A 72,089-nucleotide genomic window follows, 5' to 3' on the forward strand; every position below is an offset into this window, starting at 1 on the left:
GGCTACGTTTGACGGCATGGCTGTTGAGCGCCGGATTCTAGCCCAAAAGGGTATTCCAAAAGAAGTCATTCCCACTCTTATTCAGGCCAGGAAAGGAGTAACGTCTAAACATTACCACCGTATTTGGAGAAAATATGTGTCTTGGTGTGAATCCAAGAAGGCTCCTACGGAAGAGTTTCACTTGGGACGTTTTGTCCATTATCTACAGGCAGGTGTGGATGCGGGCCTAAGATTGGGTTCAATCAAGGTCCACATTTTGGCCTTATCGGTTTTCTTTCAAAAACAATTGGCCTCCCTTCCAGAAGTTCAGACGTTCGTGAAAGGCGTGGTGCACATCCAACCTCCATTTGTGCCCCCGGTGGCACCATGGGACCTTAATGCAGAGGCGTATCTAGCACGGGGCGAGCAGGGCACGTGCCCTGGGCGCCATGGCAGCCCCAACAGAGGGGGACGCCACCGGCACCTGCACGGCCCACTCGCCCCATGCGTCAGGGATTCCGCCGACGCTACCCGCGGCGCTTTCCCTGTCTCCCCGGCTGCTGTGCCTGTCACAATAGACAGGCAGCCAGGAGCCTCCCCCTACCCCCCCCCTGCAAAGTACGCGATTGCGCTGTGCGCGATCGCGAAGGTGCGCGCATGCGCAACCTCGGGGGGGTGCGCGGCCCCTGAACAGTGCAGCCTCAGGTGAGCGGGCCGGGGTAAACTTTATACTTTCTTGCAGTGTCGGGACAGGGGAGGGAAGGGGGTGCAGGACATTGTGTGTGTGTGTTAAGTGTGTGTATGTGGGACATTGTTCTTGTGGGACAGTGTGTGTGTGTGTTAATTGTGTGTGTGTGGGACAGTGTGTGTGTGTTAATTGTGTGTGTGTGTGTGTGTGTGGGACAGTGTGAGTGTGTTAATTGTGTGTGTGTGGGACAGTGTGCGTGTGTTAATTGTGTGAGTGTGTGACAGTGTGAGTGTGTTAATTGTGTGTGTGGGACAGTGTGAATGTGTGTTAATTGTGTGTGTGTGGGACAGTGTGAATGTGTGTTAATTGTGTGTGTGGGACAGTGTGAGTGTGTGTTAATTGTGTGTGTGGGACAGTGTGAGTGTGTTAATTGTGTGTGTGTGTGTGTGTGTGTGTGTGTGTGTGGGGGGGGACACAGTGTGAATGTGTGTTAATTGTGTGGGTGTGTTAATTGTGTGTGTGTGTGTGTGTGTGACAGTGTGAGTGTGTGTTAATTGTGTGTGTGTGTGTGTGTGTGTGTTATTTGTGTGTGTGGGACAGTGTGCGTGCGTGTGTGTTAATTGTGTGCGTGTGTGTTAATTGTGTGTGTGTGTTAATTGTCCCGGCGGTTATTGGCGTCTGTAGTGCGCGCCCCGTCCTCCTCCGCTGCCGCTGACAGGAGCGGCGGTGTGCGGCTCTCCCCCTCCTCCGCCGGCTCCGTCCTCCCGTCGTGGCCCTGCAGTGTGTGCCGGTCTCCCCAGCAGCAGCAGCAGGTTAGTCTCTCTCTCTCTCCCCCCCCCCCCTCCTCCTCCTCCTCCTCCCCCCCCCTCTTCCTCCTCCTCCTCCCCCCCCCCCCCCCCTCTCTCTCTCTCTCTCTCCTCCTGTGGATTGAATTTTGTAAGTATCATTTTCATTTTTACAGGTACCCCTATTGGATTCTACTGGACAAGTGGACGTGATCGGCGTGGGATGTAGGTAAGTAATCTGTCTCTCATTTTTACAGCTACCCCTATTGAATTCTACTGGACAAGTGGACGTGATCGGCGTGGGATGTAGGTAAGTAATCTGTCTCTCATTTTTACAGATTCCCCTACTGGATTCTACTGGACAAGTGGACGTGACCAGCGTGGGATGTAGATAAGTAATCTGTCTCTCATTTTTACAGCTACCCCTATTGAATTCTACTGGACAAGTGGACGTGATCGGCGTGGGATGTAGGTAAGTAAGCTGTCTCTCATTTTTACAGATTCCCCTACTGGATTCTACTGGACAAGTGGACGTGACCAGCGTGGGATGTAGATAAGTAATCTGTCTCTCATTTTTACAGATTCCCCTACTGGATTCTACTGGACAAGTGGACGTGACCAGCGTGGGATGTAGGTAAGTAATCTGTCTCTCATTTTTACAGGCACCCCTATTGAATTCTACTGGACGTGACCAGCGTGGGATGTAGGTAAGTAATCTGTCTCTCATTTTTACAGGTACCCCTATTGGATTCTACTGGACAAGTGGACGTGACCGGCGTGGGATGTAGGTAAGTAATCTGTCTCTCATTTTTACAGATTCCCCTACTGGATTCTACTGGACAAGTGGACGTGACTGGCGTGGGATGCAGGTAAGTAATCTGTCTCTCATTTTTACAGATTCCCCTACTGGATTCTACTGGACAAGTGGACGTGACCGGCGTGGGATATAGGTAAGTATGTGTGAGTGTGTCAGCAGTGGCGTCACAAGGCGGGTGCGGGGGGTGCGGCCCGCACCCGGGTGTGACACCTGGAGGGGGTGACACCAAATGTCAGCTCCTCCGCAGTGACAGGAGCCAGGTGCTGCAGTGTGAAATTCCGTTACAGCACCCGGCTCCTGTCATAGCAGAGGAGCCGACAGCACACTGAGACCGTCTCTGGGGGAAGCCCAGCATCTCCGGAGATGCTGGGCACGCCCCCAGAGTGACGATCCCGGCATCCCCGCGAAGCCACGCCCCCTAGCTGTAAGGCCACGCCCCCTTTTTTGCCGCGATCGCGGCAGTACATCAGGGGTGCGCACCGGGTGTCACCACACCTGGTGACGCCTCTGTGTGTCAGTGTGTTTTAATAAATTTTTACTGTCACGGTGTGTGAGTTGTGTTTTTATTTGGGTATTTTTTCTGTTGTAGAACTACAGGTACCGGCGGGCCCGTTATTTCCCTGCATGTTGGTACTTGAGGTTCTCCAAGTACCAGCAAGCAGGGGAGGCTTTCTGGGCCTTGTAGTTCCAGAACAAAAAACAATATTCTTTTTTTACTTACATGGCTATCAGCCTCCCATCCACAGCCCACGGATGGGGGGGGGGGGACAGCCTCGGGCTTCACCCCTGGCCCTTGGGTGCCTGGAGGGGGTTGACCCCTTGATTTAAGGGGTCCCCACTCCTCCAGGGAACCCCGGCCAGTGGTGACTAGTTGGAGGGGTAATGCCACGGCCGCAGGGACCTACATAAATGTGTCCCCCGGCTGTGGCATTATGTCCCTGGCTAGTGGAGCCTGGTGCTGGTTTTAAAAATACGGGGGGGACCCCTACATCTTTTGTCCCCCGTATTTTTGGAACCAGGACCGGACTAAGAGCCCGATGCTGGTTGTCTAAATACGGGGAACCCCTGTCCAATTTTTCCCCAGTATTTAAACAACCAGGACCGGCTCAAAGAGCCCGAGGCTGGTTATACTTAGGAGGGGGGACCTCACTCAGTTTTTTTTTTACATTTTTAACCCATTCAATTCAATAAGTTAATGGAAGCCCTGGACAACAAAATTGCATTCATGTCCTCCTCCCACTCCCTTCCCAGTCCCAAACACAAATTATTATTTTTTTCTATAAAAATGTACAATATATCACAAGTATGATGAGCAGGCATGCAGCGGGCATTGGCGGCTTTGGACTGAGTTGCAAATTAGTGGCGGAGGGCTGGGTCAGTTGATGGTGGGCGAGTTTGTAAGCCATTGGTGGTGGCAGTGGGCATCGGCTCAGAGGCAGTGGCGGGCATTGGCTCGGTGGCGGTAGGGGTCATCGGCAGGATTCGGCAGACATTATGGCTGTAGTGCCTCACCGCACGCCACTGACCTCACCGCACGCCACTGGTGTGTGGGACAGTGTGCGTGTGTGTTAATTGTGTGTGTGGGACAGTGTGAGTGTGTGTTAATTGTGTGTGTGTGGAACAGTGTCAGTGTGTGTAAATTTTTGCAGTCCAGTGTGTGTGTGGGGGAGAGGAAAGTAAGAGAATGTGTGTGTGTAGTCTGAGTGGGTGTGTGTAGGATTTGGGGGTGGCCAGTCTGTGTGTGTGTAATCAGTGTGTGTGGGATGTACTAATGGCCATTTACCGAAGAGAGATATGTATTAAACCACGGGCACTGAGATGCCCTTCTCACTCACCATCCAGCTGGGTGGGCGAGCCGGGCGGGTGGAAAGCCAGCAGCAGGGGCAGCATGCCTGATATCAGCAGCCGAGGGTAGGGGCTGTAATGCACGTGCGGAGCCCAAAGCCGGAGATCAGCAGCATGTTGACCGGCAATAAGCAGCTTCTGCTTCCGCGTTCAACATGCTGCTGATCTCCGGCTTTGGGCTACGCAGGGTTCGGGGGATGGGTGTCCTCTGCCGGTGTACTGCAGCTCCGGGGGTGCGGGCTCCGGAGGCTTTCAGCACTGTTGAATATCCAGCTGCCTCAAGTATGTACAGCCCGCACCCTCTGCTGCTGATATCCGGCATACTGCTGCTGGCTGTCCCCCCGCCCGGCTCGGCCACACAGCTGTATGGTGAGAAGGGCATCTCAGTTCCTGAGGTTTAACACATATGCCTCAGAAAATGGCCTCTGCGGTAAACGATACTAATGCTTACCGTGATAGTAACAGCGGGGAGGAAGGCGCACATCGGGATCCTGCAGCATGAAACAAGAACCCCTTCGGAGCGCAGCAGACCACACTGAAAAGGGTGCATACCCGGTGCGGTGCTCTGCATCCCGGGTGGTGCCGAAGATGTGGAGTGTCGGAGGTGGCAGAAGCGCCGCAGCTTGGGGTGAGAAACCGCTGCAGCCCTTCCGCTGCTAAACTCTGCAATTAGTCTATTAAGGGGGTGGGCTCCCCTCATCATAGTGCCCCACAGGCCATGTTAATTCTGGGGGTAGGATCCCCTAACTCTATAATGGGAATTTTGGCTCATATCATGTGCTGTAACGTGAATTTTGGCTCATACCGTGTGCTATAATGTGAATTTCGGCTCATACTATGTGGGGTAATGTGAATTTTAGCTCATTCCGTGTGCTGTAATGTGAATTTCGGCTCATACTATGTGGGGTAATGTGAATTTTGGCTCATACCATGTGGAGTAATGTGAATTTTGGCTCATACCGTGTGCTATAATGTGAATTTCGGCTCATACCGTGTGCTATAATGTGAATTTTGGCTCATACCAGGTGGGGTAATGTGAATTTCGGCTCATACTGTGTGCTATAATGTGAATTTCAGCTCATGCCGTGTGGGGCAATGTGAATTTCGGCTCATACTGTGTGCTGTAATGTGAATTTCGGCTCATACCGTGTGCTATAATGTGAAAGGGGCACCAGTACTAGATAGTATAAGGGGTCCTACTACACTGAAGGACACGCCCCTTTTGAGTGACCACGCCACTTTTCCGGAGCGAGCGCGCCTTCGGCGCGCGCATAATTGCTGTCTGCACTCTTTCATTCCACCTTCAAAAATTCAACTTCGACCACTGCACCTACATACACATACATACACACCCTGACATCTTTATATGCAGTGACACCGGTGGCGTCTGCACATACTTTACTTTTGTATTTTTTTTTTTATTATTATCATTTTATTAATCTATTATTTTTATAAAAAAATTTTTTTTTTTTGGAGGGGGGGGGGGGCGCCAATATTGATCTTGCCCTGGGCTCCAAAGACCCTAGTTACGCCTCTGCTTAATGTGGTGTTGCAGTTCCGTCAGTCGAATTGGTTTGAACCTCTACAGAAGATAGAATTGAAGTTTCTCACTTGGGAAGTGGTGATGCTTTTGGCCTTGGCATCTGCAAGGCGGGTGTCTGAGTTGGGGGCCGCCAACAATTTCTTCCGAAGGTGGTTTCGTCGTTCCATATAAACCAACCTATTGTGGTGCCAGTGGCTACTGACACTTTCACTGCGTCAAAGTCTCTTGATGTGGTTAGAGCTTTGAAAATTTATGTCGCAAGTACAGCTCGGATAAGGAAAACAGAGGCTCTGTTTGTCCTGTATGCTCCCAAGAAGATTGGGTGTCCTGCTTCTAAGCAGACTATTGCACGCTGCATAAGAGGGATGATTCAGCACGCTCACTCCACGGCAGGATTGTCGATACCGAAGTCGGTAAATGCCCATACTACTAGAAAGGTGGGCTCTTCCTGGGCGGCTGCCTGGGGGTCTCGGCATTACAACTTTGCCGAGCCGCTACTTGGTCAGGGACAAACACGTTTGCAAAGTTTGACACCTTGGCCGCTGAGGACCTCAAGTTTAGTCAATCGGTGCTGCAGGGTCATCCGCACTCTCCTGCCCGTACTGGAGCTTTGGTATAACCCCATGGTACTGAAGTGGACCCCAGCATCCTCTAGGACGTATGAGAAAACAGGATTTTAATACCTACCAGTAAATCCTTTTCTCCTAGTCCGTAGAGGATGCTGGGCACCCTACCCAGTGCGTACTTTACCTGCAGTTATTAGTTTTATAGTTACACAGGTGTTGTGTTATGATTATTTTCAGCATGTTGCTGCAATTGTTTCATGCCCGTTGGCATGTGTTCTGTTGAATGCCATGTTGTGCGGCATGGTTGAGGTGTGAGCTGGTATGAATCTCACTGTTAAATTATAAGTAAATCCTTTCCTCGAAATGTCCGTCTCCCTGGGCACAGTTCCTATACTGAGGTCTGGAGGAGGGGCATAGAGGGAGGAGCCAGTTCACACCCTTGGAAAGTCTTAAAGTGCCCATGGCTCCTGCGGAACCGTCTATGCCTCATGGTACTTAAGTGGACCCCAGCATCCTCTACGGACTAGGAGAAAAGGATTTACCGGTAGGTATTAAAATCCTGTTTTTTTTTCACGGCACTCCTAGGCCAAAAATTTCTTATTGAGAAATTTAGAAAGAAATATTACATTAAGTAGATCGCATTTATATGTCATCCTTAGGGTCAGTTGTGTGGTGAGGGACAAGATTTGCTTCTGTTTGGCTACATATTTTATGACTGGCAGCCACCAGCACTGGTTTTGCCTATTATATTGACCATGAATAATTTGAATTGGTCCTGGACCACCACCACAGGGCACCCTTGCAAGTGTCCCGAGGCACCCCAGGGAGCCACGGCACACAGTTTGGGAACCTCTGATCTAGCCTATACCGCTAGTAGAAGAATCTATTACCATCCCTGGACACTAATGTAAACATTGGTCTTTTTATACACTGGATACTGTATGGAAAACAGTATTAATATTTAACACTATAGATTATCTCTAGTATAGGCTGCATCAAACATTTAAATAATATAAAGAAATGGTCAGGAAAATGTTAAACATTCCATAATAAAGAAATACACAAACATAATAGAACCCCAGTACCGCACTTTCTAATCACACATTCTCCCACTTCATGGTAAGACTCCTGTCTCTTCTTACTGGTAGCTACTCTCTGGTCCAGTGAACTGATTGAGGATCAATCAGATCCACACACACAGCACACTTGGTAGAAGAAGCTGCCACCACTGGGTATGAAAACTGCATGATGTGGCAGCAGCTCTATTAATCGTATTATATACCATTGCAGTTGTCCTAATTTGAACTACTTGCCAAGAGGAGTTTGCCTATGGTGGCCACGGGAGAATGCGGTTGATACGACCTGAATAAGGCCCTCTGGCTCTATATGTGTGGAGTTTGTATGTTTTCCCCGTGCTTGCGTGGGTTTCCTCTGGGTACTCTGGTTTCCTCCCACAATCCAAAAATATACTGGTAGGTTAATGGACTCCCGACAAAACTCTCCCTAGCCTGAATGTGTGTGCATGTACATGTGATAGCGAATGTAAGCTCAACTGAGGCAGGGACTGATGTGAATGGCCAAATATTCTCTGTACAGCGCTGCGGAATATGTGTGTGCTACATAAATAACAATTGATTATACCGTTGATGCTGTGTGCTCCCCCCCTTCAGCTTTATTGGTCTCATGCCTCTGTATTGCTTTCTGTTCACCTCCATATAGGTTTATTATTGACAGTTCCCCTCCCCATAGAACTAATGAATTCCTCCAGTCAACCACACCTGCAAATACTTGTAATGACTCTGCGTGCCCCCCAAATAAAGATAGAGTGCCCCCCTCCCCTATAGCATTATACCTATCGCAGGCACAGGCTACTACTACCTACCATTCCCAGCCAGGTGGCTCCTGCACCGCCCGCCACCTCACTCTCACCTGCTGCGGCTGCACTCACTGCCCGAACAGCAGCAGCAGAAGCATCTCTGCCACTCTTCCGGGGGCACCACGGGACCAGAGCCGCCGCCTCCCATTGGTCAGCGCATCGGCTCTCTGGACTTTTCGTTGTCCCGGCAAGCCTGAGCGTGCCGTAGGAAACCCTCCCGAATTGGTTGGCTGGGCGCAGTCACAGGGGTGACTGCCGCGATGTATAAAAAAAAAAAAATTGTCAAACAGCTGTTCGATAGATCAACGGCTTGGGGGGAGTTTCTAGGTACTTTGAAACCCCCCCACTGCATGCGCGCCTGAATGGATAAGAAAGGTGTTTCAGCACAGGTGATAAATTAAGAGGGAAGTCCAGGAGCAGAGCATTTTTGCCCCTCCTGGAGAGGGTCATGTTGGGAGGTATGCCCTTAGATTGCAAGCATAACTGCAGTGGCTGAGGCAAATTAAGTTATCAATGCTTTTAAGATCATTTTGTATACTGCAGCATATGTTGACACTATGGGGTATATTTACTAAGATTCATATTTTGGCCGATTTTAGTCAAAATAGAAGTCGACTGACATCGGCTGTGCAAAATTGTAACTTTTTAAATTTGAAATCGGTAATTTACTAAGTTACTGTGTTTGTCATATTCGTATTTTCCGATGTTGATGTCATTCGTATTTCTGGTGTGTGTTTTCTGGCCGTATGTGTTTGTGTCCAGCTGAACATGGTTATTTGGATGCATGATTAGTCATTTTCAAGTGCGGCAGTGTATTGTGGACAGTGCGGCCGCGTTTTTACATTTACTTTCGATTTTGAAGGTGATGCGTGATTGGTTGTATAGAATGTGTGGGAGTATCAAAGCGCAGCCATATAAATATGCCTCAAACCATCTGCACCTCGTGGGTTTAGTTAGTGGAGAGGTGAGAGATAGTGGTCTGAGAAGTTGGTGAGTGTAGTGCTTTTATATTTTTCTAATTCTGATTACTGTATTGTGTTTGAAAGTTGTCTTATCTTTATTGTTGTATTAGTTAGTCATATTTTCTGTCTGTGTTTTTTTCATTTAGTCTTTTGTCAGTGTGTGTGTGTGTGTGTGTGTGTGTGTGTGCGCTCTGTGTAGAGGTAGATGATTAGTGTTCTGTGTTGTTTGTCTTAAGTATGTCACATGCAGAGGTTAGTGAGGTGGAGGAGGTTAGTGAGGGAGGTGAAGTGGAGGAGGTTAATAAAGGAAGTGAGGTGGAGGAGGTTAGTGAGGGGGGTGAAGCGGAGGTGGTTTGTGAGGGGGTGAAGCGGAGGAGGTTAGTTAGGAGGGTGAGGAGGTGGCAGGGGATGTGACAGTCCTCTAGTGAGAGTGATATGGCTCCACAGCCACACACCGGGACCAAGACAGGGCGCAATGTTAAGTTCACTTTTGATGAAAATATGGCCCTGGTGCGGGTGATTATGAGGTACCATCAGTAGCTTTTTGGGTCAGAGGCTGCTATGGTCTGATGCTGTTAATAGTGAGGGCTTGGTGAGGCGAACCGAGGAGACATGTAGAATGAGGTTCTATGATACAGGCGGCACTAGTGTAGCTGATGAGCTGCAGCCACCTACTCCTTCCTCAGGTCCTGGTGCCTCCATGGTCCTCCTCTATGAATTCCACCACCAAACCAGGACCACTTTAAGCCACGGGTTCTACGATATAAAGCGGCGTGTGAAAGGCAAAATGGCCAAGGAGGCCAAGTCTGCACTGCAAAAAGGAGATGGGCGTCCTTTTGTGGCCTCTTATTTAGAGTATGAGGAGCCCCTGCAGAACCCGATTCCTCCGGAAGCAGTAAGATGGACTTATATCCGGGACTCAGATCGGGCCAAGCAGGCTGGTAAGTTTTGTTTTTTTATTTATTTATTTTTAAGATGCACTAATTTTAAAAATGCTGACAACACTGAAATGTATGTTATGAAGGTTTTTTTTTTTTGGGGGGGGGGGGGGGGGTTTGTATTTTTTAAGTATGTTGTAGTGAGAGTGTGAATTATTTTTTATGGTTTTGAGGTCAAATCATGCAAACCATTTTTTTTGAGGAGGTATTGTGTATAAAAATGATTTCAACGATACTGTTTCAATCTGCATTGTATGTTTTCCAAATGAAAGAGAGGTGGGTTTTTTTTTTAATACAGGTTGAGTATCCCTTATCCAAAATGCTTGGGACCAGAGGTATTTTGGATATGGGATTTTTCCGTATTTTGGAATAATTGCATACCATAATGAGATATCATTGTGATGGGACCTAAGTCTAAGCACAGAATGCATTTATGTTACATATACACCTTATACACACAGCCTGAAGGTAATTTTAGCCAATTTTTTGTAACTTTGTGCATTGAACAAAGTGTGTGTACATTCACACAATTCATTTAGGTTTCATATACACCTTATACACACAGCCTGAAGGTCATTTAATACAATATTTTTAATAACTGTGTGTATTAAACAAAGTTTGTGTACATTGAGCCATCAAAAAACACAGGTTTCACTATCTCACTCTCACGCAAAAAAGTCCGTATTTCGGAATATTTGGATATGGGATACTCAACCTGTATATGGTTAGGCACATTATGTGTTATAGTTGTTTAGAAAGTATGCAAACATTTTTGATAATGTATTTTTTTAATATACATTATTTTGTTATTTTTATAAAGATGATTTTAGAATTCATGAGCAGCAACATATGTGTGTTTATTAAATGTTTTGGTCAAAAATTAAATGCTTCATATACATTTACAGTCTCCAAAAAGTCACAAAGAGCCTCTGGGCCAGTCTCCACTCCTACTGATGCTGAGGATGCTGGTAAGTACATTAGCACTGGGTGTGTTTTCACATCAAGTTGGATACAATATTATTATTATTATTATTATTTTTAGGTCCATCCACACACACGTTGCCACCACGGAAACGCAGTCTGGGTGTGTCTTCATGGCCAGTACACATTACAACACCACATCGACGCATGTCAAACGTATCAGCCGTCCCACCAATGCAACTCCTCGAGAGCCTGCAGCCATTGTCACCACATTCGGCACACCTGCCTGGTGAGTAAAAAAAAAAAAAAAAAAAAAAAAAGGGCACATACTTTCACTCACACACTTTACCGTAAGTCAAACATTGGACTAAATTTTAAAAGATGGATGTTCTATTTAAGATGGAATGTTGCCCATAGCAACCAATCAGATCATACATATCATTTATGTTACACCTTATAGTATAACAATCTTGGAATGTGATTGGTTGGTATGTGCAACATCCCAGCTTAAAAAGAACACCCATCTTAGAAAATTTACCCCATTGTAGTTTCACAGTTTAAGGCAGCAGCTTAGTAACAAAGTGTTGATGTAAATAATGCACCGCTAACAAACTTATCATTATGGTCTTAAATTACTTAAACTAAAATAATTGATGTATATATGTTGTCCATAGCATGCAAACATAATATAAATATAATTTTGCAAATTATTGACCCAAACAAATCAACAAACATACAAAATGTGGATAAGACAACATCCACTAATTAATAAATAAGAATTTACTTACCGATAATTCTATTTCTCGGAGTCCGTAGTGGATGCTGGGGTTCCTGAAAGGACCATGGGGAATAGCGGCTCCGCAGGAGACAGGGCACAAAAAGTAAAGCTTTACGATCAGGTGGTGTGTACTGGCTCCTCCCCCTATGACCCTCCTCCAAGCCTCAGTTAGGTACTGTGCCCGGACGAGCGTACACAATAAGGAAGGATTTATGAATCCCGGGTAAGACTCATACCAGCCACACCAATCACACCGTACAACCTGTGATCTAAACCCAGTTAACAGTATGATAACAGCGGAGCCTCTGAAAAGATGGCTCACAACAATAATAACCCGATTTTTGTAACTATGTACAAGTAATGCAGATAATCCGCACTTGGGATGGGCGCCCAGCATCCACTACGGACTCCGAGAAATAGAATTATCGGTAAGTAAATTCTTATTTTCTCTATCGTCCTAGTGGATGCTGGGGTTCCTGAAAGGACCATGGGGATTATACCAAAGCTCCCAAACGGGCGGGAGAGTGCGGATGACTCTGCAGCACCTAATGAGAGAACTCCAGGTCCTCCTTAGCCAGGGTATCAAATTTGTAGAATTTTACAAACGTGTTCTCCCCCGACCACGTAGCCGCTCGGCAGAGTTGTAATGCCGAGACCCCTCGGGCAGCCGCCCAAGAAGAACCCACCTTCCTTGTGGAGTGGGCTTTTACCGATTTTGGCTGTGGCAGGCCTGCCACAGAATGTGCAAGCTGAATCGTACTACAAATCCAGCGAGCAATAGTCTGCTTAGACGCAGGAGCGCCCAACTTGTTGGGAGCATATAGTATAAACAGCGAGTCAGATTTCCTGACTCCAGCTGTCCTTGAAATGTATATTTTTAAAGCTCTGACAACGTCCAACAACTTGGAGTCCTCCAAGTCGCTTGTAGCCGCAGGCACTACAATAGGTTGGTTCAGATGAAATGCTGACACCACCTTAGGGAGAAAATGCGGACGAGTCCGCAGTTCTGCCCTGTCCGAATGGAAAATCAGATATGGGCTTTTGTAAGATAAAGCTGCCAGTTCTGACACTCTCCTGGCCGAAGCCAGGGCTAGAAGCATGGTCACTTTCCATGTGAGATATTTCAAATCCACAGTTTTTAGTGGTTCAAACCAATGAGATTTGAGAAAGTCCAAAACAACATTGAGATCCCACGGTGCCACTGGAGGCACCACAGGGGGCTGTATATGCAGCACTCCCTTAACAAAAGTCTGGACTTCAGGAACTGAAGCCAATTCTTTTTGGAAGAAAATCGACAGGGCCGAAATTTGAACCTTAATAGATCCCAATTTGAGACCCATAGACAATCCTGATTGCAGGAAATGTAGGAATCGACCCAGTTGAAATTCCTCCGTCGGAGCACTCCGATCCTCGCACCACGCAACATATTTTCGCCAAATGCGGTGATAATGTTGCGCGGTTACTTCCTTCCTTGCTTTAATCAAAGTAGGAATGACTTCTTCCGGCATGCCTTTTTCCTTTAGGATCCGGCGTTCAACCGCCATGCCGTCAAACGCAGCCGCGGTAAGTCTTGAAACAGACAGGGACCCAGCTGAAGCAAGTCCCTTCTCAGAGGTAGAGGCCACGGATCTTCCGTGATCATCTCTTGAAGTTCCGGGTACCAAGTCCTTCTTGGCCAATCCGGACCCACTAGTATCGTTCTTACGCCTCTTTGCCGTATAATTCTCAATACTTTTGGTATGAGAGGCAGAGGAGGAAACACATACACCGACTGGTACACCCAAGGCGTTACCAGCGCGTCCACAGCTATTGCCTGCGGATCTCTTGACCTGGCGCAATACCTGTCCAGTTTTTTGTTGAGGCGAGACGCCATCATGTCCACCATTGGTCTTTCCCAACGGGTTACCAGCATGTGGAAAACTTCTGGATGAAGTCCCCACTCTCCCGGGTGAAGGTCGTGTCTGCTGAGGAAGTCTGCTTCCCAGTTGTCCACTCCCGGGATGAACACTGCTGACAGTGCTATCACATGATTCTCTGCCCAGCGAAGAATCCTTGCAGCTTCTGCCATTGCACTCCTGCTTCTTGTGCCGCCCTGTCTGTTCACATGGACGACTGCCGTGAGGTTGTCCGACTGGATCAACACCGGTTTTCCTTGAAGCAGAGGTTCTGCCTGGCTTAGAGCATTGTAGATTGCTCTTAGTTCCAGAATGTTTATGTGAAGAGACGTTTCCAGGCTCGACCACACGCCCTGGAAGTTTCTTCCTTGTGTGACTGCTCCCCAGCCCCTCAGGCTGGCGTCCGTGGTCACCAGGATCCAATCCTGCATGCCGAATCTGCGGCCCTCCAATAGATGAGCACTCTGCAACCACCACAGAAGAGATACCCTTGTCCTTGGAGACAGGGTTATCCGCTGGTGCATCTGAAGATGCGACCCTGACCATTTGTCCAACAGATCCCTCTGGAAAATTCTTGCGTGGAATCTGCAGAATGGAATTGCTTCGTAAGAAGCCACCATTTTTCCCAGGACTCTTGTGCATTGATGTACAGACACCTTTCCTGGTTTTAGGAGGTTCCTGACAAGCTCGGATAACTCCTTGGCTTTTTCCTCCGGGAGAAAAACCTTTTTCTGAACCGTGTCCAGAATCATCCCTAGGAACAGCAGACGTGTTGTCGGAATTAACTGGGATTTTGGAATATTCAGAATCCACCCGTGCTGTTTTAGCACTTCTTGAGACAGTGCTAATCCTATCTCTAGCTGTTCTCTGGACCTTGCCCTTATTAGGAGATCGTCCAAGTATGGGATAATTAATACGCCTTTTCTTCGAAGAAGAATCATCATCTCGGCCATTACCTTGGTAAAGACCCGAGGTGCCGTGGACAATCCGAACGGCAGCGTCTGAAACTGATAGTGACAGTTCTGTACGACGAACCTGAGGTACCCCTGGTGTGAGGGGTAAATTGGAACGTGGAGATACGCATCCTTGATGTCCAAGGATACCATAAAGTCCCCTTCTTCCAGGTTCGCTATCACTGCTCTGAGTGACTCCATCTTGAACTTGAACTTCTTTATGTACAGGTTCAAGGATTTCAGATTTAGAATAGGTCTTACCGAGCCATCCGGCTTCGGTACCACAAATAGAGTGGAATAATACCCCTTTCCTTGTTGTAAAAGGGGTACCTTGACTATCACCTGCTGAGAGTACAGCTTGTGAATGGCTTCCAAGACCGTCACCCTGTCGGAGGGGGACGTTGGTAAAGCAGACTTCAGGAAACGGCGAGGTGGATCCGTCTCTAGTTCCAACCTGTACCCCTGAGATATTATCTGCAGGATCCAGGGATCTACCTGCGAGTGAGCCCACTGCGCGCTGAAATTCTTGAGACGACCCCCCACCGCCCCCGAGTCCGCTTGAGAAGCCCCAGCGTCATGCTGAGGCTTTTGTAGAAGCGGGGGAGGGCTTCTGTTCCTGGGAAGGAGCTGCCTGTTGCTGTCTCTTCCCCCTTCCTCTGCCTCGTGGCAGATATGAATATCCCTTTGCTCTCTTGTTTTTAAAGGAACGAAAGGGCTGCGGTTGAAAAGTCGGTGTCTTTTTCTGTTGGGGAGTGACTTGAGGTAAAAAGGTGGATTTCCCGGCTGTAGCCGTGGCCACCAAATCCGATAGACCGACACCAAATAACTCCTCCCCTTTATACGGCAAAACTTCCATATGCCGTTTTGAGTCCGCATCGCCTGACCACTGTCGCGTCCATAAACTTCTTCTAGCCGAAATGGACATAGCACTTACCCGTGATGCCAGTGTGCAGATATCCCTCTGTGCATCACGCATATAAAGAAATGCATCCTTTATTTGCTCTAAAGACAGTAAAACATTGTCCCTATCCAGTGTATCAATATTTTCAATCAGGGACTCTGACCAAGCTACCCCAGCACTGCACATCCAGGCTGTCGCTATAGCTGGTCGTAGTATAACACCTGTATGTGTGTATATACTTTTTTGGATATTTTCCATCCTCCTATCTGCTGGATCTTTAAGTGCGGCCGTCTCAGGAGAGGGTAACGCCACTTGTTTTGATAAGCGTGTGAGCGCCTTGTCCACCCTAGGAGGTGTTTCCCAGCGCGACCTAACCTCTGGCGGGAAAGGGTATAAAGCCAATAACTTCTTTGAAATTAGCATTTTTTTTATCGGGGGCAACCCACGCTTCATCACACACCTCATTTAATTCTTCTGATTCAGGAAAAACTATAGGTAGTTTTTTCACACCCCACATAATACCCTGTTTAGTGGTACCTGTAGTATCAGCTATATGTAACGCCTCCTTCATTGCCAAAATCATATAACGTGTGACCCTACTGGAAAATACGGTTGATTCGTCACCGTCACCACTAGAATCAGTGCCTGTGTCTGGGTCTGTGTCGACCGACTGAGGCAAAGGGCGTTTTACAGCCCCTGACGGTGTTTGAGGCGCCTGGACAGGCACTAATTGATTGTCCGGCCGTCTCATGTCGTCAAACGACTGCTTTAGCGTGTTGACACTATTCCGTAATTCCATAAATAAAGGCATCCATTCTGGTGTCGACCCCCTAGGAGGTGACATCCCCATATTTGGCAATTGCTCAGCCTCCACACCAATATCGTCCTCATACATGTCGACACACACGTACCGACACACAGCAGACACACAGGGAATGCTCTTAACGAAGACAGGACCCCACTAGCCCTTTGGGGAGACAGAGGGAGAGTTTGCCAGCACACACCAAAAGCGCTATATATGACAGGGATAGCCTTATAATAAGTGCTCCCTGTATAGCTGCTTTAAAATGTATTTTTGCCACAATTTTGCCCCCCCCTCTCTTTTTTACCCTGTTTCTGTAGTGCAGTGCAGGGGAGAGCCTGGGAGCCGTCCTGACCAGCGGAGCTGTGTAAGGAAAATGGCGCTGTGTGCTGAGGAGATAGGCCCCGCCCCTTTTCCGGCGGGCTCGTCTCCCGCTCTTTAGTGGATTCTGGCAGGGGTTAAATATCTCCATATAGCCCCCGGAGGCTATATGTGAGGTATTTTTAGCCAAATTAGGTTTTCATTTGCCTCCCAGGGCGCCCCCCTCCCAGCGCCCTGCACCCTCAGTGACTGCCGTGTGAAGTGTGCTGAGAGGAAAATGGCGCACAGCTGCAGTGCTGTGCGCTACCTTTAGAAGACTGAGGAGTCTTCTGCCGCCGATTCTGGACCTCTTCTCGTTTCAGCATCTGCAAGGGGGCCGGCGGCGAGGCTCCGGTGACCATCCAGGCTGTACCTGTGATCGTCCCTCTGGAGCTAATGTCCAGTAGCCAAGAAGCCAATCCATCCTGCACGCAGGTGAGTTCACTTCTTCTCCCCTAAGTCCCTCGTTGCAGTGATCCTGTTGCCAGCAGGACTCACTGTAAAATAAAAAACCTAAGCTAAACTTTTCTAAGCAGCTCTTTAGGAGAGCCACCTAGATTGCACCCTTCTCGGCCGGGCACAAAAATCTAACTGAGGCTTGGAGGAGGGTCATAGGGGGAGGAGCCAGTACACACCACCTGATCGTAAAGCTTTACTTTTTGTGCCCTGTCTCCTGCGGAGCCGCTATTCCCCATGGTCCTTTCAGGAACCCCAGCATCCACTAGGACGATAGAGAAATTAAAGTAATTTAGTAACATTTGTAGTCCTAGGAAACATAACACATAGGATATTCTTCATTAGTTAATAAGCTTATACTTACACACAACTGGTCTCTCATTTCAGGGGATCCCATGCTTTACCCAACTCAGCCAAGCCAAGTGCAGGAACCTGACAATGAAGATACATTCACCTTAAATCTCACAGCAATACCACCACCTGACCCAACAACAACATATTTGTCTACTCCGCCCACTCAAAGGACACCACAACATGACAGAAGCTCTACCACACCCCTACCACAGTCTCAGGAACAGGCTTTTTGGGACAGCTGGTCCACCCAGCAAGCCAATAACTTAGATTGTGTGCATAGGCAAACCCAATTTATTGCTAGTCTGGCCATCATGTCCCAAGATTATGCAGAAGCAACACCAGACAAACCACAGAACTCACCAGAATGGCTAACACCCTGGAATTAATGAGGGCAGACAATAATAGGATGCTATACACAGACCAAAGAATCATGGATGAGAAACACAGGCTCCATCAAGCCTACCTGCAGATATTAACTGAAACGCAAAACACACAAGAGAGCATGGAAACCCACACAACAGCTAGTAGAGACTTGAATCTCACTCTAACTACCCTAACCCAGCATCTCAGTCATCAATCTGAGCAAACAAGTACCAGTTCTACAGCCACAACTCCCTTAGTGTCACCTGTAACCTCACCACCAAGACATTCTGGCCGAACACGACCACAGACCAGTGGGAAAGGCCCATCCAGCTCCAGAGGACGACCTGATAAAGTATTGATCTTAATCATGTGTTTGAAATGGACATTGGTAATTGTATGCAAGTAGCATTTTTCATGTTCTGGTCAAAATTAATGCCATGGTTTATTTTTTGTAAACAAATGTTACAAATTAACATATCCAAAACTAAAACCAAGGCAAAAAAGAAAAAAGTTGTCTGTCAATTATTTCTAGATTAATTAGAGTAAAGTTGTTTAAGTATATAATATGCATGGTGACATACAAGCAACATAGATTACACATGCAGCAGTGGTAAAGTATTGATATAGAGAAGAGTGTCCTTAATAACAGTTGATTGTATTTTTAAAAATTACCTTAGGGAGATGTGAAAGCATGGACAAACATACACAAAGCTAACACAATTCCACATAGAATACTGTGCTACTATAATGTTTTTTTACAAAATTTACTGGCATTTATTATATACTGTATTTAAATGTATAATGCATACAGTAAAAAGTTTTATGTTGTTAAAAACTGAATGTCACGATCCGGGTATCTGGACGCCATTACCTGCCTTTCAGATGTCTCCTGAGGCTCGCTCAGCGTTCCAAGGCCGGATCTCATCTGTGTCCACATACTGCACATTCCTCCTGTCACGCTGAGATGCTGTCATAGCGGCGCCATGTTTGAATCCTGCATGGCGTCTCCCGTTCTCCGCGGCCTCCGCCGCCGCTCCTGTGTTATAGGTGCAGGTTGTCAGTGTGGTGTTCCATGCCTGCCGCGGCCTCCGTTGTCATCCACGAGTCTCAGCATACATTTGTCAGTCTGGCGTCTCCTGTCCTCTGTGGCCGGCGCCGCCATTACAGTTATGTTTCCACATGGTTTCCCAAGCCAGGTTTCCCTCCCAAGTTCTAACATGGGCGCAGCCATGTTGGATCTAAACACATGCTTCAGTTCCTTCAATCCACTGCCTGGAAATCTGCACAATTGCCCAGCCAATACCTGCATTGCTGCAGGTATAAGTATCCTGTGCCAGGAAATGTTCAGTGCTTTGTTTGTCATACCTTGTTCCAGTCTCTCTCCTGTGGTTGTGTTTCCAGGTTCCAGCTCCTGTCTCCAGCATCCACCAAAGAGACCCGCACCTGCCTACCATCCTGCGGTGCAGCCTGACTCTGCAGTCCTCCGTGGCTGATCCAGTTTCCAGCTATTTCATCTGCTTCCAGCAGTATCCACTACCACCGGTAATCATCCTTCAATTCCTCTGTTTCCACGCTCCCTAGCATCTTACTATATTCACTCCGTGTTTCATCACCTGGCTGGTTCCATCCAGCAATTAGAACAGCTGATTCAAGTTACCAACTTCATCTGTTCCATCTACTGGCATGTTCCTTGGATATCTTCACTACTACAGCCAGGCCTGGTAAGGTTATTCCATCTAAGGACTGTAACAGCTGTTCTTACCTACCAGTGTCCTGTGTAACCATTTCATGGTCAGAGTGCTCCAGGAATCATATTATTTATCATTGCCATTATTTACCTTGAATGCTGTTTGTTTACACGGAGTCTGTTAATAAACTTTTATTTTGACTTTTACCTTGTTGTCATGGTCACACCTTCGGGTTTCCTTTTAACACTTACATGTCCAGGGGTCTGATTAAACCTCCCCGGTTTAAGTTCCTCTCAGCCCCTACAACTGAGGCTTTCTCCCGTCAGCCAAAACCCTCAGTTGTGACAGTAAGCACTGACCATATGAATCCAGCCGGAGACCAGGATCAAGCGGCTAGGCCGATGCAAGAACTGGCAGCCAGACTCGAACATCAGGAGGCTGCACAAGGCCACATCATCCGCTGTCTCCAGGATCTCTCTACGCGGCTGGATGGGATTCAAACGACCCTCCGTGGACCTGGCACGTCCGGTGCGTCCACTACAGTGACACCAGCTGTAACCCCACCCACCTTACCCATTTCCATTCCATGTCTTCATCTCCCAAACCAGCAAAGTTTGACGGATCTCCAAGGTTCTGCAGGAGATTTCTTAACCAATGCGAAGTCCACTTTGAGCTTCAGCCTGGCAATTTCCCCAGCGACCGTACTAAAATTGCCTATATAATTTCCCTTCTCAGCGGCTCAGCCCTTGACTGGGCATCACCTTTATGGGAGAAGTCTGATCCCCTGCTGTCCTCCTATACGGACTTTGTGGCAACATTCAGGCGCATCTTCTACGAGCCAGGCCGGGTAACCTCTGCTTCATCTGAGATTCTCCGTTTACGCCAGGGAACACGTACTGTGGGACAGTATCTCATACAGTTCAAAATCCTGGCATCCGAACTGGCATGGAACGACGAGGCCCTGTATGCTGCATTCTGGCATGGCTTATCAGAACGCATCAAGGATGAGTTAGCTACCAGAGACTTGCCCTCTAAGTTGGATGAGCTAATTTCTCTTTGCACGAAGGTTGATCTACGTTTCAGAGATAGAGCAACCGAGCGAGGAAGATCGTCTGCTCCAAAATCTTCTGCTCCTCCTCTTCGTCAACCGTCTCCATCCAAGGATGAGCCCATTCAAATTGGCCGTTCCCGTCTATCTCCCGCTGAGCGCCGAAGACGTCTCTCTGAGTCTCTCTGTCTCTATTGTGCAGCTCCATCTCACATTATCAATGCCTGTCCCAAACGTCCGGGAAACTCCAAATCCTAGCTCACCAAGGAGAGGGCCGGCTAGGAGTAATGATCTCCTCTCCATCTCCTCATGATTGTAATCTCCCAGTCTCGCTCCAAATTGCTCAACGTTACAGAAACGTCATTGCCCTCCTTGATTCCGGAGCAGCTGGGAATTTCATAACCGAAGCTTATGTTAAACGGTGGTCCCTACCCACCGAGAGACTTCCTTCGTCCATCTCCTTAACTGCAGTAGATGGCAGCAAGATTTTTGACGCAGTTATTTCTCTAAGGACTCTACCAGTTCGTCTGAGAGTGGGAGTTCTTCATGCAGAATTTATTTCCTTCCTAGTGATTCCAAGAGCCACACATCCAGTGGTTTTGGGCCTTCCATGGCTCCGTCTCCACAATCCGTCGATTGACTGGACGACTACGCAAATACTAGCATGGGGTTCAACCTGTGCTAAGACTTGTTTGTCCAAAGTGCTTCCTGTTTGTTCTTCTTTCCCCAGGTCGTCTGATGTTCCACCTCCTCCATATCAAGACTACACGGACGTGTTCAGTAAGGCTTCTGCTGATATCCTTCCTCCTCATAGAGAATGGGACTGACCAATTGATCTCATTGCAGGGAAGGTTCCACCTCGAGGCCGAACTTACCCGTTGTCTCTGCCTGAGATGCACTCCATGGAGGAGTACAAAGAGAACCTGGCGAAAGGTTTTATCCGACCTTCTTCTCCAGCTGGCGCAGGCTTCTTCTTCGTTAAGAAGAAAGACGGTGGTCTGCGACCGTGCATCGATTACAGAGGTCTGAACGACATTACCGTCAAGAACCGGTATCCTTTACCTTTGATTACAGAGCTCTTCGATAGAGTCAGCGGAGCAACCATCTTTACAAAGTTGGATTTGAGGGGTGCCTACAATCTCATCCGGATCCGTGAGGGTGACGAGTGGAAGACCGCTTTTAACACCCGTGATGGACATTATGAGTACCTCGTCATGCCCTTCGGATTGAGCAACGCTCCAGCTGTCTTCCAGCATTTCGTGAATGAGATCTTCAGAGACATCTTATACCGCCATGTCGTGGTTTATCTAGATGATATCCTCATCTTTGCCAATAATCTAGAGGAACATCGTTTCTGGGTAAAGGAGGTTCTGTCCCGTCTCCGTGTCAATCATCTCTATTGCAAATTGGAGGAATGTGTCTTTGAAGTTAAATCCATTCCGTTCCTAGGTTACATTGTGTCCGGTTCCGGACTAGAGATGGATCCTGAGAAACTACAAGCAATCCAGAATTGGCCGATACCCTTAACCCTCAAAGGGGTCCAGAGGTTCTTAGGGTTCGCCAATTATTACAGAAAGTTCATACGAGACTTTTCCACCATTGTGGCGCCTATCACTGCATTAACCAAGAAGGGTGCTAACCCGTCCAAGTGGTCTGAAGAAGCTACGCAAGCTTTTCATCTTCTAAAACAACGTTTCATCTCTGCACCAGTTCTGAAACAGCCCGACACCGACCCTCCTTTGATCTTAGAGGTGGATGCCTCCTCCGTTGGAGTAGGAGCGGTGTTATCCCAGAGGGCTAAAGATGGCCATCTACATCCCTGCAGTTTCTTCTCCCGGAAGTTCTCCCCAGCTGAGCGCAACTATGCCATTGGTGACCAGGAGTTGCTAGCCATCAAGCTCGCTCTTGAGGAGTGGAGATATCTGTTGGAGGGAGCTTCTCATTCAATCACGATACTTACCGACCACAAGAATCTTTTATACCTGAAAGGCGCACAATGTCTTAACCCCCGTCAGGTCAGATGGGCACTTTTCTTTTCCAGGTTCGACTTTAAACTCCAGTTCTGTCCGGGCTCTCAGAATCGCAAGGCCGATGCCCTTTCCCGCTCTTGGGAGCAAGAAAACGAGTCAGAGTCTTCAGACAAGCATCCTATTATTAATCCGTTGGCATTCTCCACGGTAGGGATGGACTCTACGTCCCCACCAGGGAAAAGTTTTGTGAAGCCGGTGTTAATGAAGAAGCTCATGCATTGGGCCCATGCTTCCCGTTTTGCCGGACATACAGGCATTCAGAAAACCCTCGAGTTTATCTCTAGGTCCTACTGGTGGCCAACTCTGAAGAAGGACGTCAAGGAGTTTATTGCCTCTTGCCCAAAGTGTGCCCAACACAAAGTTCCCCGCCAGCCTCCTGTGGGGCAACTGGTTCCATTATCTGTTCCCAGTCAACCGTAGACCCATTTGTGGATGGACTTTGTTACAGATCTGCCTATATGCAATAAGTTTAATACCATCTGGGTGGTAGTTAACCGGTTCACCAAGATGGCACATTTCATACCCCTCACCGGTCTCCCGTCAGCTTCCAAGTTGGCCCAAGTGTTTATCCAAGAGATCTTCCGACTTCACGGTCTTCCTGAAGAGATCATCTCCGATCGTGGAGTACAATTTGTAGCCAAATTTTGGCGAAGTTTGTGTCAAGCCCTCCAAGTCAAGTTAAAGTTTTCTACAGCTTACCATCCTCAGACCAATGGTCAAACCGAGAGGGTGAATCAGGACTTGGGGGCCTTCCTCCGCATTTATGTGTCTTCCTCCCAAGATGACTGGGTTCAACTCCTTCCTTGGCCCGTGTTTAGCCACAACAATCAATCCTCATCCTCCTCAACACCATTCTTCATCAACTATGGATTTCACCCTAAGGTTCCAGAATTCCAACCGCTTCCAGCAACTTCTGTTCCAGCAGTGGATGTCACCTTGCGTCAGTTTTCAAACAACTGGAAGAATGTCCGCGCAGCCCTGCTTAAAGCCTCATTTAGGTACAAGAAGTTTGCCGATAGGAAGCGTAGAGCGGTTCCTGCTCTCAAGGTGGGTGATCGAGTATGGTTGTCCACGAAGAATTTGAGGTTGAGAGTTCCCAGCATGAAATTTGCTCCTCGTTACATCGGTCCTTTTGAAATTGAACAAGTCATCAATCCTGTTGCTTACAGACTCCAGTTACCTCCCTTCTTGAAAATACCCAGGACATTCCATGTTTCCCTGTTGAAACCGCTGATCCTGAATCGGTTTCATTCTGCACTTCCTCCAACTCCTAAAGTTCAGACTCAACGGGGAATCGAGTATGAGGTGGCCAAGATTCTGGACTCACGTTTCCGTTACGGTCAGTTGCAGTATCTTATTGACTGGAAGGGCTATGGTCCTGAAGAACGGTCTTGGACCAATGCGTCTGATGTCCATGCTCCTGCCTTGGTCCGGGAATTTCCACTCGAAGTTTCCCCTAAAGCCTAAGAAGCGTCCTGGGGCCACTCCTAAAGGGGGGGGGGGGGGGTGCTGTCACGATCCGGGTATCTGGACGCCATTACCTGCCTTTCAAGGCTCGCTCAGCGTTCCAAGGCCGGATCTCATCTGTGTCCACATACTGCACATTCCTCCTGTCACGCTGAGATGCTGTCACAGCGGCGCCATGTTTGAATCCTGCATGGCGTCTCCCGTTCTCTGCGGCCTCCGCCACCGCTCCTGTGTTATAGGTGCAGGTTGTCAGTGTGGTGTTCCATGCCTGCCGCGGCCTCCGTTGTCATCCACGAGTCTCAGCATACATTTGTCAGTCTGGCGTCTCCTGTCCTCTGTGGCCGGCGCCGCCATTACAGTTATGTTTCCACATGGTTTCCCAAACCAGGTTTCCCTCCAAGTTCTAACATGGGTGCAGCCATGTTGGATCTAATCACATGCTTCAGTTCCTCCAATCCACTGCCTGGAAATCTGCATAATTGCCCAGCCAATACCTGCATTGCTGCAGGTATAAGTATCCTGTGCCTGGGCCAAGAAATGTTCAGTGCTTTGTTTGTCATACCTTGTTCCAGTCTCTCTCCTGTGGTTGTGTTTCCAGGTTCCAGCTCCTGTCTCCAGCATCCACCAAAGAGACCCGCACCTGCCTACCATCCTGCGGTGCAGCCTGACTCTGCAGTCCTCCGTGGCTGATCCAGTTTCCAGCTTCCAGCTATTTCATCTGCTTCCAGCAGTATCCACTACCACCGGTAATCATCCTTCAATTCCTCTGTTTCCACGCTCCCTAGCATCTTACTATATTCACTCCGTGTTTCATCACCTGGCTGGTTCCATCCAGCAATTAGAACAGCTGATTCAAGTTACCAACTTCATCTGTTCCATCTACTGGCATGTTCCTTGGATATCTTCACTACTACAGCCAGGCCTCGTAAGGTTATTCCATCTAAGGACTGTAACAGCTGTTCTTACCTACCAGTGTCCTGTGTAACCATTTCATGGTCAGAGTGCTCCAGGAATCATATTATTTATCATTGCCATTATTTACCTTGAATGCTGTTTGTTTACACGGAGTCTGTTAATAAACTTTTATTTTGACTTTTACCTGGTTGTCATGGTCACACCTTCGGGTTTCCTTTTAACACTTACATGTCCAGGGGTCTGATTAAACCTCCCCGGTTTAAGTTCCTCTCAGCCCCTACAACTGAGGCTTTCTCCTGTCAGCCAAAACCCTCAGTTGTGACACTGAACAATAACACAATAACACCAGTAGTGGATCTTGCCACGGGCAAGCAGGACTTTTGCCTGGGGTGCCGCCTTCCGGAGGGCGCCGGCGCCATCCGGAGGGTGCCGCACCATGGCAAGATCCGCTGCTGCTGTGGTGCTGCCGCTGCCCGCTGTCCCGCTGTCCTGTGAAGGGAAACTAGATGCTACGCGTCTAGTTTCCCTTCGTGGGCTGCCCGCTGTGAAGGGAAACTTGATGCTACGCGTCTAGTTTCCCTTCCTGGAGAGGACCTTAACTGTAATGATGTGCGGTGCGCGTTGACGTCATCGCGCACCGCACAGCAAAGGTCCTCTCCACGAAGGGAACTAGACGCTTAGCGTCTAGTTTTCCTTCGTGGAGGGGACCTTTGCTGTGCGGTGCGCGATGACGTCATCGCGCACCGCACATCCTACTACAGTACAGGGGGCGTAACTGACCACACCCCCTGTATGAAGCCACGCCCCCTAATTCCGCCCGGGGCGCAAGAAGCCCCGGAACCGGCCCTGAATAACACATAAACACTATCTTCAAAACTATACAGGGATATTATAACACTTACCTTAGTAATTGGACAGTAGTGAGAGATGTTAAACACGCCAGCCAAAAGCAGTTCTATTTGAAATGTCTTCATTTAATCGAGGCCTTTTGTGGCCGAATTGCAGGTGTTTCCAACCGCATTCATAAAAACGAATCCTTGGTAAATTACAGTGTTGTATGAAATAAACTGTATTTGACCGATGGTCTATTCATTCGTATTTGTGTAGACGGGCGTGAAAAAAAAAAATACTAATGAGCCAAACACCGCCGATTTTAATGGTTAGTAAATTACTGAGATGACACTTAACAAAAAAAAAAAAAAAAAAAAAAAAAAAAAAAAAAAATCGAATGGAATCGGGACCTTAGTAACTTTCCCTATATAAGCATAAGTAAACAGCATACCTCCCAACTGTCCCGAATTTTGCGGGACAGTCCCTTTTTTTGGGACTGTCCCGCTGCCCCACCCGCGGTGGTGGGGGGAGTTGGGAGGTTTTGTCACTCGCTGCTCTGCTTAGCAGAGTAGCGGTGAATAGATGCTGTGTGCATGCGCACGCGCGCAGCATCTATTCACAGGAGACAGGGAGAGAGGGCATGCCAGCAGCTCACAGAGCCCTGAGCATGCCCCCTCAATGATGAAAATGGGAAGCGTGGCAAGCGGTCGCAGCATTGCAGTGAAGCCATGCCCCCTTTTCCCGAGGTTGCATCCCCCTTTTCGGGCGGGCGCTGCTTTGCCGCGCATAAAGAGTCCTCTTTCTGGAAGATAAATGATGGGACGTATGAAACAGTAATACCCCTTTTACACTGCTGCAATAACACGGAGTATTACTGGGTTGACCTAGGTCATAGCTCAGTGTGAAAAGGTCTCCAAAAAATAACCAAGGTCCATGACCCAGGAATCCAACAGCGAGCAGGGTTGGACAAGGCTGTCTTAGCAGTGTAGGCCCCTGGGCAAAGCAATGCACTGGGGCCCTACCCATCCTCCAGCAGTAGGGGTGGGGGTGCTATCCGCATCAGCTTTGATGTCCCGCGGGCGGTATGAGGAGTTCTATCTTCCGCTCAGCATGTAGGACCTGGAGCAGTAATTTATTAAGTTAGTTGTCAACCAGGGAGAGGCATTTATGGGGCGGGTGAAGACGGAGTGTTTCGGGGGCACTGGTGGGGAAACGGAGGGGTGGCAGGGCAAACGGGGGGCGTGGCATAAGCGTGATCGGGGTGGCTGCATGATGTCACATGCAGCCGCTACGATCAAAAAGATGGCTGCAGGCCTCCTGCCAGCGCAGCCTGTCTACGACAGCAGGAGGCCCGCCACCACCATCTTTTTGATCATAGTGGCTGCGACCACAATTTCCGAGTGGTTGCAGTGGGGAAGGGGGCTGTAGTTAGCATGCTGGGCAGCCCTCAGCATGCGAGCAAAAGGGTTGTAAATTCTGCTAAAAAGCAGAAATAGCAATCCTTACTGAATAGGGTCCAATGTCCTTCAATGCATGTAGCCTGGGATGGGAACCTTTGTACAAACCAAAATCGACCAGCTTTTTTAGAAAAAACTAAAGGACTTGAAAATAATTTTATTAAGGCATAAATTTAGTGCCATATTATATTTACTGTAAGTGAAATAGAAAAGACTTATGCCTGAGCTACAGTTGTGTCCATTAACATTATTCCACTACTCTTAGATGCCAGCTGTGTAATACCCAACTTAATACAGTCACACACAATGAGTGATCATCTACATGAAATGTGATTTTAACTCTATGGATTATCTTAAAAGCTTTACAGGAAACAGAAATGACATTTCCAGAAGTTTTCATTTATAATTGAAAAAGCTACTAGATCTGAGACAGAGGAATTCGGTGCTCAGTGGGAGACAGGTATTAAGTGCCACAGTCAGGTCTTACCCATTGAAGTCAATAGCAGTTGTCAAGTATCACAAGTAAAATCATGTTGTGAGCTGCGACATGGATACATAATTAATTTTTCCAGAACAATGTGTCCATTTGTGTCACTATTTCTTTTATTAATTCTGAGACAAATAATGTTGGGGGTCTAAGCTAAAAGAGGTTTGTCCCATCCCCTCTGTTGTGATACTTTCTGGAAGATAGAGACACAGTATATGCACCATATTATGAAAGGGTGAAAAGTCCTACAGACTGAGAAAACGGTCAGCTTAAGAACGGACATAAAAAACATTTTTTATAGTCCATGGAATAGGACAATGCTCAATTCACCATCTTTATGGGCAACTCTTTTAAAGCATATGGACACCTCTTATTCTGAGCACAGACGATAAGGGGTATATTTACTAAGGTGTGAGTGTTTTTAGAAGTAGAGATGGTTAATGGGAGCAGGGCCGTCTTTTCGTATGGGCTCAAAGGGCTCTTGCCCAAGGGCCCCAGGAGTAAATGGGCCCTAGGCTGATAGCTGAGGGTCCCCTCTTTCCAGGGGTACCAGATTTTTGAAAATCGGCCCTGGGGAACTGGAGATATCCAACTTCAAAGCAGTGGTCCCCATCCAAGCCTGTTAAGCATGTTAATTGTTCTTCCCAGCCAGATATCTCGGGTTCTGTCTGACTTAGAGTTTTTCTGAGGGTATACTCCAAAAGCTGGAACTCTCCCCTTTCAGTGGACACTGGCAGCTTGTCTCCACTGTGCCCAGAGCCAGATATATAGGCCTTCAAGCAGCTGGTCCCTGCTCCAGCTCCACACGCTTAATATGCAGTTTTATATTTTTGTTGGTGGATTGCTCTGGCTCCTGAAGTCTGATCCCCAAGTCCCCAGAACCTCCTGAAAGGTGGGACTCTAGTTTTTGTTATCCCATTAAAGCTAAGAAATCTATTTCCAGGAACTGGAGAAATCTGCAGTAAAGTAAGCTGCCCTGACCCCCGGAAAATAATGAATATTAAGCCCACTCCACTATCCACCCCTCCCTTGTGTATTAAACACCTTTACCACCCTGGAAGTCATGTACCAGGGCCCCTTCATTCAGCACAATGTCCCCTTCTACAGTTCAGTGTTCTCCTTCCTGTCCCATTTGTGCAGTAAAGGAGTAATTAGCAGAAATTATTTCAGGTCCTACATGCTGAGCGAAAGATAGAACCCCCCTACCCCCCGCAGGACATCAAAGCTGCCGCTGATAGCACCCCCCACCCCTACTGCTGATGGGTGGGTAGGGGCCCCAGTGCATTGCTGTGCCCAGGGGCCTACACTGCTGTTAAGACAGCTCTGAACGGGAGATGGTACTTTAAATTTTAGAAGTGTTACTGGCTCCTCCCCTTTATGCCCCACCTCCAGACCCGTTTTAGAAATGTGTCCGAGTTCACTTTCTGAGCTTCTCCAGATATATTTGGTGTTTTGAAGAGATTTTTGCTTCATTACAAGCATGAGGACATGCAAACAGCTTTGCCCCTGATTGCCTGCAACAAGGGAGCTGCCAGGCCTCTTGAGGCTAGTGTCAGGGTCCCCGGCTGCAGAGACCACTGTCCCTGGGATGTACCTAACACAGCTGCATGTGGCTAGCATCCCAGTCCCCACCAGCCACACCGGCACCAGCCAGCACGGCAGCACGTGAGTACACCTGGCTCCCAGACGGAAGCGGGAAGTCCGGGGAATAAATTAGGCGGTATAATTAGGTGCACATGGTAGTCCGCTGCACACGCTGCATCTTTGGGAGCATTTCTACATTTTTAAAAACAGCGCCATAGCGGGTGAGGGTGAGCAGAGCCTTGCTCCGGACAGTTTCTGGCTCCGAGAGGCCACGAAGCTCCCTGTGCACAGGGAGATCACATGCCAGCGGCCAATTTTATATAGAGAACCACTGCTGCTGCTCACTGTGCTCATCCATCAGTGCGGACACCTTACACCCAGCCAAAACGGGACTTGTTGTGAGTTACTGTGGGTGCTAGAGGTGGTGGGAGCAGAGCCGGCCCTAACCAATATGATGCCCTAGGCAAGATTTTGGCTGGTGTCCCCTAGCACCGCCGCTAGTTCCGCCTCTGACCCTACACCCCTTTCCCAGCACCATCACCCCTCACCCATAGCAGTCGTCATTTTGGTGCTCCTACCCCCTATATTTTAAATAGGAACTGTGCGCACATTCAGCGCACAGCCCAAAAGGGGCGTATTTTTGCTGGGAAGTGGCATGGCCACACAATAGTGCCCCCAATTCAAATTTTGCCACACTGTAGTGCAACTTTATTCACATTTATCATGCAGTAGTGTCCCATATTCATAATACATCACACAGGTGTACCACTTTACCTTATATACGTTACTCCTCACAGTAGTGCCCCTTATTCACATTACATCACACTGAATTGCTCCTTATTCACATTATACCACACCATGTTGCTCTTTATTCACATCAGACCACACAGTAGAGTACCTTATACATATAATGCCACACATTAGTAATTCATTTATAGACATACCACACAGTAATGCCCCTTACACATATGACACACATTATTAATGTCCTTATAAACATAATGCACCTTACAAATTATGCCAACCCTTATTAATGCCCTTATACACATAATGTCCCTTACACCTATGCGGCACATCATTAATGCCCTTATACACATAATGACACACACAATTTGCCTTTCACATAAGCCACACATTATTAGTGCACTTATACCCATAATGACACACATAATGTCCCTTACACATATGCTGCACATTATTAGTGCCCTTATGGGTGTGGTTCATCAAATCAACAGTGTCTAGGTCGACCACTATAGGTCGACAGTCACTACGTCGACATGGATGGAAGGTCGTCGGGGTTTCTAGGTCGACATGTGCTAGGTCGACAGGTCTAAAGGTCGACATGAGGATTTTTTTTTTTTGTGTCGTTTTCTTCGTAGAGTGACCGGGATCCCAAATTAGTGCACCGCGTCCGCTCGCCATGCTTCGGGCATGGTGCCTTCGCTCCGCTACCGCTTCGCTCGGCACACTTTACCGTTCCAATCGTAGTCCACGTGGATCGTTAAGTATGAAAAAATTAAAAGAAAGAAAAAAAAAAATGTGAAAAACTCATGTCGACCTTTAGACCTGTCGACCTAGCACATGTCGACCTAGAAACCCTGTCGACCTTCCATCCATGTCGACCTAGTGACTGTCGACCTATAGTGGTCGACCTAAACATTGTCGACCTAGACACTGTCGATCTTCAGACCGGATCCCTGCCCTTATACATATGACACACATTATGTTCCTTTCACATATGCTGCACATTATTAGTGCCCTTATACACATAATGACAAACATAGTGCTCCTTACACATATGCTGCACATTATTAATGCATTTATACACGACACACATAATGCCCCTTACACATATGCTAAACACTACTGCACAACCAACGCACCTGCACACAGCATTCACATGGCTCAAACACTGTGTCCTACACCATGCAGCTCTGCTAACGTCGATTGCCTTTTTTGACAAAAAAAATGCGTCTTATATTTGCATTACTATGTGGCTAGGATGCACAAGCAGCTTCTGCTGATTAAAGTGACATGTGCATATCATGTTAATCAGCAGAAGCTGCTGGTGTACCTAGGCATACCAAATGCCCTAGGCATTTGCCTATGCCTAGGGCCAGCTCTGGGCGGGAGAGACATTGGTGGTCATTCCGAGTTGTTCGCTAACGATTTTTGCAGTGCAGTGATTAAGTAAGAAAAACTGCAAAAATGCGCATGGTACGCAGCGTGCATGCGCTAAGTACTTTCACACAAAACTTTGTAGATTTACACAAGCTCGAGTGACGTTTTTTTATCGCTCGAGTGATCGTAGTGTGATTGACAGGAAGTGGGTGTTTCTGGGCAGAAACTGCCCGTTTTCAGGGAGTGTGCTAAAAAACGCAGGCGTGCCACGTAAAAACGCAGGAGTGGCTGGAGAAACGGTGGAGTGGCTGGCCGAACGCAGGGCGTGTTTGTGACGTCAAACCAGGAACTAAACGGACTGAGGTGATCGCAGTCTAGGAGTAGGTCTGGAGCTACTCAGAAACTGCAGGGAATTATTTAGTAGCAATTCTGCTAATCTTTCGTTCGCTATTCTGCTAAGATACACTCCCAGAGGGCGGCGGCCTAGCGTTAGAAATGCTGCTAAAGCAGCTAGCGAGCAAACAACTCGGAATGAGGGCCATTGTGTGGTGTAGCAATAAATATATATATATATATATATATATATATATATACACACACACACACACACACACACACACACACACACACACACACACATATACACTGCTCAAAACAATAAAGGGAACACTAAAATAACACATCCTAGATCTGAATGAATTAAATATTCTTATTAAATACTTTGTTCTTTACATAGTTGAATGTGCTGACAACAAAATCACACAAAAATTATCAATGGAAATCAAATTTATTAACCCATGGAGGTCTGGATTTGGAGTCACCCTCAATATTAAAGTAGAAAAACACACTACAGGCTGATCCAACTTTGATGTAATGTCCTTAAAACAAGCCAGAGAAGGTGATACGCTGTCCAGCAACTGCTCTCTTGATCTTGCTTTTATGAGGAGATCATCCAAGTATGTGATAATAGTGACACCTTGCTTCCGCAGGAGCACCATCATATCAGCCATTACCTTGGTGAAATTGGTAATGACAATCCCGTACCGCAATTCTGAGGTACGCCTGATGAGGTGGATAAATGGGGACACGAAGGTATGCATCCCTTATGTCCCGATTCATTTCAGGCATGCAATGACCGCTCTTAGCGATTCCATCTTGAACCTGAACCTTTTCAGGTATATGTTCAGGGATTTTAATTCAATATGGGTCTAACCGAACCGTCTGGTTTCGGGATTATAACATGGTCGAATAATAACACCCTCTTGTTGAAGGAGGGGACCCTTGACCACCACCTGTTGAAGATACAATTTACGAATTGCAGTTAACACTGGCTCCCTCTCTTGGGGGGAAGCCCGCCGGGTCCTCGGTGAGGGGGCATCTTCTCACAATCCAGCCTGTATCCCTGCGATACAATTTCTATTGCCCAGGGATCTAACAGGGAGTGAACCCACTTGTGGCTGAACTTACGAAGGCGTGTCCCCACCGGGCCTAGCTCCGCCTGTGGAGCCCCAGCGACATGCAGTGAATTTTTGTAGAGGCCGGGGAGGACTTCTGTTCCTGGGGACTAGCTGTGTTGTACAGCTTCTTTCCTCTGCCCCCGGCTCTGACAAGATAGGACGCACCTCAGACTTTCTTGTTTCTTTATTCGAAAAGCTGCATTTAATAATGTCGTGCTTTCCTAGGCTGTGCAGGAATATAAGGCAAAATATCAGAATTACCAGCTATAACTGTGGAGACCAGGCCCGAGAACCTTTCTCCACACAATCCTCAGCCTTCCATATGCCTCTTAAGTCGGCATCATCTGTCCAATGTATATTCTACAGGACACGTCAAGCAGAAATCGACATAGCTTTTGTCTCTAGGACCCAGTATACTCATGTCCCTTTGGACATGCTTTATAATTATATATCTATCACTTAAGACAGCATCTTAAAATATTTATATGCATACTAGGGTCTCAATCTCTGCTGATAAGGTACCTGTCCACGCTGCCACAGCGCTATAAACCCATGCCGACACAATCGCCGGTCTGGGTAGTATACTAGAATGTGCACGCTATCTGCAGTATCCCTGAGAATAGCTAGTGCAAACAGGACACCCAAGGGGAAGATTCTCAACACATCCTGGCCCTAGTGGGGAAAGGATACAGCCTGAGAATTATCTTGTGGGAAGCTGCCGTCTCTTGTCTGGAGATTCCCGCTCTTTTTCCTCATGAGAGGAGGGAAATTTACCTCAGCATTCTTCCCCTTAACATGTGTACTCTCGTGTCAGGGACAGATGAGTCATCAGTGATATGCAAATCATCTTTTATTCCAATAATCATATATTGAATATCTTTTAGCCCTCTTGGCTGTAACTTTGCATTATCGTAGTCGACAGTGGAGTTAAACTCTGTGTCGATACTTTATTATGGATAGTGAACATAGAGAGACTCTGAAGGACTCTGTGACATAGGGATAGACCAGGGTAGATTTCCTTTCTGTTCCCTAACCTTTTGTGCAATAATTTTACCTCAGCACTTACACATATCCAAACAGCTGTCGGCGTTGTTGACGGAGACACCCTCCCACACACTTATCCGCTCTATCACCTCCTTAGAGGAGCCTTTTACCTCAGACATGTTGACACACGCGTACCGACACCCCACACACAGGGGATGCTCTATTTGAAGACAGTTCCCCCACCAGGCCCTTTGGAGAGACAGAGAGAGTGTATGCCAGCACACACCACAGCGCTATATAATACAGGGATGTACACTATACTGAGTGATTTTTCCCCTATAGCAGCTTATATACACAGTTTTGCACCTAAATTTATGTGCCCCCCCCTCTCTTTTTTACCCTTTGTGTACCAGGATACTGCAGGGGAGAGCCTGGGGAGCTTCCTTCCAGCTGAGCTGTGAAGAGAAAATGGCGCCGGTGTGCTGAGGAAGAAGGCCCGGCCCCCTCAGCGGCGGGCTTCTGTCCTTTTATGTACTTTAATGGCGGGGGTTAATGCACATATACAGTTTATCAGACTGTATTATGTGCTTTTCGCCAAGTAAGGTAATCTAATTGCTGCCCATGGCGCCCCCCCAGCGCCCAGCACCCATCAGTGACCGGAGTGTGTGGTGTGCTAAGGGAGCAATGGCGCACAGCTGCAGTGCTGTGCGCTACCTTAATGAAGACCGGAGTCTTCAGCCGCCGATTTTCAACTTCTCTTCATTCTTCTGGCTCTGCAAGGGGGACGGCGGCGCGGCTCCGGGACCGGACGACCGAGGACTGGGCCTGTGTTCGATGCCTCTGGAGCTAATGGTGTCCAGTAGCCTTAGAAGCCCAAGCTAGCTGCAAGCAGGTAGGTTCGCTTCTCTCCCCTCAATCCCACGTAGCAGTGAGTCTGTTGCCAGCAGATCTCACTGAAAAAAAAAAAAAAACCTAACAAATATTTTATTTTCTAGGAAGCTCAGGAGAGCCCCTAGGGTGCATCCAGCTCTGGCTGGGCACAGATACTAACTGAGGTCTGGAGGAGGGGCATAGAGGGAGGAGCCAGTGCACACCAGATATAGTACCTAATCTTTCTTTTAAAAGTGCCCAGTCTCCTGCAGAGCCAGTCTATACCCCATGGTCCTTACGGAGTACCCAGCATCCACTAGGACGTCAGAGAAAATACTTTTAGGTTTTTTTAATTTACAGGGAAGCTGCCGACAACAGCTTCCCTGCTTCGTGGGACTTACCGGGGGCGGGAGAGTAGGACCCGACTTCTCAATTAGTTAATGGTTCTGCTTCCGCTGATAGGACACCATTAGCTCCTGAAGGGTACTGAACACAGCCCAAGCCTGGCCAGCATTCACTTCCACAGCACTGCCGCCACCCCCTAACAGAGCCAGAAGTCAGAAGGCTGGTGAGTATATTACCAGAGTCCTGCAGAGAGGGTATCCTCCGGTCATTGTTGGCGGCATACAGGTACACGCGCAGCACGCGCCATGTCTCTCAGCACAAGGGTGCAGAGCGCAGGGGGGCGCGCTCTGAGGGCATATTTTAAAACCTTACTCTCATTGGCAAAAAGGGTACATAGATGTACAGCCTCTGATGTGCCATCCCCAGCCAGTATAAATATTACATTGCTGAGGCTGAAGGGCGGGGCTTCTCCTCAGACTTGCCAGAACACTCACTGGGTGCCATTTTCTCCTGCAGAAACTCCAGTGTGAAGCTCCTGAATGCTGTTCTCCTCATGACAACGCTGATACAACTACAGGGTGTTATAGAAGGGGCAGAGTGTGTTCATTATAATTAGGTCTGTGGGCCTATTATTGGTATATGCGCTGTAAGTGGGCAATAGTTCCACAATTCACAATAAGGCGCCGTGTGTGGACTGGCAGATCCCTCTGTGTCTCTCTGACAGACTTTAGTGTGGGTCTGTCCCCAATAGCTCCCCTGTGTGAGTGGGTGAGAATGTTGCAAAAGAATATGTCAATGCTTGCAAAGAAATTCTCTGAGTCTGAACAACAGACTAAATATTGGAGGCAGTCTGTGGAGGATGCACTGTTTACTGACCCCTCCATATCATCCACCCGGGTCCCATCCAGTTCCCAGAAAAGGTCTCTGGCCCAGATAATGCAAGGGGACACAGACACAGATTCCGACTCTGAAGTCGACACAATGTATAGTTGCTATAAAGGAAGTGTTGGAGTTTCCTGAAACAACACTGGTCCCTGAGGAAAAGGATTATTTTAAATTAAATAAAAAGCAGGTTGTGACTTTTCCTTCTTCAAAGGATTTGAATGCGTTCTTTGAAGAATCCTGGGCTAACCCTGAGAAGAAATTTACCCTTCCCAGAAGGATACGTGTAGCGTACCCTTTCCCTGAGGAAGACAGGCACAAATGGGAGACACCCCCAATGATAGACACCTCAGTTTCTCGGCTGTCTAAGAAAATAGTTTTGCCTGCCCCTGGTTCAGCCTCTTTAAAAGATCCAGCTGACCGTAAATTGGAAACAACCCTAAAATCCATATATACGGCTAACGGAACGGTGCTCAGTCCCATCATTGCTTGTGCGTGGGTAGGCAACGCTGTGGAAAAATGGTCTGACAACTTGCTTGTTAACATAGACACAGTTGACAGGGATAAAATAGTCCTAACTCTCGCCATATCAAAGATGCTGCAGGTTACTTAGTCGAAGCTATGAAGGATATTGGGTTGCCGAGTTCAAGATCCTCCGCTATGGCGATTTCAGCCCGCAGGGCGCTGTGGATCCGCCAATGGAATGCGGATGCGGAATCTAAAAAGAATATTGAGGCGCTTCCTTACAATGGAGAAGCCCTCTTTGGAGACAAGCTGGATGCCATGATTTCAACAACTACATCAGGCAAGTCAGCATTTCTGCATGCCGCAGCTGCTCCACCTAGGAAAGGATTTCATTCTCATACGAAGCAATCCTTTCAGCCCAACAAGTCCAAAAAGGCAAAGGGTACCCCCTTCTTCGCAGGAAGAGTTCGAGGAAGAGGTAAAAAATCTACAACACCATCAGGCTCGCAGGAGCAGAAGTCAACAGCTACTTCTGCTAAAACCTCAGCATGACGCTGGGGCTCTCCTGCGGGAGTACGATCGGGTAGGGGCACGTCTACTGTCTTTCAGCCAGGTCTGGGTTCACTCAGATCTGGATTCTTGGGTATTGCAGATAGTATCTCAAGGGTACAAATTGGAATTTCAGGACCTTCCCCCCATGCCGATTTTTCAAATCAGCCTTACCAGCTTCTGTTCAGGACAGAGCAAAAGTGCTGAACGCAATACAGAAATTATGTCAAGACAACGTAATTTCCTTAGTTCCTGTGTCACAACAGGAAAAAGGGTTTTATTCAAGCCTGTTTGTAGTGCCGAAACCAGATGGTTCGGTCAGACCGATTTTAAACCTAAAGACTCTGAACCTTTATTTGAAAGGTTCAAATTAAAGATGGAATCCCTGAGAGCGGTGATCTCCAGCTTGGAGGAAAAGGAATTTCTGGTATTGATGGACATCAAAGATGCTTATTTACATGTTCCCATCTACCCGCCGCATCAGGCATACCTGAGGTTTGCGGTGCAGGACTGCCGCTACCGGTTTCAAACATTGCCTTTCGGGCTCTCCACGGCTCCAAGAATATTTACCAAGGTGATGGCGGAGATGATGGTTCTTCTTCGCAAGAAAGGAGACAAAAAGTCAGCCCATATTTGGATGATCTCCTCATAAAAGCGAGATCCAGGGAGAAACTAGTGCAGAACATTGCACTTTCCCTGATGGTGCTTCAACAGCACGGTTGGATCATAAACCTTCCAAAATGACAAATGGAACCCACAAGGAGGTTATAATTTCTGGGAATGATATTGGACACGGAAGCACAGAAAGTATTCCTACCGGTGGAAAAGGCTCTGAAGATCCAGAGGATGGTCAAACAAGTTTTAAAACCAGCATGCGTATCGATTTATCAGTGCATTATTATTACATTTTATTTATAGGGCGCCACAAGTGTTTCGCAGCGCCGTACAAAGGACAGTACAGGGAGACAAAACTTAGCATTACAGTAAATAAATAACAAAAATGGAGTGCAGGTAACAAAGAGCAGCACAATTCTCAAAACATAATACAGCTTAGATGAAAGTAGCGAAGGAGTAATCATTGTACTACTTGGGGCTGGCGGCCATAGATAGAGATGAGCCTTTACCAGCAGGAGAGAAAGCAGGTAAAGATGGTCGTTGAGTGAAATGTGTCAAGAAGAGGGTTTAGACAAGAGGAAAGAGGGCCCTGCTCTGAAGAGCTAACAATCTAGTGGGGAGGGGCAACAGACAGATGACATGAGGTGCAAGCAAGCAGGTAGAAGCCTGATGGTGGTATGCGAGCAAAGCAGAGATGTCCAAGGCATGGGGCAGGGGGATGGAGGAGCAGCCTAAGGACTAGGCCTGCTGGGGAAGATGGCAGCGGCCTACGAGGCGCTACAATTTGGCCGATTCCACGCCAGGGTGTTCCAATGGGACCTACTGGACAAGTGGTCCGGATCGCACCTACACATGCACCAGAGGATAATCCTGTCAACAAAAGCCAGTATTTCACTATTGTGGTGGCTTCAAAGTTCTCACCTCCTGGAGGGACGCAGGTTCGGGATTCAGACTTGGATCCTGGTGACCACAGATGCAAGCTGTCACGCAAGGGGAAAGCTTCCAAGGATGATGGTCAAGTCAAGAAGTACTCCTTCACATAAACATTCTGGAATTGAGAGCTGTGTACAACAGCCTTCATCAAGAAGCACACCTTCTTCATGGTCGTCCCATACAGATCCAGTCAGACAATGTAACGGCAGTAGCTTACATAACCGCCAGGGCAAAACAAAAAGCAGAGCGGCAATGGCAGAAGTGACAAAGATACTCCTCTGGGCAGAAAGACATGCAAAAGCTCTGTTGGCAATTTTCATTCCGGGAGAGGACAACTGGGAAGCAGACTTCCTAAGCAGACACGATCTCCATCCAGGAGAATGGGACCTCCACCCAGAAGTCTTTGCAGAGATAGCAGATCGTTGGGGCGTTCCTCAAGTAGATATGATGGCATCACGTCTCAACAAGAAGCTTCAGAAATATTGTTCCAGGTCAAGAGACCCACAAGCAGTAGCAGTGGATGCACTGGTGACCCAGTGGGTGTTTTCAGTCAGTGTATCTGTTCCCTCCACTTCCGCTAATACCAAAAGTTCTCAAGATCATCAGAAGAACAAGGGTTCGAGCAATTCTCATTGCTCCAGACTGGCCAAGGAGGGCTTGGTATCCAGATCTTCAGGAGTTATTACTGGAAGATCCTCAGCCTCTTCCTCTTCGCAAGGACCTGCTTTAGCAGGGGCCGTTTGTTTATCAAGACTTACCGCGGCTGCATTTGACGGCATGGCTGTTTAGCGCCAGATCCTAGCCCGTAAGGGTATTCCCAATGAAGTCATTCCCACACTTATTCTGGCCAGGAAAGGGGTAACGTCCAAACATTACCATCGTATTTGGAGAAAATATGTATCTTGGTGTGAATCCAAGAAGTCTCCTGCGGTGGAGTTTAAATTAGGACGTCTTCTCCTATTTCTACAGGCGGGTGTGGATGCTGGCTTGAGATTAGGGTCCAAATTTCGGCTGTGTCCATTTTCTTTCAGAAACAGTTGGCTTCCCTTCCTGAGGTCCAGACGTTCGTGAAGGGGGTTCTGCGCATCCAACCTCCCTTTGTGCCTCCTGTGGCGCCATGGGATCTTAATGTGGTATTGCAGTTCCTTAAATCAGACTGGTTTGAGCCTCTACAAGAGGTAGAGTTGAAGTTTCTCACTTGGAAAGTGCTCATGCTGTTGGCCTTGGCCTCAAGCCGATGAGTGTCTGAATTAGGGGCTCTGTCACACAAGAGTCCTTATTTGATTTTTCATGAAGATAGAGCTGAACTGTGGACGCGTCAGCATTTTCTTCCTAAGGTTGTGTCTTATTTACATATCAACCAACCTGTGGTGGTGCCAGTGGCCGTTTCAAAAGTCCTTGGATGTCGTCAGAGCGTTGAGGACTTGTGTTGCAAGAACGGCTCAGATAAGGAAAACAGAATCTTTGTTTGTCCTCTATGACCCCAACAAGATTGGGGGTCCTGCTTCTAGGCAGACTATTGCGCGCTGGATCGGAGGTACCATTCAGCACGCTTATTCCACGGCAGGATTGCCGTTACCGAGTTCGGTAAAGGCCCACTCTACAAGGAAAGTGGGTTCTTCCTGGGCGGCTGCCCGGGGTGTCTCGGCGTTGCAAATTTGCCGAGCAGCTACTTGGTCAGGGGCAAACACGTTTGCTAAGTTTTACAGGTTTGACACCTTGGCTGCTGACGACCTTCAGTTTGGTCAGTCAGTTCTGCAGGAACATTAGCACTTTCCCACCCGTACTGGGAGCTATGGTACATCCCCATGGTACTAAAATGGACCCCAGCATCCTCTAGGACGTAAGAGAAAATAAGATTTTAATTACCTACCGGTAAATCCTTTTCTCGTAGTCCGTAGAGGATGCTGGGCGCCCGCCCAGTGCTCAGTTTTCCTGCAGAATTACATTTTATCTTTTTACACAGGTTCTCATGTGTTAAGATGTTCACAGCTGTTGCTGTTACGTTATGCATGCACGTTAGCATGGGTTATGTTGAAAGTCATGTTAGGCGGCATGTTTTGTATGGTGTGAGCTGGTGTGAATCTCGCCACTAGTTTAATGTAAATTCTTCTCTCGAAGTTGTCCGTCTCCTCGACCACAGTTCCTATACTGAGGTCTGGAGGAGGGGCATAGAGGGAGGAGCCAGTCACACTGTTGAAAAGTCTTAAAGTGCCGAAGGCTCATGCAGAACCGTCTATGCCCCATGGTACTAAAATGGACCCCAGCATCCTCTACAGACTATGAGAAAAGGATTTACCGGTAGGTACCGTAATTAAAATCCTATTTTCACCTTGTCTCCAATTGCTTCTATTATCTTTTTACACCGAAAACTGTGTCAGAATAATATATATCAGATCCACCCACCATAGTTTTCTTCTTTATTTTAATAATGGTATGTGGGGTGTTTATATACGTGACATTCTTGGATTTCATAATGCCTCTGATGATCATCTCTGGTACAGGGAAACATGTTAGGCTTGTTTTCCACTGAGTTTGGCTGTGACTACTCTTTCATTGCTGGATAATTGGAATATCGTTATATCCTCAAATAATTTTTCTGGCTCCACACAGGTATGTCTCCATTTGTCTGGAGATTTTTCAACACCTGCACAGGACTGCAAATTACCTGCTCCCATTCCCGATTACAGGACTTTCTTCCCATGCTTGCAAAACATGCAAACGACTGATGTGAATATTCTCTGTAAAAGTACTGCTGAATATGTATTTGCTATTTAAAAAATAACTTAATAGCGGTTTCTTCAAGATGCACCCTTTGTTTAATGCCTTCCATTATACATTAAGGGGCCAATTAATGCAGATGACAGGTGATAAAATCGACCAAACTCTCAATGCGATTATTGATTACATTGCATGGATGTGTCAATAATGGCATGCAGGGACAGAGCTAGCATGCAAAGCATCGCTGCAGCATTATCAGGGTATTTTTCATGAAAAATACCCTGAGTGCGTGCTGCGCATGCATCACCACTACCGCCGCTGCTGGGTCGACCCCCCATCATGACTAGCTCCCCCTCCTGCGCCACTGCCCCCCTTCCCTGCATACTTACCTGGTGATCGGTGCTCCGGTGCGCTCCTCAGGCTTTGGTCATGTGATCTCTTTCTCTTGTACTGTGTCCTGGTCATCTGACACTGCAAATGCCGGTTTATAGTGTCAGACGACTGGGGTCAGAGTGCAGGAGCCAGAGATCAGCTGATCGATGCCTGAGAAAAGCACCAGAGCATGGACCACTGATCACTGGGGGATGCGAGTATATTTTAAGCAGCGATCAACTTGTGTGTCCATCTGCGAAAGCTCTGCAGAAGGCTGCATATCGCAGTGAGCCCTGTGATTACGCCAGCTGAAGCTCACTGCTTTTTCCCCCCGCAGTTTTAGTTTAGTAAATTTGCCCCGATCACATTTCCAATTATAAGTATGGGAATATTGTAATTATAAGTATGTGATCTGGGTGACTTAAAAAGTGAATTAAGGGTTTTGGGCAGTTTTTCATGATCTCACACTGAAATAGGACATTTGTACCGAAGAGAGCACAGCGCCAAAGTCTTTGCTAGCTTCCTTGCATGTCATCTTTCTGAACTAGAAATCACTAGAAAGTAGAGAAGAGCAGGTTCGGTTCTCAGAGAACCGAACCCTACCGGACTTTGCATTCCGAGTCCGGATCCGAGCCAGGCTCGGGTTTTCCCGCCTGACTCGGAAACCCAAATGCGGCAAAACGTCATCATCCCGCTGTCGGATTCTCGCGGGATTTGGATACCGTATAAGGAGCCACGCGTCGCGGCCATTTTCACTCCAGTCTCGGAGAGTGTATTGAGAGGATGTGTTCTCAGTGTTCAGTGTCTGTGTGGGGGCAGGAAAGTGGGGTGGCGAGTCTTGTGCTGTGTTGTGCTGTCCAGTCAAGTGTAGTCAGTGCATTGTGCTGCATCAGTCCAGCCAGTCACAATGTTGGTATTCTCTGCTGCCATATATCCAGTGTAGCTGTATAAAGTGGTGCTGTGTTGTGCAGACCAGCAGAGGCGTAGCTGGGGCTTTTGGAGCCCAGGGGAAGATGGAAAATAGCGCCCCCCCCAAAAAAAAAAACAACCCCACAGCAAAAGAAGCATGTGCGCGCACCGAAAAAATGGGCGTGGCCACACACCAGAAGGGGTGTGGCCACGCACCAGAAGGGGTGTGGCCACTGAAAATGGCCCACAGTGCCAGTTACATTGTCCCACAGTGCCAGATACAATGCCCCACCGTGCCAGATACAATGCCCCACCGTGCCAGATACAATGCCCCACCGTGCCAGATACAATGCCCCACCGTGCCAGATACAATGCCCCACCGTGCCAGATACAATGCCCCACCGTGCCAGATACATTGCCAGATACATTGCCAGATACATTGCCAGATACATTGCCCCACAGTGCCAGTTACATTGCCCCACTGTGCCAGATACATGCCCCACTGTGCCAGATACATTGCCCCACTGTGCCAGATACATTGCCCCACTGTGCCAGATACATTGCCCCACTGTGCCAGATACATTGCCCCACTGTGCCAGATACATTGCCCCACTGTGCCAGATACATTGCCAGATACATTGCCAGATACATTGCCAGATACTGTGCCAGTTACATTGCCCCACTGTGCCAGATACATGCCCCACTGTGCCAGATACATGCCCCACTGTGCCAGATACATTGCCCCACTGTGCCAGATACATTGCCCCACTGTGCCAGATACATTGCCCCACTGTGCCAGATACATTGCCCCACTGTGCCAGATACATTGCCCCACTGTGCCAGATACATTGCCCCACTGTGCCAGATACATTGCCCCACTGTGCCAGATACATTGCCCCACTGTGCCAGATACATATTCTCTGCTGCCATATATCCAGTGTAGCTGTATAAAAGTGGTGCTGTGTTGTGCAGACCAGTGGTAGTGTCCTTTCTCATCAGTCATTCCAGTGACGATATATGCTGCTGCTATATGTCCACTGCTGCAGTATAATAATTATAACAACAACAACCTGTTGTGCTGCATCAGACCAGTGGTAGTGTCCTGTCTCATCAGTCATTCCAGTGACGAGGCAGTCACAGTGGTATACGCTGCTACTATATGTCCACTGCTACAGTATTATAATAATTATAACAACAACAACAAGTCTCTTACAGTGTTGTTGTATTGTTCTGCATCAGACCAGTGGTAGTGTCTTGGCCATCAGCCATTCCTGTGCCGCATATTGTGTTATATAACTCCAAAAAAATAATGGAGAACAAAAATTTGGAGGATAAAATAGGGAAAGATCAAGAACCACTTCTTCCTAGTGCTGAAGCTGCTGCCACTAGCCATGACATAGACGATGAAATGCCATCAACGTCGTCTGCCAAGGCCAATGCCCAATGTGATAGTAGAGGGCATGTAAAATCCGAAAAGCCAAAGTTCAGTAAAAAGACCCCAAAAAAGAAATTTAAATGGTCTGATGAGAAACGTAAACTTGCCAATATGCCATTTATGACATGGAATGACAAGGAACGGCTGAGGCCCTCGCCTATGTTCATGACTAGTGGTTCAGCTTCACATGACGATGGAAGCCCTCATAACTGAGGCCTTGACACTTATGTCGGTGTTAGACGTGCGCCCGGTATCCGCCATTAGTGCAGTGGGATTTAGACAATTGATGGAGGTATTGTGTCCCTGATAGCAAATCCCATCTAGATTCCACTTCACTAGGCAGGCGATAGCGAGATTTTGCCATTTAATTCCAGTGATTTGGGCGTATAATTACAGTGATTTTGCCAATTAATTTCAGTGACTTATAATTATTAATTACAGTGATCTTGCCAATTAATTACAGTGATTTGGACGTATAATTCCAGTTGGAATTGTTTGTGTCGCTTGGCTTAGTCATACAGCTACCTTATTGCACCTCTTCGACATCTTTGCATGAGGTGCTGTTTGGGGCCTAGTTTTTGAAAAGTGCCATCCTGTGTGACACTGCTGTACGAGTCCAGGGGTACTGCTGTATTAGTCCTGGGGTACTGCCGTATAAGTCCACCAATTGCAGATTTTTTTTAAAGTGACTGGAGCGTGCTGGAGATGCTGTCAGTGGACCGAACAATTGCGGCCCACTCCCGACATTCAGCCACTGCGTGACACTACTAGATGGGCCAATTGTTTGTGTCGCTTGGCTTAGTCATACAACTACCTCATTGCAATTCTTTCTTCTTTGCATGATGTGCTGTTTTGGGGCTTTTTTTTTTTATATCTGCCCTCCTGTCTGCCACTGCAGTGCCACGCCTAGATCATGGGCCAATTGTTTGTGTCGCTTGGCTTAGTCATACAACTACCTCATTGCAATTCTTTTTTTTCTTTGCATCATGTGCTGTTTGGGGACTTTTTTTTTTTATATCTGCCCTCCTGTCTGCCACTGCAGTGCCACTCCTAGATGGGCCAGGTGTTTGTGCCGTACACTTGTGTCGCTTAGCTTAGTCATCCAGCAGCCTCGGTGCAACCTTTTGGCCTGAAAACAATATTGTGAGGTGTGAGGTGTTCAGAATAGACTGGAAATGATTATTATTGAGGTTAATAATACCGTAGGAGCAAAACTACCACCAAATTCTGTGATTTTAGCTGTTTTTATGTTTGTTTTGTTAAAAACCATCCAGATCCAAAAACCAAACCAAAACACGAAAGTGGAATTAGAACCAAAAATAAGAATTTACTTACCGATAATTCTATTTCTCGGAGTCCATAGTGGATGCTGGGGTTCCTGAAAGGACCATGGGGGATAGCGGCTCCGCAGGAGACAGGGCACAAAAAGTAAAGCTTTAGGATCAGGTGGTGTGCACTGGCTCCTCCCCCTATGACCCTCCTCCAAGCCTCAGTTAGGTACTGTGCCCGGACGAGCGTACACAATAAGGAAGGATTTATGAATCCCGGGTAAGACTCATACCAGCCACACCAATCACACTGTACAACCTGTGATCTGAATCCAGTTAACAGTATGATAACAGCGGAGCCTCTGAAAAGATGGCTCACAACAATAATAACCCGATTTTTGTAACTATGTACAAGTAATGCAGATAATCCGCACTTGGGATGGGCGCCCAGCATCCACTACGGACTCCGAGAAATAGAATTATCGGTAAGTAAATTCTTATTTTCTCTATCGTCCTAGTGGATGCTGGGGTTCCTGAAAGGACCATGGGGATAATACCAAAGCTCCCAAACGGGCGGGAGAGTGCGGATGACTCTGCAGCACCGAATGAGAGAACTCCAGGTCCTCCTTAGCCAGGGTATCAAATTTGTAGGATTTTACAAACGTGTTTGCCCCTGACTAAATAGCCGCTCGGCAAAGTTGTAAAGCCGAGACCCCTCGGGCAGCCGCCCAAGATGAGCCCACCTTCCTTGTGGAATGGGCATTTACATATTTTGGCTGTGGCAGGCCTGCCACAGAATGTGCAAGCTGAATTGTATTACACATCCAACTAGCAAAAGTCTGCTTAAAAGCAAGAGCACCCAGTTTGTTGGGTGCATACAGGATAACAGCAAGTCAGTTTTCCTGACTCCAGCCGTCCTGGAACCTATATTTTCAGGGCCCTGACCACATCTAGCAACTTGGAGTCCTCCAAGTCCCTAGTAGGCGCAAGACACCACAATAAGCTGGTTCAGGTGAAACACTGACACCACCTTAGGGAGAGAACTGGGGACGAGTCCGCAGCTCTGCCCTGTCCGAATGGACAAACAGATATGGGCTTTTTTGAGAAAAAAAACCACCAATTTGACACTCGCCTGGTCCAGGCCAGGTCCAAGAGCATGTTCACTTTTCATGTGAGATGCTTCAAATCCACAGATTTGACTGGTTTTAAAACAATGTGTTTTGAGGAATCCCAGAACTACGTTGAGATCCCACAGTGCCACTGGAGGCACAAAAGGGGGTTGTATATGCAATACTCCCTTGACAAACTTCTGGACTTCAGGAACTGAAGCCACTTCTTTCTGGAAGAAAAATCGACATGGCCGAAATTTGAACCTTAATGGACCCCAATTTGAGGTCCATAGACACTCCTGTTTGCAAGAAATGCAGGAATCGACCGAGTTGAAATTTCTTCGTGGGGCCTTCCTGGCCTCACACCACGCAACATATTTTCGCCACATGTGGTGATAATGTTGTGCGGTCACCTCCTTTCTGGCTTTGACCAGGGTAGGAATGACCTCTTCCTGAATGCCTTTTCCCTTAGGATCCGGCGTTCCACCGCCATGCCGTCAAACGCAGCTGCGGTAAGTCTTGGAACAGACATGGTACTTGCTGAAACAAGTCCCTTCTTAGCGGCAGAGGCCATAAGTCCTCTGTGAGCAGCTCTTGAAGTTCCGGGTACCAAGTCCTTCTTGGCCAATCCGGAGCCATGAGTATAGTTCTTACTCCTCTACGTCTTATAATTCTCAGTACCTTAGGTATGAAAAGCAGAGGATGGAACACATACACCGACTGGTACACCCACGGTGTTACCAGAACGTCCACAGCTATTGCCTGAGGGTCTCTTAACCTGGCGCAATACCTGTCCCGTTTTTTGTTCAGACGGGACGCCATCATGTCCACCTTTGGTAATTCCCAACGGTTTACAATTATGTGGAAAACTTCCCCATGAAGTTCCCACTCTGCCGGGTGGAGGTCGTGCCTACTGAGGAAGTCTGCTTCCCAGTTTCCATTCCCGGAATGAAACACTGCTGACAGTGCTATCACATGATTTTCCGCCCAGCGAAAAGTCCTTGCAGTTTTTGCCACTGCCCTCCTGCTTCTTGTGCCGCCCTGTCTATTTACGTGGGCGACTGCCGTGATGTTTTATCCCACTGGATCAATACCGGCTGACCTTGAAGCAGAGGTCTTGCTAAGCTTAGAGCATTATAAATTTACCCTTAGCTATATTTATGTGGAGAAAAATCTCCAGACTTGATCACACTCCCTGGAAATTTTTTCCTTGTGTGACTGCTCCCCAGCCTCTCGGGCTGGCCTCCGTGGTCACCAACATCCAAAACTGAATGCCGAATCTGCGGCCCTCTAGAAGATGAGCACTCTGTAACCACCACAGGAGAGACACCCTTGTCCTTGGATATAGGGTTATCCGCTGATGCATCTGAAGATGCGATCCGGACCATTTGTCCAGCAGATCCCACTGAAAAGTTCTTGCATGAAATCTGCCGACTGGAATTGCTTCGAAGGAAGTCACCATTTTTTTACCATGGCCCTTGTGCAATGATGCACTGATTTTAGGAGGTTCCTGACTAGCTCGGATAACTCCCTGGCTTTCTCTTCCGGGAGAAACACCTTTTTCTGGACTGTGTCCAGAATCATCCCTAAGCACAGGAGACTTGTTGTCGGGATCAGCTGCGATTTTGGAATCTTTAGAATCCACCCCTGCTGTTGTAACAGTATCCGAGATAGTGCTACTCCGACCTCCAACTGTTCCCTGGACTTTGCCCTTATCAGGAGATCGTCCAAGTAAGGGATAATTAAGACGCCTTTTCTTCGAAGAAGAACCATCATTTCGGCCATTACCTTGGTAAAGACCCGGGGTGCCGTAGACAATCCAAACGGCAGCGTCTGAAACTGATAGTGACAGTTCTGTACCACGAACCTGAGGTACCCTTAGTGATAAGGGCAAATTTGGGACATGGAGGTAAGCATCCCTGATGTCTCGGGACACCAGATAATCCCCTTCTTCCCGGTTCGTTATCACTGCTCTGGAGTGACTCCATCTTGATTTGAACCTTTGTAAGTGTTCAAATTTTTTTAGATTTAGAATAGGTCTCACCTAGCCTTCTGGCTTCAGTACCACAATATAGTGTGGAATAATACCCCTTTTCGTGTTGTAGGAGGGGTAATTTAATTATCACCTGCTGGGAATACAGCTCGTGAATTTTTTCCCATACTGCCTCCTTGTCGGAGGGAGACCTTGGTAAAGCAGCCTTCATGGAGCCTGCGCAGGGGAAACGTCTCGACATTCCAAACTGTACTCCTGGGATACTACTTGTAGGATCCAGGGGTCCTGTACGGTCTCAGCGTCATGCTGAGAGCTTGTCAGAAGGGTTGGAACGCTTCTGTTCCTGGGAATGGGCTGCCTGCTGCAGTCTTCTTCCCTTTCCTCTATCCCTGGGCAGATATGACTCTTATAGGGACGAAAGGACTGAAGCTGAAAAGACGGTGTCTTTTTCTGCAGAGATGTGACTCAGGGTAAAAACGGTGGATTTTCCAGCAGTTGCCGTGGCCACCAGGTCCGATGGACCGACCCCAAATAACTCCTCTTCCTTTATACGGCAATACACCTTTGTGCCGTTTGGAATCTGCATCACCTGACCACTGTCGTGTCCATAAACATCTTCTGGCAGATATGGACATCGCACTTACTCTTGATGCCAGAGTGCAAATATCCCTCTGTGCATCTCGCATATATAGAAATACATCCTTTAAATGCTCTATAGTCAATAAAATACTGTCCCTGTCAAGGGTATCAATATTTTTAGTCAGGGAATCCGACCAAGCCACCCCAGCTCTGCACATCCAGGCTGAGGCGATCGCTGGTCGCAGTATAACACCAGTATGTGTGTATATACTTTTTATGATATTTTTCCAGCCTCCTGTCAGCTGGCTCCTTGAGGACGGCCCTATCTATAGACGGTACCGCCACTTGTTCTGATAAGCGTGTGAGCGCCTTATCCACCCTAAGGGGTGTTTTCCAACGCGCCCTAACTTCTGGCGGGAAAGGGTATACCGCCCATATTTTCTATCGGGGGGAACCCACGCATCATCACACACTTCATTTAATTTATCTGATTCAGGAAAAACTACGGTAGTTTTTTCACATCCCACATAATACCCTCTTTTGTGGTACTTGTAGTATCAGAATATGTAACACCTCCTTCATTGCCCTTAACGTGTGGCCCTAATAAGGAATACGTTTGTTTATTCACCGTCGACACTGGATTCAGTGTCCCTGTCTGTGTCTGTGTCGACCGACTAAAGTAAACGGGCGTTTTAAAAACCCCTGACGGTGTTTTTGAGACGTCTGGACCGTCTCATGTCGTCAACCGACCTTGGCGCGTGTTGACATTATCACGTAATTCCCTAAATAAGCCATCCATTCCGGTGTCGACTCCCTAGAGAGTGACATCACCATTACAGGCAATTGCTCCGCCTCCTCACCAACATCGTCCTCATACATGTCGACACACACGTACCGACACACAGCACACACACAGGGAATGCTCTGATAGAGGACAGGACCCACTAGCCCTTTGGAGAGACAGAGGGAGAGTTTGCCAGCACACACCAAAAACGCTATAATTATATAGGGACAACCTTATATAAGTGTTTTCCCTTATAGCATCTTTTTTATATATTTCTAACGCCAAATTAGTGCCCCCCCTCTCTGTTTTAACCCTGTTTCTGTAGTGCAGTGCAGGGGAGAGCCTGGGAGCCTTCCCTCCAGCCTTTCTGTGAGGGAAAATGGCGCTGTGTGCTGAGGAGATAGGCCCCGCCCCTTTTTCGGCGGCCTCGTCTCCCGCTCTTAACGGATTCTGGCAGGGGTTAAATATCTCCATATAGCCCCCGGAGGCTATATGTGAGGTATTTTTAGCCAAAAAAGGTTTTCATTTGCCTCCCAGGGCGCCCCCCTCCCAGCGCCCTGCACCCTCAGTGACTGCCGTGTGAAGTGTGCTGAGAGGAAAATGGCGCACAGCTGCAGTGCTGTGCGCTACCTTAAGAAGACTGAGGAGTCTTCTGCCGCCGATTCTGGACCTCTTCTCGTTTCAGCATCTGCAAGGGGGCCGGCGGCGAGGCTCCGGTGACCATCCAGGCTGTACCTGTGATCGTCCCTCTGGAGCTAATGTCCAGTAGCCAAGAACCAATCCATCCTGCACGCAGGTGAGTTCACTTCTTCTCCCCTAAGTCCCTCGTTGCAGTGATCCTGTTGCCAGCAGGACTCACTGTAAAATAAAAAACCTAAGCTAAACTTTTCTAAGCAGCTCTTTAGGAGAGCCACCTAGATTGCACCCTTCTCGGCCGGGCACAAAAATCTAACTGAGGCTTGGAGGAGGGTCATAGGGGGAGGAGCCAGTGCACACCACCTGATCCTAAAGCTTTACTTTTTGTGCCCTGTCTCCTGCGGAGCCGCTATCCCCCATGGTCCTTTCAGGAACCCCAGCATCCACTAGGACGATAGAGAAACCAAAACACGAAAAGTACCAGCCGCACATCTCTACTAGAAAGATGGTCCTGCAAGATGAACATAAGGAGCTGGTGTGTTGCATGGATAGGCACAGTGGTCAATCCTGGGTGCAGGGCAGAGCCGGATTATCCTAGGGGCGACAAGGGCGGCCGTCCCGGGGCCCCCACACACTGCGTTACAAATCGAAGCAGTTTCCCTCAGCAGCCACCGAGGAGCTCCTTGTACAGAGTGTACACGAAGCTCTGTACACTGAGCTCCTCGGCGGCTGCTGACAGAGACTGCTCCGATTTAAAATGCTGTCTGTGGGGGCCCCTAATGTGTGACTCCGTAACGCACGCCAGCGGCTCAGTCAGTGTCTCGCGGGATTTCACTTCACTACCCCGCGAGACACTGACTGAGCTGCCGGCGTGCGCTGCTGTGAAGCTGCTGCCCCCACCAACCTTAATCTGGCCCTGGTGCAGGGTGTGGGGCACGTCCCTCCACGAACCCATGGTTCCATACTGTTAACTCATGATAAAATCCTTCAAGTGTTTCTTGAAAATTCAACTCTTCAGAAAAGCGTATTACATTTCAGAAACACCCACATCACCTCCACAATATTTTCTACTCCATTACCCCTCCCCTCTACTTTGTCCACACATAACTTTACGTATGTTCTTTCTTTCGAGAGTCACACAAGCTACTCACCTCAGGCCAACATTGCTGTGTGACTGGATCATACAGCCTATGAAGCACCTCTGCAGTCTGGCAGGCCCAATATGCAATATGTAGCACTTATCCTTGTACATCAGATGTTGGAAATATATGTGCACAGGCTTGAGGATGAAGTAAAGTTTCTGTTCACTCCAGTAGATGCCTTACATTACAACAACAAGCAGCATTTTAACTTAATCAGTAGAGTGAATTTATTGAAGATAAAGCAGGTACAGCTGTGCTCAATGTTATACACACTGGGAGTAATTCCAAGTTGATCGCAGCAGGAACTTTTTTAGCAGTTGGGTAAAACCATGGAGGTAATTCTGAGTTGATCACAGCAGGATCTTTGTTAGCAATTGGGCAAAACCATGTGCACTGCAGGGGAGGCAGATATAACATGTGCAGAGAGAGATAGATTTGGGTGTGGTGAGTTCAATCTGCAATCTAAATTGCAGTGTAAAAATAAAGCAGCCAGTATTTACCCTGCACAGAAACAAAATAACCCACATCTAACTCTCTCTGCAAATGTTATATCTGCCCCCCCTGCAGTGCACATGGTTTTGCCCAACTGCTAAAAAATTTCCTGCTGCGATCAACTTGGAATTACCCCCCATGTGCACTGCAGGGGAGGCAGATATAACATGTGCAGAGAGTGTTAGATTTGGGTGTGGTGTGTTCAATCTGCAATCTAAATTGCAGTGTAAAAATAAAGCAGCCAGTATTTACCCTGCACAGAAACAAAATAACCCACCCAAATCTAACTCTCTCTGCAAATGTTATATCTGCCCCCCTGCAGTGCACATGGTTTTGCCCAACTGCTAAAAAAATTCCTGCTGCGATCAACTTGGAATTACCCCCACTGGTAGATGAAGCAGAGCTTCAGCGAAGTGGGGTGTCATAAAGTTCACCAACTGTTGTATGTATGTATGTATGTAGGTACTAGGTAGTGGTACGGGATGCTGGCATATTGGTAATATCAGCAGGAAATTGCAGGTCTCACGGGAACTAAGTGAAAAACTACTGTCTTCCACTGTGGCACTTTTACACGTCTCAAGATGGCTCTGCACATTCTCAGTAGTAGCCTCAGCAGCCATCTTGGTACAAAGAATGGAGCTTCCCTGGAGGAGTAGCAGCACAGAGTCTGCACAGTAGCACACTCCCCTTTCAATAAGCTTCTTTATTTTACACAAACATTTAAAAAAAAAAGCTTTCTTGTAACACCGTGAAAAGAAAACATCAACATATCACGTGACTTTGATCCGTTCATCTTAACAGGCACATCAGCAAGAGTTCCCTCACTGACAGCATGGACCAAGTCTCTTGATTCACAAACTCAGGCCTTATATCACTGAGACAGTTCTGAATGCCTTCCTCACTTGTGCCCGTTTTGTTATTTTGGGGGCAGCCCACTCCTCTCCTCCCCGCACTGTTCAGATGCCGTGCGCATGTGCATGGCATCTATTCAGTGATCATCGGCTGCTTTGCAAAGCAGAGCAGCAGTGATCACTGGTTCTCCCAACCTGTCCCACCACCCGCGAGAGACTGCTGCCCGCGGGAGGGACAGCGGGACAGTATCCAAATAGCAGGACTGTCCCGCTGGAATCGGGACAGTTAGGAGGTATGCACATACATTTACACTTACGTACAGCTCGTAAAACGACCTGCTGTACCCTGTGCTGAACGTGCCCCCTGTATGGAGCTCAAGCCTTTATAACTAAACGCCCCAGGGGAGGATGGGCAGATCACAAGACTGCTGCTCAGAATGTCTTAAAGACACTCCAAGCAGCAGAATAGTTCCCATGGTACTAGTGGATAAGACATAGTGTCTGTCCCCACAGAGTGTGGGAGCCATGAGCTAGAGCGAGGTGCAGTCTGCATGCCAGGTTATGTACAGCTGGAACTGCCCCCAAACATTCTGTCATGTGTGGACGCAACGGCTGCACACCCCTCCTTGCAGCCCTGGTCAAACACATTCATATGTACAGTCACACACCGATACACAAACATACATACATAATTACATACTGTCACACACATACATATATACTGTCAAACACCTACATATAGTAGTAGAGTTACACCTCTATACATACTTGTCACACATACACACAGTCATATACCTATATACAGACACACATATATACACATACAGTCACACACAGTCATACACCTACTGTATATACGTACATATAGACAGACAGGGCCATCTTTCTGAGTGCCTCTTACCTTATCTTATAGAGTGGCTGCTGTGGATAGTCTTCATCCCAATGGGACTGTTCATCTGCCTCCTCTCTCCCATGCTGCTGCTGGCGCAGGGTTGTGTAGTCCTGCCCCCTACTCGGACTCCACCTCCCTGATCTCATGCAGTTCCTTCCTGCTCTGCACAGCTACAGCTGGGATTAAGGTATGGGGGCCCCCTTAATGAAGGGGCCCAGATACTGACCCCCTGTTCCCCTCTCCCCCCTTAATCCGTCTCTGGTTATCAGGTAGCAGTGCAGGATGCTGGAACAGTGGTTATATCAGCAGGTAATTGCAGGTCTCACTGATTTACACTGTTGCCGTCTTAAGATGGTTTCACACATGCTCACTAGCAGCCTCGGTGGCCATCTTGGTACAGGAATAAAGCTTCTCTGGAGGAGTAGCAACATGAAGTTGCAATAGCATCAGATGCGTTGGGTATGCATGACCGACGGACGGTCACCAGAATGCCAGCAGGGGGGCGAGCACAATGAAGCCCATTGCGGGCTCACTGCGCTAGACACCCAACAGTGGGAATAGCCATCGCCCCCCTGCTGGCATTCTGGCAGCTGGAATCCCGGTGGTCAGCAATCCGATGCTGGGATCCTGGCTGCCGTGATCGTATCTACATCCTCATCAGATACCTATTTCCCTATAGATTGTAAGCTTGCAAGCAGCGCCCTCTTACCTCTGTTTCTGTCTGTTATTACTCAGTCTTGTTTATTACTGTTTTATTCCCAATTGTAAAGCTCAACAGAATATGCTGGTGCTATATAAGTAACTGTTAGTAAATACAATGTTTATTTTGTAAAAAAATAAAATATTCAACAAGGCAATTTGCTCCACAGTATTATGAGGCAGGGACATATCTAGTCAAAATATATTCTACTTCACGTGTGTGAAAATGTCTCTCGCATTAGTTTGTGAGCATGGCTGGTAGTGGTTAGAATAGGTGCCTCAAAATACAGAGGTCATGAGTCTCTATGGCAGTGTTTCCCAACCGCGGTCCTCAAGGCACACTAACAGTCCTGGTTTTCGTGATATCCAGGCTTGAACACAGGTGACTTAATTAGTACCTCAGTTATTTTGATTTAACCATCTGTGCTGAAGCCTGGATATCACTAAAATCTGCACTGTTGGTGTGCCTTGAGGACCGCGGTTGGGAATCCCTGCTCTATGGGGTCTATTCATGAAGCAGTGAAAACTGTGGAGAAGTGAGCCAGTGGAGAAGAACCAATCAGCATTGAAGTAACATTAATAATTTGCATACTATAAAATTATGCAGAGAAGCTGATTGGTTGCCAATGGCAACTTCTCCACTGGCTCACTACTCCACAGTTTTCACTGCTTCATGAATAGACCCCTATATGTGTTAAGTACGTATGTTCTCCCTTTGTTTGCCTGGGTTTTCACCAGGTACACTAGTTTCCTCTGGATGTGGTCATGTGACCGATGCTTGGGTCCCAGCCGCCGACAACCCGTTACCAACCCGTTTCCTCTCATACTCCAATTAAATACTAATAGGTTAGGTGGCTCTGGCAATAAATATATAAATAAACAAACAAAATCCCTAATATGTATGTGTGTCCATGTGGAATATAATATAGAATGTAAGCTCCACCAGGGTCAGGGGCTGATGACTACATAAAAAAGCGACTTAATTGTGTGCTATATAGATAACTGTTAATACTATACTAAAGTGAACCAAATCCCAGCACCTTGTACGCTCAGCAGGCAATCTGTAAGTGTGGTTTTCAACCATCAATCAGTGCCACCATTGCACACTGACACATCTTTGGGAGTCATTAGTGGCTGACCTAATTCAGCACAGTCCTATTTATAATCCGCCTCTTGTTGCATCAGCTCAATCTACAGATGTCACAGGGAAATATTAGATGTGAAGGGAGAGACTGCTTCTGCTGTGCTCAGAATATGCATCCCAGAAAGAAAGATGCAGTGTATACAGAACAATAAAGCACAGCAATACGGTCTTCTTATGAAATATTCATGTTTTTATTCAAATTCTCAATATTTTATAAGGCAAGGAAGTGTTTTACTGCTCATGTAGACATTAGAACTGAATTGTTTTTGTTTTCTATCAATGGTTATTTATTAATGAAAAAAGCATATAATACATTCAGTAAATATCTTCTTCCAGTTTCAGACTCCATAAGAAATGCATTAAGGCAACTGCTATAGTCTGTTCTGTTCTGTTGATCTGACACTGTAGAAGACAACATAAAAGGGAATAACTTTGCCCAATTCACATGATGTTTGGCCTAATTTATAAGCAAATAGAGATGGCCATCAGACACTGATGGTAGCAGCAAGGGGTATAGCCAGAGCTTTGTAGACCTCATAGCAACATTTTGAATGGGCCCCTGTCTCAATGCTTCTAGAGAAGCGCCTTACCAGAGAAGTTTTTAATGTTATGCCCCATAGTAGTGCCCTAGTTCATTTTCTGAACCATAGTAGTGCCCTAGTTCACATTATGTCACGTTGTAGGGCTGCCAGTACACATTATGCCACACAGTACCCCCAAAATCACATTATGACATAGTGGAGCTAATTCAGACCAGATCACTGCTGTGCGTTTGCGCCGACGCATGCCAGAGATGTGATCGGCATCTCTGCCCAGCGATCGCCTCTGCCTGATTGACAGGCAGAGGCGTTTGCTGGGCGGGAGGGGGCGGGCCGGCGGCGGGCTGCCGTTTTGGGGGTGCGGTCCGGGTAATGCAGACGTGCCCGGACTGTGCGAGGGGCAGGCCGCGGCGGCTTGTGACGTCCCCCCGCATGTCAGTATGGCTGATCATAGCCGTGCAAAATTTTGCATGGCTACGATCAGGTCTGAATTAGTCCCAGTGTCCCCAGTTTATATTATGCCACATTACAGTGTCCCCAGCTCATATTATAGCACACTATAGTGCCTCCGCTCCATATTATGGTACATTACAGCTTATCTTGTTCATATTATGCCACCCTATACTGCCTGCAAATTATACTGTGCCACAATACAGTGCCCCAGTTCATATTATGTAACATTATATATATATATATATATGTATATATAGATGGTCTTTCAAGAGGGATCTCTTCTGTTGTGCTGCTCCCAGTTTGGCGCAAGATAAGGATACTATTGTGTTTTATATATATATGTATATATCATACCTCCCAACTTTCTTTTCCTGTGGAGCGGGACACTCGCACATGGTTTTGCCTAACTGCTAAAAAATTTCCTGCTGCGATCAACTTGGAATTACCCCCTATGTCATCTCCTTCTGCTATATACTGGCCCATGGGGGATAATTCCAAGTTGATCGCAGCAGGAAATTTTTTAGCAGTTGGGCAAAACCATGTGCACTGCAGGGGAGGCAGATATAACATGTGCAGAGAGAGTTAGATTTGGGTGTGGTGTGTTCAATCTGCAATCTAAATTGCAGTGTAAAAATAAAGCAGCCAGTATTTACCCTGCACAGAAACAAAATGACCCACCCAAATCTAACTCTCTCTGCACATGTTATATCTGCCTCCTCTGCAGTGCACATGGTTTTGCCCAACTGCTAAAAAATTTCCTGCTGCGATCAACTTGGAATTACCCCCCATGAGCACAGCATAGCAATGACACCACAATGGTGGCGTCATTGCGCTACACACAGCAAGTCATGTGAGGTGCTGGGGAGGGGGTCAGCAGGGGGGTAACCCTGGCTGGCTTTATTGTTAATATCTTTGGTGTAAGTTGCATGGCGGCAGATGGATGGCCGGTGCGGCCTGCATATGAATCAAAGTTAGCTGCGGCGGTCCTATTTTGTCCCCTGTGTACCTCAGGGCCCCTCTGTACCTTGGGGCAAGGACAGGTGTACCCTTTGTACCCCCCCTGTCGCCCGAGCTGGGTTCTACACTACATCATACCTCTCAACTGTCCCGATTCCAGCGGGACAGTCCCCCTATTTGGACACTGTCCCGCTGTCCCGCCCTCGGGTCGCAATGTCCTGCAGGCGGGGGGCAGTTGGGGGAGCCTTTGATCACCTGCTGCTATGCTCCACAAGCAGCGAGTGATCTCTGAATACATACTGTGCGCATACACACCACATAGCATGTATTCAGTGATGGGTGGTGAGCAGGGGGCTGCTGGGCATTCCCCAAAATGAAGAAAAACGGGTCGGTGCAGCAAGGCCACGTCCGACCAACAGGAGCCACACCCCTACCATCTGACGCCACGCCCCATTTTGGGTCCCTATTTGAAACATTCAAAAGTTGAGAGGTTTGCTACATGATAATACTACCTACTTTGGGTCATACATTTATGTATTTGTAAATTGAGAGCCAAATCACCTGGAGGCACCCCAAGATCCTCCAATATGGCACTACAAGTGTGACACCCAGGTAAATATAGTAATAATGTGGTGCCATAGATCCCTTTTCTTTTACCTGCAGGTTAGGTTTCTTTATTCTTTACCACAGCTCTCTTCGCTATTCCACAGACAAGTGAGAAGAAGTAGTCTACACAGGGAAGCCTACTACTACTTGGTGATCTTTCATCAATTCATTGAAGTCAATTTGCAATATTTGACAACACATTATACAACGGCGAAAAATAAAGATATTTTATTATACTGGAACGAAGGATCTCAGGAGTCGTTTCTTCTGTAATTTTTTAAAAGCTATTAGTTAGACCATATAACCTTTACTCTACTGTAACAGCAATGAAAGAAGTTTGACATTAAGTTGTAAACACTGCTGTTTGCGAAAACACAGGCTTGAACAATTACAATAGCCTTGCAATATCAGTTTGGTATAAGACTTATTTAAACAGGTCAATAACTATTTCATCACTATGCAGGTTAATAAACATTCAGTATGCTTTTAGTCACTTTTACCCTACACGGTACCGTGAACAACCCCAATTAGTTCCACCCTCAAAGTTCAGCTGAGTGTTATAGTTGATGCACATTGGGTACCCTTTAAGTCCTGACTCCAAAGAGGAAGCTGTGGAATGTAACACTGATTACTGAGCAAAAGGGAATGCTTTCTCTAAATTGATGCCTTTCCTTTTTCGTCCCCTGAGGATGACAGGATTTATAATGCTTGGGTGTCTCTTAAGCGGTAGAGCAGACTTTCTAAATCCCTGATGGGGAAAGTTAAGGTGTGCAATATCCTCTCTTAGTTACTCTAGTGTTAACTCTGGTAAAGTACTTAAACGCTCTCTTTCCTCCACTAAAGTCCAGTAGTGATCATATACTGTACAGGAGCATTAATTTAGGGGCGGGCTCCTATGAGCTGGGTTAGCTGTAACAAATCAAATTATAGCTGAATGCAAGGCCGGTGCTAGGGTGTTCGGCGCCCCCCTTCAAACTATAAATATGCGCTCTCCCATACTTTACAAAGGGACAGCACACGTCAAAAAAGGGATGTGGTCTCACAAGGAAGGGGCATGGCCACACAATTGTATCCCCATTTAAAACGCCCCCAGTAGTGACGCTGCTTATACATAACACCGCAGTTGTAGCACAGCTTACACATAACTCCACAGTAGTAGCGTCGCTTACACATAACGATCCCAGTAGTAGCACCGCTTACACATAATGACCCCAGTAGTAGCACTGCTTACACATAACGACCCCAGTAGTAGTGCCGCTTACACATAATGACCCCAGTAGTAGTGCCGCTTACACATAATGACCCCAGTAGTAGCACTGCTTACACATAACGACCCCAGTAGTAGCACCGCTTACACATAATGACCCCAGTAGTAGCACTGCTTACACATAATGACCCCAGTAGTAGCACTGCTTACACATAACGACCCCAGTAGTAGTGCCGCTTACACATAATGACCCCAGTAGTAGCACAGCTTACACATAACTCCACAGTAGTAGCGTCGCTTACACATAACGATCCCAGTAGTAGCACCGCTTACACATAATGACCCCAGTAGTAGCACTGCTTACACATAACGACCCCAGTAGTAGTGCCGCTTACACATAATGACCCCAGTAGTAGCGCCGCTTACACATAATAAACCCAGTAGTAGCGCAGCTTACACGTAACGCCTCAGAAGCAGCGCAGCTTACACGTAATGCCCCAGTTGTAAAGGATAAAAAAAGGGGCAGACTAGATGGGCCAAGTGGTTCTAATCTGCCGTCAAATGCTATGTTTCTATGTTGTAGCACAGCTTACACGCAATGCCCCAGTAGTAGCGCAGCTTACACGTAACGCCCCAGTAGTAGCACAGCTTACACGTAATGCCCCAGTAGCAGGGCAGCTTACACATTATGCCCCAGTAGTAATGCAGCTTACACGTAATGCCTCAGAAGTAGCGCAGCTTACACGTAATGCCCCAGTTGTAGCGCAGCTTACACGTAATGCCCCATTAGTAGCGCAGCCCTCACGTAACGCCCCAGTAGTAGCGCAGCTTACACGTAATGCCCCAGTAGCAGGGCAGTTTACACGTAACGCCCCAGTAGTAATGCAGCTTACATGTAACGCCCCAGTAGTAATGCAGCTTACATGTAACGCCCACAGAAGTGGTTTATTCAAATTACCCCCTCCCCCGCACACATACACATACATAAATACACACACACACACACACACACACACACATACATACACACACACACACACACACACACACACACACACACACACACACACACACACACACACACACACACACACACACACACACTTACTTTCTCACTTAATCTCCCTGGCTGGCAGGATCTGGAGCAGCATGTCCTTCTCTGTGGCACTGCAGTCTGATGGTCCCATGCAGCCCCGCCCCTCTATCCATTTAGCTATGCCCCTCCATCAGTGTAGCTCCGCCCCCTCCATCTGATCAGTCACTGTCACAGGAGGGGAAGAGGAGAGGAGGCTTTCAGCTGCTGGCGCCGCTGCCTGTCATGCAGTGACACGCACCGCTGCTGGCAGCAGCAGGGTCCCAGGTGCAGCAGTGAGGATGCAGAGCAGGTAGAGCGCCTCTCTTGCCTGGCACCTACCAGCACTGCATCCCTTTGCAGAGCGGGTAGCACCGGGCCTGGCTGAATGTCTGCTGGAATGTGCCTGCTCCAAATACTGACTGACAGAGTGAATCAGTCTTGCAAATTTGGCTTACCCTGCGGGAAATACTGTCAGCGCTATTAGAATGGGATAGCATTTAGCAGAAGGCTACCAGTCCTATGCATCTCCCTGTGCAGTCAGTGTCTGTCAAACTGTGCCTCCTAGTGTGTGATTAAGGTTTATGACAGCAACACCTCCCTGGGTGAACTGTGAGGGCTCCAAGCTGTCAGTAGCTGTCAGTGTGGGATATTGGGTCTCTTGCTGGACAATCTGCTTCCATGGGCTGTCCCTTTGTTAGTCTTGCCCACCTCTTGCCTTAATTTGAAAGGCCTGGTCTACTTTGAGGCATTGCCAACTGCCGGGGCTCCAGATTAAGCTCCACCCACTGCCGCTATGGAAGCTGCTGCTGCGGTCACTCTTATTACATCTCAGACTTGCCTACCCTCCCGCATTCAGCGGGAGGCTCACAGTTTTTACCTCAACCTCCCGCTGCCCTGCAAATCTTCTGGGTTCTCCCGGTATTTCACTAATGTTGCGACAATACGTGGACTGCACATGCGTCAGTCCCGAAGTGCCAGGGGTGGGGCCTGTATGGGTGACGGCTGCCACGGGGATATGAGTATTGGTGGCCGCTTAGCAGTGTGCAGCAGCAGGAGAGGCTGCTTGCATGGCGGAGGAGGCAGTGTGCAGCGGCGGAGACCCCATCATCATCAGCAACACAGCAGCAGCTGTTAAAACGTAAGGAAACCAACCTAATAAGCATGTGGCTGGGATGGGGAGAGCAGGACAGAGCTGGAGAAAAAGTAACAATGTGGGTGCTGAGAGTACTTAATATGAGCTGTAGTGTGATTATTTGTTATTGCTACTGCACAATGACTTGCAGGCCCAAGCTACACCCATCCTAGAGGGAGCGCTGACAGTATTATAGGGACAGGGTCAGTGTTACAGTGATAGGGTCAGTGTTATAGTATAGGGTCAGTGTTACAAGGATAGAGTCAGTGTTATAGTATAGGGTCAGCGTTATGGGGATAGGGTCAGTGTTACAGGGATAGGGTCAATGTTATAATATAGGGTCAGTGTTATAGTATAGGGTTAGTGTTACAGGGATTGTGTCACAGTTATAGTATAGGGTAAGAGTTACAGGGATAGGGTTAGTGTTATAGTATAGGGTCAGCATTACAGGGATAGGGTCAGTGTTATAGGATAGGGTCAGTGTTACAGGGATCGTGTCAGAGTTATAGTATAGGGTCAGAGTTTCAGGGATAGGATCAGTGTTATAGTATAGGGTCAGCATTACAGGCATAGGGTCAGTTTTATAGTATAGGGTCAGCGTTACAGGGATAGGGTCAGTGTTATAGGGGCCAGGTCAGTGTTATAGGGCTAGTGTCAGAGTTATAGTATTGGGTCAGTGTTATAGGGACAGGGTCCATGTTATTGGGACAGAGTCAGTGTTACAGAGACAGTGTTAGTGTTATAGGGATAGCATCAGAGTTATAGGGACATGGTCAGCAATATAGGAACAGGGTCAAAGTTATAGGGAGAGGGTCAGTGTCATAGGGACAGAGTTATAGTATAGGGTCAGAGTTATAGGTATAGGGTCAGAGTTAAAGGTATAGGGTCAGAGTTATAGGGATAGGGTCAGTGTTATAGGGACAAGGTCACAGTTATAGGTATAGTGTAAGTGATATAGGGACAGGGTCAGAGTTATAGGAATAGTGTCAGTGTTTTAGGGACAGGGTCACAGTTATAGAGACAGGGTCAGAGTTATAGGGATAGTGTCAGAGTTATAGTATAGTGTTAGTGTTATATGAACAGGGTCCGTGTTACAGGGACAGTGTTAGTGTCATAGGGATAGGGTTAGAGTTATAGGGACAGGGTCAGTATTCTAGTATAAGGTCAGCAGTATAGGATCAGAGTTATAGGGATAGGGTCATAGTTACAGGTATATGGTCAGTGTTTTGAGCCACCTCTATGGCTCATTCCTGTTTGCATTCTGTTTATGTATTTTATTTTATTTTTATGTTTGCATGCCAGGTTTTCTCATGTACTTGTTTAGAGTACTGTTGCGGTCCGCCCTTGGTGAGTCTGTGTGACTGCAGCCTGTCTCCTGTATGTATGGCCTGTGCAGCCTCACCTCTCAGATAATTAGACCATTATGTGGTGAGTCTGTGTAACTGCAGCCTGTCTCTTGTATGTGTGGCCTTTGCTGTCTCACCTGTCAGTTAATTCGGCCATTGCCTTGTGTCTGGCTTCCAGCCATCCTGATTGGGGTGTGCTTCCTTTATTACCCAGCGTGCCCTTCACCTGAAGCCGGTGATAGATACATGTTCCTGTCTGTACTCGTGTCCAGGTCTTGTCCTATGGTGGAATCTTTTACCTGTGCATTCGGTGCTATAAAACTACTTGTTAGATCCTGTCTGCCTGTGTTGAACCCGTGACCCGGAGACCATGCCAGATTGATTACTTGACCAGATCCAGCCTGCTTTGTATTCAGGTTTTTGCTAAGCAGTGTGTGGTGTTTCCACACAGACACTGCCTGGCTTATATTTCTGTATTATAACATCTTTGAGCATTGTTGCTCCCATAGTTTATTTAGTTGTTTATTACATCTTACTCATTTACAATCACTCATATATTCAGTGTCTTAGCTTTCAATACTCTGTGTCTTGGCTCCTATGTTGGGATTTTGGTGGCCGCACCGCATATAATCTGTTCATTGTCCTGTCTGTATTTTCTCCCATTGGTAGTCTCATTAGTCTTAGCTAGTTTTCCCCTTATTCTCCCTCATTCTCAGTTGGTGCCTTGTTAGACCTGGTAGCATCGGATTCTGGGTGGACCTAATTTGCCCATTCAAACGTGGCTGCTAAAGGAGAAGCCATTTCCCTTTCCCAGGTGCAGCTCACAAATCAGGACCAGGAACTCCCCAGTTGCCACATGTACTCCCGAGTTCTGGGCACTCAGTTCGTAACAGTCAGTGTTATAGTATAGGGTCAGAGTTATAGGGACTGTGTCAGAGTTACAGGGATAGGGTCAGTGTTATAGTATAGGGTCAGTGTTCTAGCATAGGGACACTCTCAGCGTTATAGGGATAGGGTCAGTGTTATAGTGACAGGATCAGTGTAAAAGGGATAGGTATAGGGTCAGTGTTACAGCTGTAGGGTCAGTGTTGTGTTACAGGGACAGGGTTAGTGTTACAGAGATATGGTCAGTGTTATAGGGACAGAGTCAGTGTTATAGTGACAGGATCAGTGTAAAAGGGATAGGTATAGGGTCAGTGTTACAGCTGTAGGGTCAGTGTTGTGTTACAGGGACAGGGTTAGTGTTACAGAGATATGGTCAGTGTTATAGGGATAGTGTCAGTGTTATAGTATCCTCTGTTAGTATGCTGCCCATACACAAACATGCTCTGTGATACAGATGGAGCCACGCTAGTCGTGGCTCCGTCTGTGTCTGGGCGCCTACCGATGAGAGGGTCTCGGTCTGGATGGGTGTGAGCGCCGTGACGGATACGCACCCCATTTACTAGAATGGGAAAGCGCCTCCGTCTGGGGCACGTGCGTACATGATGGAGACGCTGACGGAGACGCGCCCCAGTCTAATGGATGGGAGAGCGTCTCTGTGCACTCCCAGTGGGGCTAGGGGGACGGAACGCCTACTCACGCCGGGAGTGCACGCCTGCGATGGAGCCGCCTCAGATGAGCGCGGCTCCATCTTTATTCTGCTCTTTGTACTATAGTTTTCATAGAAACATAGAATTTGACGACAGATAAGAACCAAACGGCCCATCCACTCTGCTCTTTAGGGTTATCTTATTAGGGTTAGTTGAGGGGATGGGGTGTAGGGTGTTAGGGTTAGCTAGGGTTAGTTGTTAGGGTATTAGGGATAGGATATTAGGGTTGGTTTAGCGGTTTTGGTTTAAATACTGTATTAAGGTTAGGGGTTATGGTAAGAGAGAGGCTTGGAATGACAGTTGGGTTAGGGTTGTTAGGCTATTAGGACCAGGAATAGGGTATTAGGGTTAATGTTTATGGTTAGGTTAGGGTACTAGGGTGAGGGTTAGGATAGGGATGTTCTACGTCACTGTTTAGGATTGTCATGTGTTAGTAGGTCTGTTGTAAAAGCTAGATTTAAATGCTGCCCCCTGAAAATTCATAATAGGTTTTTTTTTAGAGCAAATGTGATGTCATGGTCTGTTTTAAAGCATGGATATCCCTAACATGGCTTGTTCTGTGGCCCCTTGCATCTATTTTATGTCAAATTGCTTTTGAATGAACGTGTATGTCGATAAGATGTTTAAATTTTAAAAGCTGTTTTTTTCTCTATTATTATTTATTACGAGTTTTCTATATAGCACACGCATATTACGCAGCCAGAGCTGGCCCTAACCAATATGATGCCCTAGGCAAGATTTTGGCTGGTGCCCCCTAGCACCACCACTGGTTCCGTCTCTGACCTTGCGCCTCTTTCCCAGCACCATCACCCCTCACCCATAGCAGTCCTTATTTTGTTGTTTGTACCCCCTATATTTTAAATAGGAACAGTTCTCACATTTGGCACACAGCCCATAAAGGGGTGTGTTTTTCCTGGCAAGGGGCATGGCCACACAATAGTAATTCCAATTACGCCACACAGTACTGCAACTTCATTCACATTTGATCATGCGACAGTGTTCATAATTCATATTACATCCCACAGTAGTATCACTTTTCCTTATAAACTTTACTACTCACAGTAGAGTCCCTTATTCACATTACATCACACCCTATTGCTCTTTATTCACATTAGATGACACAGTAGTGCCCTTTCTATACGCAACACCACACAGTAGAGCACCTTATACACATACCACACATTAGTAATGCATTTATACACATAATTCCACACAGTAATGCCCCTTACACATAAGCCGCACATTATGAATGCTCTTATACACATAATAACACATATAGTGCCCCTTACACATTTGCTGCACATTATTAGTGCCCCTATACACATAATGACACATATACAGTAGTACCCTTTTACACATATGCCACACATTAATGCCATTATACACATAATGACACGCATAGTGCCCCTTACACATGTTGCACATTATAAATGCATTTTTACATGACACATAATGCTCCTTACACATATTCCGAGCACTACTGCACAACCAACCCACTCACATGCACACAGCAATCACACTGCCTCTAACACTGTGACCTCTGCCTCTACTTGGATACAGATGTGTCCTCATAAATATTGCCACAATGCTAACATCTGGCACCTTTTTTTTAATGAAAATGCATCTTATTGGCATTGCTATGTGGCTAGGATGCACAAGCAGCTTCTGCTGATTAAAATGATATGCAGCATGCCTATATACTGTGTGAGACTGTGGCTGTATCTGCATATGAAATGCTACACACAGAATATAGGCATGCCACATATCATTTTAATCAGCAGAAGCTGCTGATGCCCCTAGGCATATCAAATGCCCTAGGCAATTGCCTAGTTTGCCTATGCCTATAGCCGGCTCTGTACGCAGCTCTTTATAGAGAATATTTGGCCATTCAAATTAGTCCCTGCCCCAGTAGAGCTTACACTCTATGTATATTCCCTACCACATGTGTACACATACACACACAAACATTCATCCTAGAGTTAATTTTATTGGGAGCCTAATTAAATGTACTACCAGTATATTTTTGGATTGTGTGAGGAAACCGGAGTACCCTGACGAAACCCACACAAGCACTGGGAGAGTATACAAACTCCACACAGTTAGGGCCATGGTGGGAATCGAATCCATGACCACAGTGCTGTGAGGCAGCAATACTAACCGTCCGTGCTGCTCATTTTGGGGGTTGTTTTACATTGTTTAGACTTATTATGTTTTAATAGGACTGTTGTAAAAGTTAGATTTAAATTCTGCCCCTTACAAATCCATGTTTTAAGGATAATGGAGGCGGCCATTTGGGTGAGACAAATCTATCAAAATATATTAATTCCCCTATAGTCACTGGAGTGAGCACCTGACACTGAAGGACACACCCCTTGGTGGCAATAGATATGCCCATAGGTGGAGCTAGACACACCCTTTGGGTAGAGCATGATATGCTGCATTCTGCAAGTATGTTACATCTGCACCCCCCAGATTTGCCTTGCATGGGGAAAGAGCTGTCTCGCTGACCACCCTTGTGAGAAGAGGGTCCGCCTCCATCTTCGCCGTCACCTCCGCGCCTCCTCGGCAAACTCCTGACGGCATAGCTCTCCTCTCAATGTTACCTCAGCTCTGCTCCCACCAACCACCTCTTTCTCCCAACTGTCACAGCCCTAACCCCTTGACTGGTCATGTGACCTGCTCCTGAGCTCTAGAGCAGTTCTGGGACTGCTGGGAGCTGCAGTCTGTCAGTTGCATAATGACATACACTTGCACTGTAGCGTGATGCGCAATGTCAGACATACTGTAATACTTCACATTGTGGGGTATTACACAAGGATCAGCAAATTTATCGGCCTATCACAGCGGGATCCGCTCTCTAGGTCGACAGTAACTAGATCGACACAATTTAGGTCGACAGGGTCTCTAGGTCGACATGTTCTAGGTTGACAGGTCAAAAGGTCAACATGAGTTTTTCATGATTGTTTTCTTTTTTTGAACCTTTTCATACTTAACGATCCATGTGGACTATGATTGGAACGGTAATTTGTGACGAGCGAAGCGAGGCACCTTGCCCGAAGCATGGCGAGTGAAGCGAGCCATGCAAGGGGACACGGTGCACTAATTGGGGTTCCCGGTCACTCTACGAAGAAAATGACACCAAAAAAACATAAAAAACTCATGTCGACATTTTGACCTGTCGACCTAGACCAAGTCGACCTAAAAACCCTGTCGACCTAGTTACTGTCGACCAATAGTGGTCGACCTAGACCAGTGATCTCCAACACGTAGCTCGCGAGCTACCGGTAGCTCGCCGTAGTATATTCGGTAGCTCACAGAGCGCACGGGCTTGGGCAGTCACAGGTACTCCTCCTCCCTTCATTTTTAATATGGTGTCAGCCGTCAGCCAATCAGAGCTCGTGGATCGGCAGTGGCGGCACCTGATTGGCTGCCGGACCGCGAGTTTTGATTGGCTTACTTACCAGCACCATATTTTAAATGCCCGCCGCTGCCGGAGACTCTGTCACCCTCACCGCAGCCACTCTCCGGACTTCACAGGAGAGGCGCGCACTGCACTCTCCTCCCCTTTTCTTCTGCCATACAGGAGGAGCAGCACCGGTGGCAGTAGAAGAAGCCAGCAAGGGTTAGCACTGTGTGGGGCACTGTATCGGACACTGCGGGGGGGGGGGGATTTTATCTGGCACTGCGGGGGGAATTGTATCTGGCACTGCTGGGGGGCATTATTTGTGTATCTGGCACTGCTGAGGGGCATTATTTGTATATCTGGCACTGCTGTGGGGCATTATTTGTGTATCTGGCACTGCTGAGGGGCATTATTTGTGTATCTGGCACTGCTGAGGGGCATTATTTGTATATCTGGCACTGCTGTGGGGCATTATTTGTGTATCTGGCACTGCTGAGGGGCATTATTTGTGTATCTGGCACTGCTGAGGGGCATTATTTGTGTATCTGGCAATACGCGGGGGGGCATTACTTGTAGTTGTGAGGCCACACCCACTTTTGTGAGACTGTACCCACTTTCGCAGGAACGCACACGCATTGGGGGAGGGGATAGCTCCCTCAGAGATTTTATTTTCCGAAAGTAGCTCACACCCCAATTAAGGTTGGAGACCACTGACCTAGACACTGTCGACCTAGTTACTATCTACCTTCCATGCCACACCCATCACAGCTGCATGTAAGGGAAAGGTTAATCTACATAAGAAAAAGCAGAAATATTCCCCAGCACACTGCATTGCTAAAGCAATATATTGTGTAAATATTTAACATTAGGGGATACATTATTGGCTCTGTCAATTAATTTTGCTGACATAAACAGGAAGCACTTTACTTTTTTAACCAGCGTGTATTGCTTCTTTTGAACATAAATGATAAAGGAGCCCATGTATCAGTGAGCTAAGTAAAATGTTTGATTAATGCGCACTTGGCCAAACCAGCCTGATCCCTTAGAGAAAGCTGCTGTGTCTAAGAAGAGCATAAGTTCCTTTATGTTATTGACTTGTTACTGCTTGGTACTTACTACTGACTGTATATTGCTTGGTGCACACAAGAGCATGGTCAGTAATTATGCAGCAAGCATAACTGAAATCAGTGACATAAGTTCTTCCCAGTTGCCCGGAGGCAAGATAAATATTGGTGCCCCACCCTACCCCACCCCACTATATATAGATAAATACATGTATGTATGTATGTATGTATATATATATATATATATATATATATATATATATATATAAACTAGGATAAAAGGAGAATGCACTCATAGTGCAGATCAGTTTGTTTTTGTTTTTTTAATGTCTCAGGACAGGTCAAACAATAATTGTAGGACTCACACCCTGATAACCTACACTGTGGGCTGGTTACCACATGGTGAAATATACTGCAAAAGGCAAATGCTGCATACCGCCGCCCACTACCCGGGACCTAACACCGCGCCGCCGGCTGTGGGTTATGGCTGTGACCTATCAGGGGTATCCGTTCACATGGTCGACAGTCATTAGGTCGACCACTATTGGTCGACACTGACATGGTCGACATGGACACATGGTCGACACATGAAAATGGTCGACACATGAAAAGGTCGACATGAGTTTTTTTAACTTTTTTTCTTTTGGGGAACTTTTCCATACTTTACGATCCACGTGGACTACGATTGGAACGGTAATCTGTGCTGAGCGAAGCGGTAGCGGAGCGGAGGCACCATGCCTGAAGCATGGCGAGAGAAAAACGAGACCCAAAAAAGTAAAAAAAAAAAAACTCATGTCGACCTTTTCATGTGTCGACTTTTCATGTGTCGACCATTTTCATGTGTCGACCATGTGTCCATGCCCTTTTTACACATTACGGCAGACAGCGTGCCCTTTTTACACATTACGGCAGACAGCGTCCCCTTTTTTACACATTAAGGCAGACAGCGTGCCCTTTTTACACATTACGGCAGACAGCGTCCCCCTTTTTACACATTACGGCAGACAGCGTCCCCTTTTTACACATTACGGCAGACAGCGTGCCCTTTTTACACATTACGGCAGACAGCGTCCCCCTTTTTACACATTACAGCAGACAGCATCCCCCTTTTTACACATTATGGCAGACAACATCCCCTTTTTTACACATTAAGGCAGACAGCGTCCCCCTTTTTACACATTACGGCAGACAGCATGCCCTTTTTTACACATTATGGCAGACAGCGTGCCCTTTTTTACACATTATGGCAGACAGCGTGCCCTTTTTACACATTACGGCAGACAGCGTCCCCCTTTTTACACATTACGGCAGACAGCGTCCCCTTTTTACACATTACGACAGACAGCGTGCCCTTTTTACACATTACAGCAGACAGCGTCCCCCTTTTTACACATTACGGCAGACAGCGTCCCCTTTTTTACACATTAAGGCAGACAAAGTCCCCCTTTTTACACATTACGGCAGACAGAGTCCCCTTTTTACACATTACGGCAGACAGCGTCCCCTTTTTTACACATTAAGGCAGACAGCGTCCCCTAAGGCAGACAGTGTGCCCTTTTTACACATTACAGCAGACAGCGACCCCCTTTTTACACATTACGGCAGACAGCGTCCCCCTTTTTACACATTTCGGCAGACAGTGCCCCCTTTTTTACACATTACGGCAGACAGCGTCCCCCTTTTTACACATTACGGCAGACAGCGTCCCCCTTTTTACACATTACGGCAGACAGCATGCCCTTTTTACACATTATGGCAGAAAGCGTGCCCTTTTTACACATTATGGCAGACAGCGTCCCCCTTTTTACACATTACGGCAGACAGCGTCCCCTTTTTACACATTACGGCAGACAGCGTGCCCTTTTTACACATTACAGCAGACAGCGTCCCCCTTTTTACACATTACGGCAGACAGGTCCCCTTTTTTACACATTAAGGCAGACAGCGTCCCCCTTTTTACACATTACGGCAGACAGAGTCCCCTTTTTACACATTACGGCAGACAGCGTCCCCTTTTTTACACATTAAGGCATACAACGTGCCTTTTTTGCACATTACAGCAGACAGCGTCCCCCTTTTTACACATTACGGCAGACAGAGTCCACCTTTTTACACATTACGGCAGACAGCGTCCCCCTTTTTACACATTGCGGCAGACAGCCCCCCCTTTTTTACACATTATGGCAGACGGTGGTTGCCCGCAGCACACAGCGGCATGTAATGAGTCAATTTTACTCATTACATGCTTTGCACAGAGTACCCTGAAGCTGTTCCACTTAGTAAATATGTATAAATAAAAAATAAATAAAAATTCATAGTGGCTTTTTTATTACTCTATTAAATTGGCTATCATCAATCAATAATAATAATAATAAAATTAGGCAGGCGGGGGTGTCGGTTACAAGTTGTGCCTTGTGTCCCCCTAAATCCACCCCTGCACTCGGTAGGTACTGTGTGCTACCATGCCCGTCCCGCCATCACACTCGTGGTGCCGGACACACACTGCTTCTCCAGGTGCGTGACTCCACCGCCTGCCGCACTCTGCTGCCACGCACCTCCTCTCTCTTGCCGCCGTACACAGGACAGGTTACCGGCATCAGTAGGCACTGGAAAGCTGCTCTCAAACTTTTCACACTGCCTCCTCACTCTCCCACATGCATCTCCACTCTCCTCAACCCGGCGTCTGACCTCATTTTCTCTTCCTGCACACCACAGCCAATCAAGCCTCCCTCCTGCACGAGCTGTCCATAAACCAGCCGGGTAAGTACCGCCCCCAGTATGTCTCTTAAAGGGTCTGAGGCAGGGCTGTCTTTAGTAGTCCCACTGCCTTGATTTGTGACACAGGCTATCACACTGTGGGGTATTACATTCACTCCTGCTGTTTCATGTGCATGTCCTCATGCATAAACAACTAACGGCAGTTAAAACAATCTAGTTATTGGCAACATCATAAAGTGCAACCTGATCGTATCATACAGTACTCAAAAATTCACATAACTAAGCATAAGCGCATTAACTAGTGCAATACTGATAATGGGCTGGTAGGACGCCCTGTGTACTTCTGGTCGAGCATCTTAACTCGGTGACTGGGGCCACATCTACCAACACTGGCTGGTCTTGATCAACAACTTCTGGAGTGGTATGAACTGGTTCAACTGTGGGGGGGTAACATTGGCCAA

The 72,089-nt window shown here is 47.3% G+C and overlaps 1 long non-coding RNA gene across 2 annotated transcripts; it reads right to left on the bottom strand.

Annotated features, from left to right (window-relative positions):
- Window positions 1–10,607: 10,607 nt before the first annotated feature.
- On the bottom strand, window positions 10,608–53,993 carry LOC134911385 (uncharacterized). 2 transcript variants are annotated; one of them, XR_010176530.1, is made up of 4 exons: window positions 53,703–53,993; window positions 51,468–51,636; window positions 17,430–17,497; window positions 10,608–11,206 (listed from the first exon to the last, which is right to left on the bottom strand). It is a non-coding gene; the product is annotated as an uncharacterized LOC134911385 (long non-coding RNA). The 2 variants fall into 2 exon arrangements; XR_010176529.1 differs by lacking the exon at window positions 51,468–51,636 and having other exon boundaries at window positions 10,609–11,206; window positions 53,703–53,974.
- Between the last annotated feature and the right edge of the window lie 18,096 nt (window positions 53,994–72,089).

The sequence above is a fragment of the Pseudophryne corroboree genome, chromosome 4, assembly GCF_028390025.1.
Source record: "Pseudophryne corroboree isolate aPseCor3 chromosome 4, aPseCor3.hap2, whole genome shotgun sequence".
Lineage (NCBI taxonomy): Eukaryota > Metazoa > Chordata > Amphibia > Anura > Myobatrachidae > Pseudophryne > Pseudophryne corroboree.